We start from the raw sequence: 60948 nt of genomic DNA, 5'->3' as shown, positions 1-60948 counted from the left end.
CATTTTCCTCCTTTTGTTTGTGTAAAATAATTCTGAATTTGTTTCTCTGAAGGCTGCAGTAAAAAGACCGAACCACTGTGCCCGTCTAAGGCTTCTGAGCGTCCCGCGGGTGAAGGGCAGGCCGCAGCCAGATTGTCCACCTCTAAAAACACTCTTTGTTGACACTATGTGCGACTGAGTTGTGATCCGTGACAGTGAGTTTGTTGTCGTCACAATAGAAACTGATGACGTCTGCGTCGCCTCTGATTCATGTTGCAGTCCTCTGTTGGTCAAACAGATCCAGCGCGTGCTACATTTCATCATCGCTGTTGGAGTTTATAAAGTGGATAAAAACCACGTCCCGTTCTTGGGACTTGACTTTGACAGGATCACACTGCTATGGAAGGAAATCCTCGCAACCTGTTCTTCCCTGAGCTAAATAGCAGTGAGTCGGTAAAATGAGTAAACTGGTGCCAGAGTGATTTACAGCATAATCTTCCTTATCAAGCCGCCGGGCAGTCTGTTAATGGTTGTGTGTTTTATATGACTGCAGCTCGGAGCAGGGTGTGCTGTGTTAGTTCACCTTTCTCTTCAAGGGCATTATGGCTTCACTCGCTGCTTCCTTTGTCTCTCATGTTTGGCCGGATATTCTGTGCCTTTCAGCAGGTGTTAATCTGAGGCCGCAGCGCTCATAGGTGGAGCCTTTACCTGTGTGCGAGGAAACGAGCAATGAGCTTAGGACACGTGAGCGCGCTCAGCCCTCTCGCTTCTTTATGCGTCGGCCCACACGTGCAGCTCTCGGTCCTCAGTCACACATTACCATTTATAGGCTGTTTGTCAGTTAGTTATGGCGGTGTGGCCACAGGAAGAAAGTTAGCAGAGTGGAGAGTTTAATAAGCTCTCTGATTCTGAACTTTAACGGAGATCTGAAAAGTCTGCACATTTTTTACTCTAATGCACTTTAAGAAGTTCTGTTTAGTTGAGAACAACTTGTTTTTCAGCACGTCTCAGCCTGTCGAGGGAACAAACATTAGAAGGTGGAGATAAAACCTGACAAACACTATCAGGATGCTTCCTGCAGGAGCTCCTGTCTGTGCTAATCCACAGTTAGGGGACATTAGACCAGATCGCATGCATGCAGATTTTCCAAAATGCTGCAGCGTTCCTTGAAAACCAGCACTGAGCTGAGGTTAAGCATAACTTCTGTATGTGCCTGCTTAACGCTGAATTGTTCCCAGCTCAAAGAGCTACAGTCTAATTCTGGACATCAGGTTATCTATTCGGCTCAAATATTAACCAGCTCATGAATTATTGGAAGGAATGAGAGCTAAACTTTGTACTGGGGTAAGCAGCAACTAAATATTGTGAGACGTAGATTAATTTGTAACCAGTTCAAAGTTTCACAAGAGTGTATGTTTCACCACGGTGTCTAAAGAGTGGTTGGGAAGGGACAGAGGGGAACGCAATCAAAGTTTAATGGAGAGGGTGTTTGTTACACAGCAGCTCCTTTATGGGCAGCACTAACTGACTTCTTGATGGCAGTGTTTGCATACGCAGTCGTTGCTCCACATCTCATTTGTTTCCAAGTATCCTTAAAATAGTGAACCGAAGGAACCAGTGAAACGTAAGCAGCCATATCCAATTCCCACCTCCGCTATGTCGTGACATCATTTCCTGGTTTGAAGGGATTGGGTATCAAAGTCGCACAAAGTAAAACATTGACTCGACTCCACTCAGAGAGCACAGTGCTGTTACTGAGAGGCTCACACGTTTGGAGCAGTCCAGTACTGCTTCATCAGTCCAGTCAAAATACTTTTTTACGCTGTTTTGATGGATAAGGCACAAACAGACCTGTTTTAATCACAACATGTGAGATAAACAGAACAATATCTGATGCAGTGTCCTTAACAAAGAGCCCAGTGCCTAAATAAAACGTGTGTTTGTAGGGAGGCATCGTCTGTGCTACAGTGTACATTGATGACATATTTCAGCCAAGGCTGCTTACAGCCTAACTGAAAGTCACATAAGTGTGTTTCTGAACAAACTGAGCATGTCGAAGCTCCAAACATGATCGACTTGCAGGGGTGGGATGAAAGTGAAGGTTATTTTCTCAGCACTTGTGAAAAGCAGCCTCTTAAAAGTGACAGAGCAGCCTAAAACCCTGGTTTCCCCCGTGCTAACAGAGTCACAGGTGTCTCTATTCTAAGACCGCACAGCAGGTTGGCCCTGCTCCTGCTCCTGCTCCTGCTCCTGCTCCTGCCCCTGCCCCTGCCCCTGCCCCTGCTCCTGCCCCTGCTCCTGCCCCTGCCCCTGCTCCTGCTCCTGCCCCTGCTCCTGCCCCTGCTCCTGCCCCTGCTCCTGCTCCTGCTCCTGCTCCTGCCCCTGCTCCTGCCCCTGCTCCTGCTCCTGCCCCTGCCCCTGCCCCTGCCCCTGCTCCTGCCCCTGCTCCTGCCCCTGCCCCTGCTCCTGCTCCTGCCCCTGCTCCTGCCCCTGCTCCTGCTCCTGCCCCTGCTCCTGCCCCTGCCCCTGCTCCTGCCCCTGCCCCTGCTCCTGCTCCTGCCGGGCTCAGACTGGGTCCTATGACAAGCAGCAGCAGCTTCACCCCCAGCCTGAGGTGTCCTTCATGTGTCCTGTGAGCGTGTGCATGAATGTTAGACAAAGTCCTTAAGTAGAGAATCGTAGCAATCCAACATCGAGCCAAGAGAGATTTCTGATGTGCAGATTTCTGATGTGCGTTCCAAACCAGACCTTGCAGATGGTTTAACAGAGACAGGACACTTCCAAACACAAACAGGTGTAAAACACACGAGCGTGGGCATCTGGTTTCACCGTGGTTACTGATGTGTTTACCAACAGAAAAAATCAAATACTGCACACATTATGTTTTTATTTATTGTGTACTCTGTGTGCGACGAGCCAACGTGCAGTATGACCACACGGGTGCTTGTTAACCTGCCACCAGGGATCGTTTCACCAGCAGCATCTCAGCTTCAGCCTCTCTCAGTGAAAAGCATCAGAGTTGCAGGTTTTACTGAACCTCACACACAAACGTGCCACATCCACAGCAGTGCTTTGTAGTCCTACACTTTCATTATTCCCACCATCTCGTATCCCTTTCCTGTTATTCCAGTGTTATATAGCTTCGGCTAAACCAGCAGTTTCACATTCCCAGGAAGCAGCACTCGGTGCACTGACATTTGCATGGGAATGTTCTCAGAAGTGCAGAACTGGGTTTATGGATGGTGAGAGCATAGCTGCTGAGGATGAACAAGTGAGACCTAACTGCAGGTTCTTTTTACAACGCTCCACCACACATTAACCCAGAGGACGTTTAAACTTTCCACTATGATCCTCTGTCAATTATTGACCTCTGAACCATAACTGTGTGGCCTTGGGTGGTGACTAACAAAAGGACTTCAGACATGGCAAAGTTAAGGAGAAGCACAGCGAGGTTTACCATCACATCTCACCCCGCTGCACACGCAGCCAGTGACACTCACACATACACATCCAGATTACTTCCACTTCCTGTTACAGGGAAAAGCATCTAATGTGTAGATTTAGCATCAAATCACAGCAACAATCAGTGCTTTGTGTTGTAGGATACAGACCCTACAATGACACAGAGAAACCCATCAATCAGACGAGTCCCTCTGAGCATGCACTTGGCGACAGTGGAAAGGAAAAACCTCCAGCAGAGCCGGGCTGAGGGAGGGGCGGCCATCTGCGTAAAAGGATGCGAGAAACACCGTCCCTTTAAGTGGTTGGAAACTAAAAAGTAATCACACTGATATTGCAGCTGTAGGTCAGGAGGTAGAGCAGGTAGAACATCTGTTAATCAGAAGGTTGGTGGTTTGATCGCTCGCCGCTCCGATCTGTGTGCAAACGTGTCCGTAAGCAACAAACTAAACCCCAAGTTGTTCCACAAAAAGCACATAGGCACAGAGAAAGTGCTTGTGTGAAAGAGGCATGTTGCACCAACCCTCCGATGCAGCGTGGTCACTGGAGCGGACGGCTGCTACAACGTACATATCTCTTTAAGAACCGTGAGGGAACTGTTGTTGTGATTTGGTGCTATGCTAATAAAAGCGCACTGAATAAAATGCTCAGTAGGACAGTAAGAACTAGCTTCCATCATATTTCATCAAGAATCTTTGCTACTGTGCTACACTTGCCTTTAACGTGAAATGCATTCAGTGATCGTGCTGCAGTATCTACCATATAAACTGACCGTCTTACTCAACTAAGCCAAAGAAGTTTAAATAAGTCACTGTGAGCTTTATAAAAACAAATTCTACGTTTGTGTGACATTCTGTTCAAAGGAGGACAAAAGCTATGAAAAGGAGTTTATACTGTTAGACTGAGAATGAGTCAACTCCAGGATATTAGACAGCGAAGAGAAAAACACAGGAGGGCTATTATCTGACTCCCTGCAGTCCATCAAGTCCTGTACTTAAACCGTTGTCATTTCAAACCCACATCAGCTTCATATGAAAATGCAAAACAATGATGTCCTTTTTCAGATATAATTTAGCCAAACCAGAACAGCTGCTCATCGACAGAACAATAGCCTTTGTTCTGTTCTGCTGTCTGAACACAATACCCTTTCAGCGGCAGGCTCTGGTGTAGTTATCGAAGGTGTGTGAGGTTGTGACACGACTTCTTTAAGCAAGTATAGATATTAGATTAAATCAGATTAACTGAGATACAAGGATTCTCAGATGAGTGTTGTACTGCAACTTACAAGGTAGAACACAATAGTGCAGCACTGTCAGGGACTTCCATGCTCCAGTTAACTGAAAACACTGTGAGTAAATCCAGTTCCATACGGTGAATGAAAGTAAAGAGAGAAAGGAACATTCCTGTCAGTGTTTGGCCTGTAAACAGCAGCATAGTGCGATCAAGGTCAGGAGCTCTGCCTATGGACAGTGATGGCCTGAAACACCGTTAGTGCGCTCGTTAGTATCTGCTCTGCATCAGCGTACGGCAGAAACGAAAGACCGAGGCGCCAGGAGACAGCTCAGCAGTTCAGTTTTACTTATACAGCGCCAAACAAGTCGCCTCAAGGCGAGGCGAGGCTGCCATATCGCGCCATCGGCCCCTCTGACCACCACCAGTAATGTGCTTGTATTTCCTGTCTTACTGATGAGGTGCATAGTAACTATACTTGCCTTATACACTCACAGATAATGTAGTCCTCCCACAAGCCCCCGAGGAGAGCCACACAAGAGAGGACAGAAAGGGCCCAGGCAAGGTTCAACTTTATATGTTGTTGCTGCGAGGCACCAGCGCTAACCCCTGCAGCACCACCCTGTCCTGAAACACGGTTACTTCCTGCCGTGTTCCTCAGAACAGGACACATTATGCCGATGAAGGTGCCACTGCAAACAGGGAACGCTGCCGCTGTGATTGACAGGGTCTGTGAGGAACATCGTCCTGAGCGCAGAGCGACGCTCTGTGTAGCAGCAAAGTGTTCACGTTGTGCTGCAGCTAATCTCCGTTGGCTGCAAGGAGGCCTTTGCTCCCTCGGGGAGCCTTGACCCTTGACCCTCACACCAGTTTGCCAGCTGTCCTGCATATTTTCAACCTCTGCTCTCATCCAAATATATTCATACCTTTAACAGGCGCCATGGTAACATGTGGTATTGATCTCATGTTGTGGGTATTTCTGTGTTGCCACAGCATAGATTTGGTTTTATTTTGGAGGTGGTTGGTGTGCTGTTGTCTGTGGTCTGGTCAGTCACACATCAGCACCCTTTGGTTCCGTGCTTGCAGTTTGGTTTGTTTGTGAAGTTACTGTGACCTCTGACCTTTTGGGACCAGAGCCTCACAGATGTTTTGTAAAATATTCTTTCTTATTTGGGGGTAAATAAAGCCCACACTGCCTGCAGCTCGGCCCCTCACAGAGACTAGAACAAACATATTCCCACTGCTTCTGAAGCTGACTAATTATTATTTTGTATCCTGGTGGTAAGATCCACTTTCAGACACAAATGAAGCTAAAACAAGAAGCTGTTGCTTTTAGAAGTATCTGTCTGCCCAGGACGTCTGCAGCTCCGGCAGCATTTAACTGCTAATTATTGAGAAGGAGACCGACTTCTGCCTCGTCACACTCTACCTCAGTCAGTCCCACTCCTTTCATTTGCTTATGAAACACGAAGAAGGCAGGAGTAGAAAACACAGACAGCAGTAATCCACAGCGCTGACTCAACGAGTCAGTAATGAACCTCTCTGAGCATGTCAGGCAAAGCAACAGGTCATATTTGGCCTCATATCCGACATTCACTGCCTTAATCTTCTCGTGTATGTAGGAAGCCTTCATGCGTCATTACTGTTTGGATGTGCTGAGCAGTCGCAGGTAACTACAACTACGTTATAAGCATGACAGACAGCAGACAGGATCATGTGTGAGGCTTTCAGGTGAATCCTACAAAATCACGCCTGACAACGACGGTGTCTGTTTGTCCTCCGTTAGGCTTCACGATGAACAACAATCACCAACACATTTTCTTGGTTTTTACTTTGTCATTTAAAACTTTAGCCTCAGCAAATAAGCTGAGGACATGCTCATAATTTGCTCGACAGTGATGCTCATTTCCTGTGTTTATGCGGTGGAGCTGGTGTGTGAGTGAGGCTGAAATCAGAGAAGCCGGGCTTGGCGGTTTTCTAATGATGGAGCCTGCTGTCTGACAGCGACCACGCCTAGATTTCTGTCAGCTTGTGTACACAGTAAACATGTGGTGTAGTAGTCGGAAGGGTGGAATCAAGGTGAAGCGAGTCTTTCTGACTCGAGCCCACACTGGTCCCGTTTCTGTGATATGCATGAAAGCACCATAAGACGTGAGGCACCTGCTACATGTCAAACCTACACATGTGAACTCGTTTCCATGATCAGACTAAGAGGTTCGGGTCAGGGTTCAGATGAAGCACGTAAAGCAGGATTCAGGAGGACCTGATGTCATGATAGCACGCTGCACAAATACCAGCTTCAAGCCCAACGACATTTCCACCTCCTCCTTTGTTTGGACTCTTGTGTTCGTTGCTGCTTTCTGTTAATCTGAGGGGATGTGGACGTGTCGGCTTTCTTTTAGATTGTTCTGACTTCTTCCTGCTTAGCTCTCAGCTGTCATAAAGACGTTCGCTGTGCTCACTCTTAAACAGCCAGCAACACGTCGCACCAAAGTCTCGACCGCAGTCATACTGAGACGAACCAGGTAACGTTTGTTTGGCTTCCGCCACCACTCAAGTCCACACATGAATGAATAGGCCTGCACGGGACGTGACTGGGTGTGTCTCTCGTGCACCTTGTGGTGCCCGGCTTACTGTGCCCAGTGTGAACATCACATGTGCCTTCAGCTCATGGTCACCCAAAATCACCAAAGGCTTTTACAGTGGTGCAAAAAGGTGTAACCACAAAAAGCAGTTTAAATGATGATTTATTGATAAAGGGAGAAAAGCTCAGCAAATCATGAATGAACTGTTGGAAGGCTGATATCAGCAGATATTGACACTTGAGAGCCATAATTCACAAATGGGGAAAACTTGGAACAGTGGTGAACCTTCCCAGGATTGGCCGGCCTACCAAAATGACTCCAAGAGCACATCAATCACTCACCCAGGAGGTCAAGAAAAAGCCCAGAACAGCATCTAAAGAAGTGCAGGTTCACATGTAAAGGTCAGAGGTCATGATTGAACAATAAGAAAGAGACTGGGCAAAAATAACCTCAAGGAGAAACCACTGCTGACCAAAAGGCTTTTCTCACATTCTAGATGATCCCCAAAACAAGAATATTCTGTGAGGTGACGACACAGAGGCTCATCAGCCTGACTCAGCCCCCACCTCCCTCCCCCACTGGCACCAGAGCCCCACAGGCTGCGTTCTCAGCCCCTACTTTACACCCTGAACACACATGACTGTACACCAACCCATGCAACCAACATCATCGCCAAGCCCATAGCTCCACCGTGGTCGGGCTCATCTGTGATGGAGATGAAACAGAGCAGAGGTGGAGAACTTGTCCCACTGGACCTGAAGTTGAACGTTCTTAAAACAAGAGACCTCATGACGGACTTCAGGAGGCACAGACAGCTCCACTCCCCTCTTTTTATAAGTGGAAAAGGCTGGAATCTGTCTCCACCTTCAGGTTTCTGGGCACCCAGATCTCCATCAATCTCACCTGGACCCACAACACCGTCCTGGGAAAGAGGGCACAGCAGTTACTGCACTTCCTCTGTGTCCTGAGGAAGAACAACCTTTACCGGCAGCAGCTGCTGGCTTTCTACCGCTCCTCAGTGGAGAGCGGCTCTCCTTCTGCCCGGGTGTTTGGTATGCAGGCGCCACTGCTGAGAACAGGAAGGCTGCACAGAGGGTAATTTGCCATCCCTGGAGGCCATCGCCAGATCCTCCATTCTCAGAAAAACCAGGACCATCCGAGCTGACCCCTTGATCCGCTGCCCTCTCAGATCAGTTAGGTCCCACACCTCCAGACTCACTGACAGCTTCTTCCCCTGGACCATTCGGACTGCCAACAAACACTCCACAACCCCACCCACCTCACCAGTGTGAGCCACGGTCTGAGTAACCCTCATCACACAGACTCTGTACCCAGGCCAAGTCCTTTTGCACATGCAAGCTTTTAGTAGCTTTTCCCTTACAAATAGAACCTGGCTGGTGCAGCACATTGGTAACATCTCCTCCTGATGGCTCCCTGCACATCTGCTAAATGTTTCATACAATTATGACATACAAATCTGGGACCGAGATGTCCTCATAGCAGCATCAAAGATCTGTTGTTCTATAACGTTACAGTGTCCGTGCAGTCTGTGACTCCACATCAATCTGATAATCACTGCACAGAAAAAACGTCGAGCTTTAGACACACGAGACTGATTAAAAGCAAATATTTTTCTTCTTGTCTTGTGACAGGATGCACTGAAGCAACTCTTTCACTAGCTAGCATCATGCACTGTCACCAAGTGCACACTAATTGTTGGTGTTTCTCTGTATTATTGTAGAGTCTTTTATAAATACACAAGGTAATGACTGATAATTAAAATTGAAGTCCTACTTTTTAGGACTGGCTCATATTGTTTATACATATTTGTCAGCGAGCATCACCAGTTCCTGCCAGGTTACAGCTGATTGAGCAGATTTTAAAAACAAATCTAATATAAGGAGGAGTCCAGCAAGACTGTGGCTTTATCATCTCTTAAGGAAAATAGGCTAAATGATGAAAGAGTTAGATAGCAACGACTTCTTTCTCCACTCCTCTTAAGATAAATATCACGCTCAGCATTGGCAGGCATTCAGATTTCTTTGCTCCAGTGGACTCAGACCAAAGCTCTCCTCTTCCCATATTTCCTTGATCCATTGATCGTGGCTTTTTATTAGTTTGTATTATTGTTTCAGAGGTGGTTGAACTCTGAACTCTGATTACTTTGGGTTTTCTACATCAAAGTTTAGGCTTAAAGCCAGAGTTTGTTAAAGCCCTGATCATCTCTGTACGCGGTGGTTAGCATTGATTAACCATGAGGAGGTTTTGTTGTCCAAAGCAGGCTTACCTCCCCATCAGCCCTCCATAAACATCAGTGTGTGGGCAGGGTGATAGTGTCGGGACAAGGAGAAAGAGTAAGGGACCTGACTTTGAGCAAGAGGTCAGGCAGGTCTTTCCATCATGATAGTGTCACAGAGCCGGACAGTGTTGGTGGCTCAGTATGACTCATCTTGTCCTTGAGGTGATATTTAAAGGTCAAAACCAGCATGTGCACAATCCTGACCAATCATACCTACACACAAATGTTTATATTCAAACAAATGCACATAGCTGAAGAAAGCCAGAGGGCAGCACACTGCTGAGTGATTTCACACACACACAACATAAATGTGCAGAAGGCTGGTGAGCTGATGGTTTCAGGTTCCAACGGACTCGTGTTTTTATTGTTTCCTAACTGAATTCACATCCATGCTGTATTATTCTAAAAGGTCTGAAATGAATGCTTCATACTTTGATCTTAGGTAGAACATCAGCTTACTATGACCCTGGCTCTGAAACGCCCTTGAAGGCAGCCTCAGAGGAGGGACACGGGCTCTAGAAGGCAGGATATGGTATGTACTAAGTTACTAGAGCCTATTATCCCCGAGGTGTGTGTGAGAAGGGGTTCACTGCACACAGCAGCACAGGACACCCACCAAGTTAAAGTGGGAACAGGTCTGAGAGCGAGGCCCACAAGCTTCCCCTGAATGCGCTCTGTTTCACTGGTGAAGGGGATGAAATGACTGTATTGTTTGCACCATAATGACTGTTTAGAGGAGCCGGCGTGTTTGAGAATTGCAGGTTGCTGCACTGTAATCTCGCATTAAGGATGTGACTTGTTCCCATGCAGTGACTTCATGTGAACACGGTGAAATCCTCAGAACATCGCTGAAGTGTTGAGTGTGTGTGTGTGTGTGTGTGTGTGTGTGTGTGTGTGTGTGTGTGTGTGTGTGTGTGTGTGAGGGAGGGGCTAAGCAGGCTATGGTTTTTGTAGAGTATGTACAGAACTATATGTCCACTTTTTTTAACTTTGAGCCCACTTGCGCCGCTTTCTGTCGGTCCGTCTCACGTCAGAGTTACGCACGCTCGGTGTGCGGCCTTTAATTGGTCAGCGCTGCTCCTCCCTCCTCCTAGGTGAACTGCTGGAGTTTCGGGCGGAGTCAGGGGCCAACGCTTATATTGGGGAGCCTGAGGGAGGACTGCGCTGGGTGCCTCTCGGACAGGCTGGGAATTGGTTACAGCACGCGGAGTGTTCTTCCCCGGGACGACTAAAGGAACTATAGCAACATGCCCTCCGATAAGAAGGACGATGGCGGATGGAAGAAGTTCCTGTGGAATTCGGAGACAGGGGAGCTGCTCGGCCGTACCGGGGGCAGCTGGTGTGAGTATTGGGCAGACTGGGCAAACGCGCGTTCACGGCCGTCTGTGTTTCCAAGCACCTGTTTGAGCCGACTTTCTCTGGGTGTCTGTAACTAACACACGACACACAACTCCCGAGCTGCCGCTGAGCTCGTTCAGTGAAGCAGGCTCGTGATGTTTGTGCTCGTGCTGTCCGTGCAGGGAGCGCGTGCGCGCTGCAGTGCGAAGAGCCGGTGCTGCGCGCGCTGATTGGAGCTTAGAGTCGTCCGCGCTGGCTGATTGTTGTCGGGTAAAACGGTCAAGGTGTCTTTCGGCAGGTGCGAAGCGGGCAGGCAAAGGGTTAAAACTGCATCAGAGTCCAAGGTGAGCCAAGGTGAAGGAGCCAGGCTCAGGTGTCGCTGTAGTCCGAGGAACAATGCGGTCATTAAGTTGCTCGACCTTTCTTCTCCCGTTTCTCGGCAGTGCGCATGTCCTTGCCCCTCGTGTGAATGTCACCGCTTCATCTCTGTGGACTCCCGGTTCAGTCCGGCGTGTGCTCGGTTTGGACCCGAGCTGAGCGGGGACTACGGTTCGCCCTTCTCAGGTCATCGCAAAGTGCAGATGCGTTTCAGTGTGTCATGCGCAGTGCTGCGATAGCGGTACACGTGAGCGTGCACGTGAGCGTGCACGCTTTAATTAAGGAGTTTAAATCGCTAGAATCAGAGTTTTCCTGTGTGTGTGTGTGTGTGTGTGTGTGTGTGTGTGTGTGTGTGTGTGTGTGTGGTAACTGAAGTGTGTGTCCTACAGATGTCCTGGCACTGTGAGGGCCGTAGTGCCCGGGGGATGCTGGAGTTTAAGATGCCCTTGCCGGTAACGACTTCCGGTAAAATGTTACATAACTGGTTCAGGTGACCTTGTGACACCGTGAGGACAGGCGCGTGCACCTACACCCTGCAAGCAGCGAGGTGAATCGTGGCTGTGGGGTTTGGATGACTTTGAGCTGCTGGGAATAAACTTCACAGTAGCATAACCGGATTCATTCGGGGTTTGAGTTGCAGTGTGCTGATGAGAAGGCTGAAGTCCTGTGAGGACCGACTTTACAGGATCGTGTTTCTGTGTTACTGATACAGGGATGTAGTTGGGAGTCTTTTGTGAGCCTCATTCCGAGTTCACTCAAACTCCTTAAAAGTGTGTTTTCCACTGTTTCTATAGAAGTGTTGGCATGTCAGGTTTAAAGCACTCATGGCTGGGAAGTGTTTCCCCCTCAGAGTGACGCATGGCTCTGCAGTCATTTTGTCTGCTCTGTGCACACACAGCAGCTCCAGCCACTCATTAATCTAAATGAATCTGGAGACTCTATTATCAGCCGGCTTACTGCAGCTCTGTCAGGTCAAAGGTGCGCTTGAAGCTGAGGTTCTGCTGTCACTCGGCTTAACTGAGTTTTTTATAACGGCTAATTTTCGTGAAGTCTTGTGAAAGTCTCCTTAGGAGACGGAGACAAAGTGTCTAACGCAGTAGCTCTGCTGTTACCACGTGACAGTGAGGCGTTCGCACGCTGTCTTACTGTGACCTTCCTCACAGCACTCGTCTGTCCTGCAGGTTTGAGGCTGTTCTTGTTGTGTTGCTTATTCATTATGTGCAGCGTCTCATTCGTTCTACCAACCGTGGAAACCAGTCGCCTGTGCTGACTCAGCTTCTGACCTTTTCCTTTTTGGCGACCTTGTTTCTGTTTCCTCATTAGCGCTGTAGTTTCATTCTGAGTCACAGCTGTACGGTCCATATGATTAGTCTGAAGATCATGTAACATATCATCTGCACCACCTCTAAAATATTGATTCCAGTCAGCAGTAACTAACACCATTTCCTCCATGTTCTCAGCAGTTTTAAATTTCTCTGTGCTGACACACTCTTTCCTTTTCCCCCCACAGTCAAAATTACGCTGTTCTATGTTATATTCTACGGCTGCCTGGCTGGGATCTTCATTGGCACCATCCAAGCAATGCTGCTCACTCTGAGTGAATACAAGCCCACCTGGCAGGACAGAGTTGCACCCCCTGGTAAGAGATGGAAGTCTGCTGATCTTCTTCACAGGATGGCCAGTTAATCTTTATTAGGGGTCACATGATAAACTGGGACTGTTGTGGAGGCAGCAGCAATGAGCTGAACTCGCTGTCTTTATAAAGTGCTGCTGGTAAGAGGAGATGTTACAGTTTGCACAGTAAGAACGCCAACATTTTATCACGATTTAGTCAACATTCCCAAAAACCCTTTGACAAAATTCCCACTTATTATTCCAACATTTCAGGGTTTAACTTTGAATAGAGAGATTGTTATGTTGCTTGTAGTTTAATGACGTCATCTGAAGTTTTTCAGTTGTTTTCTTGATCAGCGAGCGATATCTAGGGCGTCTGAGGTGCAGACGTGAAGCACATTCACATACAGTAACCACAAAGCTGGGCATCACACATAAAAAGACTTTTCCAAACCTGAAAGTAGCCTTTAAAGCACTTGTGCTCAGTCTGGCCTGCCTGACGTTGTTGTGGAGAAGAACTCGCCGTATAATGGCCCCGCTGCCTCTGCTGTGTACACACCACAGCTCTGTTTCCATGACACAGGGCCGGCTGTGTGTGTGAGACTGACAGACTGAAGGCTGGGGGCAGTTGGCGTCTTTGCATCCTCATCTGTCTTCAGCTAAAGTCGTGTAGCGATCGTTAATGTTACACACGAAGCACACACTGCAGTGCGGCCCTGTTTATCTTTAAAGTCACTTATCAGCTTTCATATCCAGTCATCATCGCTTTCATCCGAGTCCCAGTTCAGACTGTATTCGGCCCATCTTAGCACAATGACTGAAAGCCGAGGGAAAAGTGTATCTGTCCCTCGGATGCTGCCGTGAGATCGATGTTGCACTGATTCTGCACGTTGGCAGCAGTGTGTGTTTTCACTGTAACTCTGAATGTCTGGTAGCTTTAAAGGTGGTGCTACTGCCAGGATGCCTGTGAGCTTCTGTGACAGGACTGTCTGTATAACAAGAGTTTATTGTGTTGGTAGATCTGGTGTTGATGATGAGCAGCACTGAAAGTGCCAAACTGCAGTTCCTTCAATGGCCACCTGAGGCTGTAAAAGCAAGTCAGTGCTATAAACATGTACAGTCTGTGCACACAGTCTCATACAGCAGTGGAGGCACCAGGCAGGGCAGCTTTGGCTTCAGTGCCATTAGTCCGGTTAGACAGCTCCACCTGTTGAGCCACTCGTCTCCGCACTCACCTGATCTATCTAAGTATTATGCAAATATGGCGTCTGCCTCCAAAATGATTGGATTTGAAAACCGTACTGGGTGACATCACAATAGTTGTTAATGTTGGCGATAACAAAGGGCTGTGATTGTGCACCTGCAGGCCTCACACACACCCCACGGTCAGATAAAGCTGAGATGGCCTTCAACCCCCGAGCCGTGGAGACCTTCCTGCCTCACACGAAGGCTCTGAGGGAGTTCCTGGACAAGTACGATGAGAGTAAACAGAAAGACCAGATGAAGTTTGAAGACTGTGGAGGTAAGCATCACTTGAACTAGTTTCTACTGGAAAATAACAGAAATGTGATTGCAAACAGGAAGTGCTGTTGTCCGACACATCTGTGCATTACCGCTCCGCTCGGCTGAGCTTGTACGTGATGGTTTGGGATAGAGCTGGGCGATATATCGAGTTTTTAAAAAATATCGATATATTTTTATACGAGATATAAGATGTGACAATATCCTTTATATCGATATAGTCTATGTTACGTTATAATTATACTTGTGGAGCCGCAAGTTTGCCTCTCTTTCGTCCACTTTCGTCTTTACGTTACTCGGCCTCGCCTCTCCTTCACTGAACACAACTCCCCCTCCTCCCCCATCGCTTCACCTGCAGGAAGCGACAAGATGGACACGGCAAATCTCCGTTAACGAGTTACTGCGCATCGCCCCGTGCGTGGGGCTGGACGGCGTCAACGTGCTAACGAGCTAACCACGCTAACGCCATGCAGCCCGGAGGTGCTGCACGGACTAAAATCCTTTCATTCTCTCAAAAGTTGACAGCGCGCCTTATGTATGAATTCTGGTTGTGCTTGATGGCCGCGAACCGATTTTATGTGGTACACGGCGCTCAGCAATCTGTCACAAATGTTTTAGTACGACTTTAGTAAGCTACGGAGCTGCACCGCTTGATGGATTGTCGGAGCATTACGGCTGAGCCTCGCGGAGTGATACGTACTGTGCTTCAACGTAATATTACCTTACTGTGTATAAGGACCATAAATGGCACCAAGAGACGTGGTTGCGAAGCGGATTACAAACTCCAGGCTGTCAGTCACAGAGTAGAAGTTGGGAACAGAGCAGCTGTGAAATCTGTCTTTGTTATTGTGCTCAGCGTCTTTTAGTTTACATTTTGACTGCACAATTGTGAGCTTTTTGTTATGCACAAAAACAACATTGTTTTCTTTTATTTATGGAGCATGATTATTTAATGAATGCTCATAATTTATTTTTGAGTAAATTTTATGTACATCTGCTCTATGTTAATAAAAGTGCCTGTGTGACATCTGGGACACAGCTTTGACTAAGAACTCTCTTTTTGTTCTTACTTTATGGCTTTTAAAAAAAAAAATATCGAGATATATATCTTATATCGCCGTCCAGCTAAAAAATATCGAGATATGAATTTTGGGTCATATCGCCCAGCCCTAGTTTGGGATCCTTTCCATCACTATGATAGATGCCATGTTGGACCTGGAAGAACCCAACTTTAGGAAACGTAACCCTTTACTTGTTCCTCTAGATCAACCTGCAGACTACAAGAACAGGGGTGACTTGGACAGTGATGTGGGTGTCCGAAAGGCCTGTCGCTTCTCCAGGGCCTTGCTGGGACCCTGCTCTGGCTTGGAGGACACTGAGTTTGGTTTCAAGGAGGGCAAACCCTGTCTGATTGTGAAGCTGAACAGAATTGTCAACTACCGCCCGCGGGTAACTTTAGCCTTCTTTTGTTTACTTGGAGACCAAAGCAGTGCAATGCTTGGTAGAAAATGAAAATGTCACCTTAGTTGTTAAAGCCCAGCAGCGGTCGGCGCTCATACGGTTTGGCTAACTCGTCTTCTTTCTTTAGCCTCCTACCTCTAATGAGAGTATTCCTGAGGAGGCTCAACCCAAGGTGCAGCCCAACGTGATCCCCATTTACTGCACCAGCAAGGTACGCACAGCCCGCACGCAGCATGTAGCATGGCCTCGCTCCCGCTGTCCTCTGACAACGAATTCATGTATGCACGTTCTCTCTTCCAGAAAGAGGAGGACGCTGATAAGATCGGAGAGATTAAGTACTACGGCATCGGTGAAGGGTTCCCCCTGCAGTATTACCCCTATTACGGCAAGAAGCTGCACCCGCAGTACCTGCAGCCGCTGGTGGCGCTGCAGTTCACCAACCTGACCCGGAACACTGACCTCCGCATCGAGTGCAAAGTGTTCGGAGATAACATCGACTACAGCGAGAAGGACCGCTACCAGGGACGCTTTGAGATCAAGATCCAGGTTGAAGAATCATGACCGCCATCAGGCCCATAGCACTCCCCCGCCCCACCCCCCTGTAGTATCAGTCAGTTGTATGAGATGAGAGGGGCAAGGCTGTAGCTATTAGCTCGTGTTGGCTGAGTGAAGGGGAAACGCTGTTAGGGACTGTTGTGTAATCTGCTTTCATCACTTGCTTCTGTATTTCTGTCTTAGCCTTAGAATCAAATTTAGGGGAACGTAGCAATAGGGCCAATGATAATATTTAGTGTGCTGTAAATGATACCTCTAAACAAGCCATGGGACACTTCCACGGAGTCTGTGTGCGCGGCATAGCGAGCTGTCTGTCCCCTCTGTATCGCTGCCTGTGTGGTTTTAGCAGCTAGTTCTTTGGAGTGTACAGATCGGGTCCTTCAACCTCATCTTACTGTATGAGCAAGCTTCAGCAGTGCCAGCCACGAGCCTCAGACATGTCCTTAATAATAACATTAATAATAAAATGGTTCCTCGCTGTGATCTATGTAAGGAAAACGCTGCACTCCAGGAAACCTCTCCTCTTTATTTCTTTTACAGCTGATCGTGGGAGACCTCCTTAAATCGTTCAATTGTGTGATTGGGTTTTATTTGTTTCATGCCTTTAACTTTTGATTCTGCCTTGAATGTAGACTCGTGTCCAGTGTGTTAGACCCTGGCCTGTTATAAGGGCGACGGTGCTAACTAAAGGGTTTGTTTTTGTTTTGTTGGCAACTCTCTGAATGTTTGCAACCATGAAACATGTTGGAAGACTTTTATATTTATGCAGTTGTACATTTTATTTCTTTGCAAAATATTGTAATGTATAATGCAATACCAAAGTGATGAGTGTAAGAGAGTCTTTATCAGAAGCAATGCAGTACGCCTTTGTAGGCTGTCAGCGTCTTGCCTTGCGACCTTTAACGGTTAACTCTGAGTTTATGTTCTGGCCGTGAATGTAGGCGAGTGTGTAACGAAGAGCTGACAGGCGGCTAACTTCCACAGGCCTGATGTCCATGCATTTGTCCAAAAACACGGAGTTCACGCAGAGCTCTGTGGCTTAGATGAATGACGATGTTGGCTTTAATATTCTGTAGGATCTCATGTTGATGTAAAACATTCGACCATAAATTTACCTCCAGTCAACTTTTCATCTGTTCATTTAATCAGATAGAAACCAATAAAGTCCGACTGGACCTTCCTCTGGTGTCATGCTCTTTTTGTCTGTTCTCGTGTCGGCGTCACATTTGCATCATGTGTTTGCCCGCCATCCCCAACGAGGGGCTCCGTCCTTCCTGCCTGGAGTCCACATCCTGCAGCTCAGTATAAAACCCTTTATACTTCGTGTCATGCTCGTAATGCAGTAGAGCGTTTACATACTACAGGGGACAGACTGATAGTTAATGATTAAACAGAGTGAAGGAGAAACACCCAGTGCATCATGGGATGCAGAGCTATTGCAGCTAGCTAAGAGAGGATCCAGGGTCGCCTGGTCCAGCTCGAGCTATAGGCTCTATAAAACAGGAAACTCTGTTATTCACTTCAACTCTGCGTCTAAGTAGACATTCGGCACTGGTGAACTGGGAGCCATCCTGTTTTCAGAGTGCATGTGTGCAGGACCTTTCATGTGCAGTCACATGACAAAAAGACTACAAAGGAAGCTTTAAGCGTGCTTGTGTACATCCAGGCTGAACTTCATGTTTAACTCCTTTTCTCACACAGCTTCATCTCACGCTTCATGGAAACAGGTCTGAAGCTGCTTTCAGTGGAACAAAGTCTTTCTCAACACTGAAAGTAGAGTGTCTGCTAACTCTGTCGGCTCTCCTGTCTGTGTGACAGAGGACAGGGCCCTCCCCCTCTTCCTGTTTGGCCTCAGTGATGAATGAACTGTTGTTGGCTGAGGGCAGGGCACCGTGACTGGACGATTTCTGTTCCTGTTCAGTTATTGAGTGTCCAGTGTTGAGTTTCTGTAATTACAGGAGGAAGCTGCTGTGTGCAGCTAACACAGGGATGTTGTTTCAGGCGCCGGGGGGCAAAGCGCCCTTTACTTGAGGCTTTTTTTGTTTTAATGTGTGTGTGTAAAATTATTCATCACCACTTCTCCTTAATGAAACGATCTGGCTTTCATGCGTCACATGATGACCGTTAACCAGCGATCGCCCGTGACGCCACAGCGCGCTGGCTATGAGCAGGAACGAGCTCGCCAGGGGGACAAGCAGCTTTTGCACTAAAAGCATCACTAAAAGTGATCTGTTATGCATATCTGCATGAATATGGATTATTACAATATTAAAAAACCTCACTAAGAAACAGACTCTATTAGAGATTATTCCAAATATGATGAGATGATGTATATAAGAAAGGCTGATTATACAGCAGCAAAATGATTGTATCTACAGTGTGTGACTGGGTGTGTAAAGCGCTGTGGACTGGCCCAAAGAAAATAAAGAAATGATTTTCTCTTTATGTAGAGGATGAGATGATTTTTAACAGGACATGTTTATAACAGCTGCTTCAAACTGAGGTCCTCTTGGCCCCTGGACACGTGTGTCCTGGTTTCACTGTTCATCTTTACATGTTCTCTGCCGCTTGGTTTTCCTTGTTAATCAGCTCACTTTCCTTCTGCATAAATCAACCTGCTCGCCTGTCACCGCATGCAGGTAGATACGATCTGTTTGCATCAGCACACCTGTGTGCCAAACAAAAAGAATCAATCCACAGCAACAAGCAAGGCCCACCAGCCAACACCAGTGAGCAGGTGTCTTACTACAGGAGGGGCATTGATGCATGTGTGGAAAACACCGAAGCACGTTTGGTAAATGCACCGTGCTTTTCTTCTCTATCCGAGCAGCCAAGGGTTCATACACGAGTCACACTCCAATAAAGACATCAGGAGAAACCCAGGGGTTCGTATCGTGCTCACAGTCTAAATAATAAGTAATAATGGTGGGCCTAATGCAGACCTTCCCAAAGTGTGGGGCCCGCCCCTACGGGGCCGCAGAGCCATGGCAGGGGGGGCACGGTATGAAAAGGAAAAAAACAAAGCTTGGACACGGCTAGCAGGGCGCCCACACAAACGCACAGCAGGAGATGAAGCATCGCTGAATATGTTTCCAAACCAACTTCATTCTAAGCCAAAGACTAGAAAGTATTGTGAAGCAAATCTGCCCTTTGGCTTCACCTGCACAGGTGCCGAGGTAGGTCTCCCTGCAGGGTTGGTTTTCCTTCGTCAGGAGCAGCGCTGGGCTCTTCAAATCACGGACTAACAGGATCCCACAGCTGTTTATGTTTTTGAACCCATTTTGCACAGAGAGGCATTTTTGAAAAATGTATTGACAGCATGCTTAGGCTGCTGCCCCCGCGACCGGGCCTCGGATAAAGCGGATGAAGATGGATGGATGGTATTGACAGCAATGTTGAATATTATTACACAGGAAAAAACAACTACATGTAAAATGACGCCTCTGCCTTTGTAAATGGAGGGACAGTAACTGCGTGTAAAGCTGCAGACAGTCATTTTTCTTGTAAAACAAGGGGGGGGGGGGGGCAGCAAACAGTTTGGGAACCACTGATGTATTGCTGATTATTTCTGAACACAAGAGGGCAGCAGCGCTCCGTGAGTCCGTGCCTGTGACGCGCTGGTACATAATCAGGAAGATTCACACATAAAAGCATCAACACAGATTCAGTCTGCGCCGACAAATAACTGATGTGTGCAAAGACTTCAGCAGCTACAGGAAACAGAAGACTCAGGACTCGATCAGTGGGATTTTTGTCTGTTAACGCTACAGGAGAACTTGGCTGATTATTTAAAGGAGTGCTCTGGGAACCAGGTTGAACCTGTGTTCTTGGCAGCACAGACTGTGTGTGTTCAGCTGTGCTGATTATTTAGACTATGTTTTCTTGTTTCTGTAAAGCTGGAAGGTCTCGTATGAAGGCACATGATGATGCTGCAGGATGCTCCTCTGGGGACGCAGGTAGAGCTGCCACTGAGGCTGTAATGAATTTAATTGGTGAGTGAGATGAGTGGCTGTCAGCAGCTTGTTAACACATCAGCAGGTCTGGGAATTAGCAGAGAGATGACAGTGAGCCCTGTCTGCTTGTACAAACCAGCTGTTGATAGTTGCACCAGGCCTCACACTTAGTTTCATTTGAGCTGCAGCGCTTTGTTTATTGGTACCCAGCACATCAGTGTGCATATGGCACAGACACGGCCTCTATAGCAGTGTGTCGTGGTGAGCTGTTGGTCGGCCATGAAGCGTTTTCTGCCTGAGCTTTTACAGATTTTGTTCCGCACTAGACACATGAACTCTGATCATCACTTCTTCTTCTTCGTCTGCCAGAAGGCATCAACAGCTTAACTTAATCTCATTTACAGCTCCTAATCTGAGTGGCTGCAGCTAAGCACACACACACACACACGAGCACGTCTTTCAGTGACAGCTGCATCTCCTCATGTGAAGCCACAGACACAGCCACTACCTCACTGATGGAGACCTCAGTCAGATGATGACTGACTGTCCTGTGCAGCCGTCACATCCACTCTGCAGCTGCTCTCACTCGAGCAGCACAGACGGTGAGCGAGCTCGCGGTCCAGCTCAGATTAGAGCAGGCTGCAGGAGGTCCTGCTCCTCCGTCGGCTGCAGGTGGAGTCTGATGTTTTACTTTAGCCGTCCACGCAGTAAGAGGATTTACTCAGACTGGAAGGGATAAAAATAAAGAGTAAGTCTTTATTTTGATATGCCTCTACTCTCTACCTGCAGGAAATGCTGTCAAAACATTTGAATGTATGAAGATTACACCAGCACAAGCTACAGTCACAGTGGGATTGGCTTCATAAGCAAACTGTAAGTACACACTGAAGCCTCCGCTGCACTAACACACACTGTTCATGTCACACTGCTGGAGTGACGCCTGTTCAAGGTTTTCAGTAAAACGATCAGTGCGAGTTCTGTGAAGTCAGGACTCACAAAGTCCACAAAAACGATGGTTTGTCACAGACGGTGTCGCCAGCTCTTTGTCTGGTGATTCTTGTATGCAGGGAAAACGACTCCTTCATGTCTCCCCTCCCTCCGCCTCCTCCCCCTCCCTCCGTCTTCTGCAGGGAGGTGGTGCGGAGTGCACAAGAAGCAGAAAGTCTCCCACACCACAGCTCATCCACCATAAAGCATGACTCTGGTTTTCTGCAGTGACTTGCATTAGAAGTATGTGAGCAGGTGTCCTCGGCTCGGTTCTTGAAGGAGAAAACAAACCTGAGCGACGTGGGATTTATTCCACGCTCATCTTCAATTCCCTTCACAGGTGGAAGCTGCTCAGCATCATCATCTCTCACATTCAGGTAAGTTTACACAATAAGAAGTGGCTGTGATCGCACAAAGACAACTGCAGAACTGCCCAGAGTTAGAGCTTAAATGTCAGGTTGAAACTCTAATTTTAGCTGCTGTGATCTGGGAGTGAAGGGATTTGAGTCAACGGTGCTAAAGAAGAACCATGCAGAGCCAACGAGGCTAAATAAAGAGAGGAGCTCTTTATCTGCTGCTCCGTAAACTAAACGCAGACTCTGGTCACAACATTGTTGCTGAATCCTCTTCTGATTTCATGTGAATGCAACAGATTTTCTACAGAAAAAAGGATGAAATGAAATATGTAGAAGCCCAGGCTGCAAATGTTTCTGTTTATCAGACCTTTTTGTGTGTCATCAGCCACAGACTTCATCACCATGCTCTCTAATAACTGCAGGCACAGAGTAGCTTCTAGAGCTGAGGTCAGATGTGTTCGGACGTTTCTGCTTCTTAGGTTTGAAATGAAACAATGAAACTACGCCACAGTTTATAATTTCACATTTCAACATTTGGTTCAGTTTTATTTATATACCACTACTTACATAATCGTTATTATTAGTCTGTGAGTCTTTTCCACAGGCTGTCTTTATCTGTCCTGTAAATCACAGCACAGAGAAAACCCCAACAATCGGACAGCTTCCTTTTGAGCAAGCACTTGGTTACAGTGAGAAGAAAAAACATTTTTAACAGGAAATAACATCCAACCATTTGCTTTGACACGTTTGGGGCGGTGGATACAGAATAGATAGAAAACATTATTTATAGTTTCCAGACAGAAACATGTCACATAAAACAGAATATGCTGCTGAACATCCTTGGCAACAGGTACTGGCTATGGATGATTTGTATCACAGCATGCCTCATTTACCCATTCACACACATATCTTCCACTTATTCATCCTCAAACCTCTGTGGTGACTTTGGTGGTGTGATTGGGATCACTGCCCTGCTGTGGGAGTTGTGGTGCATTTATCTCTTTATGCAGTTTGTACTCATTTCTCCCAGAAGTTGATTCTGTTCATCTGGATGTTTTCAGTGGGAGAAACGTTTCGTCATCATCAGGTGACGTCTTCAGTCTCAGCTGACTGCTGAGACTTATAAACAGGACATTTGCATAATGACTGAAACCAGCCCACTGAAGCAACAATGGGCTGGGAGGTCAGCTCCTTCATCATAATTGCGCAAATTCTCATGACCATTGAGCAACAATCACTGATCAATAACCATGAGTCCCATTCACAGAGAGGTGGGGAATGGCTGCAATCACAGCATTGTAAGATGGTGACAGATGTACCCTTAGGCCCCTCCTCCATTCAGAGATGGTCTTTTCCTTTTCACGTAAATGGCCTCCTTGACTCCGCCCTCAAACCAGCGTTCCTCCCTGTCCAGGATGTTACATCCTCATCATTGAAAGAGTCCACTGGCCTGTAGGTGTAGACAGACTGCAGAGTCCTGGCCTGACGAGGTGGCTCTGCTGTGTTGGTCCATCCTCTCAGCCAGAGCTTGTTTGGTTTCCTCGATGTATAAATCCTGGCACTCCTCCTGCACTTAACAGCGTACACTATGTTACTCTGTTTGTGTCGGGGACCCGATCCTTGGGCTGGACCAGTTTTTGCCGCAGCGTGTTTTGGGGTTTAAAAGCCACAGAGACCTGGTGTTTAGAGAAAATGTGTCTCAGCTGCTCCGATATAATTTCTGTCTGTTTGACATGTTTAGTACACAAGTCCACATTTGTTTTTACAACGCATGATTTAATGTTGAAAGAAGCACATTCAACTGAAGAGTATGAAATACACTTACTGCTAACTGTAACCGCTAACTACTAACTATGTGACTCTTAGAAAGACCCCAAAACCAAGCAATCTCTATGCAATCACCACCACGTCTGTGCTGCAGTCATATCAAACTGCATTTGAAAATCACATAAAATCACATCACACACCTAACTAAGGCCCCATCTTATCTTAATGACCTTGTAGTACCATATCACCCTATTAGAGCACTTCGCTCTCGCTCTGCAGGCCTACTTGTTGTTCCTAGAGTATTTAAAAGTAGAATGGGAGGCAGAGCCTTCAGTTTTCAGGCCCCTCTTCTGTGGAACCAGCTTCCAGTTTGGATTCAGGAGACAGACACTATCTCTACTTTCAAGATTAGGCTTCAAACTTTCCTTTTTGCTGAAGCATATAGTTAGGGCTGGACCAGGTGACCCTGAATCCTCCCTTAGTTATGCTGCAATAGGTGTAGGCTGCTGGGGATTCCCATGATGCACTGGGAGTTTCTTCTTCAGTCACTATGTGTTAATAGACCTCTCTGCACTGAATCATTAGTTTTTATTGGTTCTGCCGGAGGTTTCTTCCTGTTAAAAGAGAGTTTTTCCTTCCCACTGCTGCCAAAGTGCTGCTCATAGGGGGTCACATGATTGTTGGGGTTTTCTGTGTGTGTGTTATTGTAGGGTCTACCTTACAATATAAAGCGCCTTGAGGTGACTGTTGTTGGGATTTGGCGCTGTGTGAATAAAATGAACTGAATTGAATTCAATCACACTACCAAGCCCAACGAGTGCTGTGAATGTGGGACTTTGGCTTCAAAAAGTACAAAGTTATTTACTTCTATTTAAAGTGCTCATTGTGCTCACACTTTAATTACGACAGCACATGAGCAAAGTGTCCTTTGACCTCAGAGCCTGTATGCAGCTTTGGACCCGGTGAAACAGGCTCAGTGCAGGTCGTGTTTTCCTGTAATCCAGTATGTCACTTGGATTTTTCATTCGAGGTAGTCTTCAAGGATGCACTTTGGAAGAAGCAGCGTCGGCCCTGCGGAGCCCGTCCTCAGCAGACGAGACGGCGCCGTGGGGAACAGGTGAGCTTTCAACCCGAAGCTGCAACAGAACATTATTATACTGAATGGACTCAACATCAATATGCTGTTTTCAAAAGTGATAAAAACACAACTAGCTTCAGTTGTTTGACAATTAGATTTCCACGTACTCAGTCAGACACAGCCAACACAGCAGAGGACGAAGGAATCTGATTCCAGGCTCTGACACAACAAAGCTGAATAAAACGAAGCAGCGTGGAGCAGAGTGTGAAGGAATTAGTGGAGCTGTCCCAGTGAAGAGCACATGCAATACAAAAGAGAAGAGAGCAGGGTGGCACTGCTACCGTCTTTATGTCAGGAAACACAAGTGAAGTGGTTTCCTGTGTTGTGCCACTCATGTACCCACTGTGGACACGCTGACACGTGTTGCATGTATTTACAGATGATCTTGTATTATTCACATGTGTTCAAACCCCAGTTACAGTCTCATAATTAACCTGTGTGTGTGTGCCTTTGTGTGTGATGTGTTTATCTTCTCATGGTTGGTTTCCTGCTGCCCGTTATGACCGCGCTTATTCTTAAATTGTTCCTTGGTCGCAAATCCATGCAATGATTTATCGATCTTGCAGCGATGTTCAACGGGTCCTCGCCGCAAAGAACACAAACAACTGCAACAACAATGACGGGTAAGATGACGTCCTCTCACACGTCTTTATTCTCATCTCACTGATGAGTCAGACATTCTCCACGTCCGTGTACAGATTCTACAGCTGTCCACAAACCTTTCAGTTCAGGCAGCTGAATCAGTGCTGTGTCAAACCTGTGGTTCAGATGAGGGTCTGATTTGGGGCTGAGCAATCAGTGAGCAGAGGTCTCATCGCTAAACGTATCGTCGCCATCGAAGGCAGCGTAGGATGTTTGTGACAGAGATGTGTGTTATTCTTGAGTTAGACTAGAGGCCGCCCTCAGGTGGAGTGTAAGGGCTGAGTTTAGGACTTTATTTAGAGAGATCAAACAAACTAAATGTGGGACAAAAACTAGAAGTGTGTCAAGAAGCATTTAGCATGTCAATGTGACCTTCTCAGCTCCCTCGTTAATGACATTTACTCTCAATATACTGAGACTGTATTAAAGGAGCTCAGTTGAATTTAATGCTCTTTTATTCTCATGCATTGACTTTTTATACTAGTAGACTTTCAAACCGTTAACTGTCATTCAGGCGTCATTTTGTCTGGTGATCACTGGGGTTAAAGACAGGACGCATCCCTCGACAAGCACATCATTTCTGAGCTTCCGCCAGTTATTAGAAGCTTTTTGGGCTACTGTGTCAACAGTCACCCAAGTGCCACAATTGTTGTTGTGATTTGATGCTATATAAATAAGGTTGAAGAGGATGATTCTGACACAGGAGGAGATAGAAGATGATGAAAATGTCAGGAATACAGAGGATATTAAGAGTACATCCCCTACCTGTTTATGAACATTACAGAAAGAAGGATGACAAAAAGGATGAAAAGAAAGACGACAAAAAGGATGAAAAGAAAGACGACAAAAAGGACGAAAAGAAGGACGAAAAGAAGGACGACAAAAAGGACGACAAAAAGGACGAAAAGAAGGATGAAAAGAAGGATGATAAAAAGGACGCCAAAAAGGATGATAAAAAGGAAGAACTGTAAGTACACCATACTTTTTGGGGATGTAACAAACAGGAATATTGTGAATTTCATAATATTACGCCTGAAATAATTAAATCTCTATTAGAGAAAAGGTTGCGTGGATATGAGCAAAGGTTATCCACGTAAGAGTTTGCAGAGTCCACCAATGGTTCAATATACAGTTTACAAAAAAAGAGACTACCGCTCATGATACCATTTTAATCATACTGCTCAAAACTTAATGTTATGTTAAAGGAACATCCAGACAATTTTATCTTTGCTTTTGGGTGTAATTTCAAATCTAGCATTCAAAAAGTTTATCTATTTATTTTATTTTATGTACAGATTTTGAAGAATGGTGCACAAAATGGAAACAGAGGCTGTTTGCCTTCAAAGTAAAGTTTTGTCTTTTAGACCCCATTCCTACAAAACTGCTCAAAGAAGTCCTGCCATTAATTAATGCTTCGATCTTAAATATGATCAACCTATCTCTAATGATCGGCTATGTACCACAGGCCTTCAAGCTGGCTGTAGTTAAACCTTTACTCAAAAAGCATCTCTAGACCCAGCAGTCTTAGCTAATTATAGGCCAATCTCCAACCTTCCTTTCATATCAAACATCCTTGAAAGAGTAGTTGTCAAACAGCTAACAGATCATCTGCAGAGGTTTATTTGAAGAGTTTCAGTCAGGTTTCAGAGCTCATCACAGCACAGAAACAGCTTTAGTGAAGGTTACAAATGATCTTCTTATGGCCTCTGACAGTGGACTCATCTCTGTGCTTGTCCTGCTAGACCTCAGTGCAGCGTTCGATACTGTCGACCATAATATCCTATTAGAGCGATTAGAACATGCTGTAGGTATTACAGGTACTGCACTGCAGTGGTTTGTATCATATCTATCTAATAGACTCCAGTTTGTGCATGTAAATGGAGAGTCCTCTTCACACACTGAGGTTAATTATGGAGTTCCACAGGGTTCAGTGCTAGGACCAATTCTGTTTACATTATACATGCTTCTGTTAGGCAGCATCATTAGAAGACATAGCATACATTTACACTGCTATGCAGATGACACCCAGCTCTATCTGTCCATGAAGCCAGATAACACACACCAATGAGTTAAACTGCAGGAATGTCTTAAAGACATAAAGACCTGGATGGCCGCTAACTTTCTGCTTCTTAATTCAGATCAAACTGAGGTTATTGTACTCGGCCCTGAAAAGCTTAGAAATATGGTATCTAAGCAGATTCTTACTCTGGATGGCATTACCTTGGCCTCCAGTAACGCTGTGAGGAACCTTGGAGTCATTTTTGACCAGGACATGTCCTTCAACGCACATATTAAACAAATATGTAGGACTGCTTTTTTTGCATGTGCACATTACCTCCTTGAAACCTCCAGAAACTACTCTGCAATCAGTTAGGTAATATACACTTTATCCATGACCAGGCTGCAGATCGGCTGTGACTACTGCCAAAATTAAGCTCACATTGCATTTCTAACTTTTTTTAATTAAAAAAAAAATACATACTTTTATTAAAAGGGAACTTCTTCTCATTTAGGAAGGAGGTGTGGATCATGGACCCAGCCACGGATATGTATTACTACTGGTTGCTCACAATAGCTGTCCCAGTGTTCTACAATCTGATGTTCCTGGTGGCAAGGTTTGAATTCATGTATTTAGTATTTTCTCTTATCGTTGTTAGTGTTCATGGGTCTCAGTCATGGTTTGTTTCCATACAGAACTTGTTTTAATGAGCTACAGTATCAAAATTCAACACTCTGGCTGGTTTTGGACTATGTGTCAGATGCCCTCTACTGCATGGACATCTTTGTGAGAGCCAGGACAGGTACTGATGGAAACCTAAGATTTTCAGTTTGTCATTATATAAAATCTTCAATACAGTATATGATAATGATTATCGTTTTCTTCTTTGTCAATAGGTTTTCTGGAGCAAGGACTTGTTGTAAAGGATGAAAAGATCCTGAAGGAAAAGTACATGAAGACACCCCAGTTCAAGTTAGACATGTTATCAGTGATTCCTACTGACATTGTTTTCTTCTATATTGGAATCAACAACCCAGAGTGGAGGTTCAACCGGCTGTTTAGGTTAGGCCGTCTCTTTGAGTTCTTCGACCGGACTGAAACGCGAACCAATTTTCCAAACATCATCCGAATCGCTAATCTTGTACTTTACATCATCATCATCATCCACTGGAATGGGTGCCTGTACTTTGCCATCTCAAAAATACTTGGTTTTGGGTCAGACACATGGGTCTACCCCGGGCCGAAAAAACCAGAGTTTTCTCAGCTGTCCAGACAGTACATTTATTCCTTTTACTGGTCCACTCTTACCTTGACCACTATTGGTGAGACACCACCGCCGGTCCGAGACGTTGAATACTTTTTTGTCGTGGTTGACTTTCTTACTGGGGTTTTGATCTTTGCAACAATTGTTGGAAATGTTGGAGCCATGATAACCAACATGAATGCTGCACGTGCAGAGTTCCAGGCGAAGATTGACTCTATCAAGCAGTACATGCAATTTCGAAAGGTCACTAAAGACTTGGAGGTGAGGGTGGTGAAGTGGTTTGACTACCTGTGGACTGAGGGGAAAACCTGCGATGAAAAGCAAGTGTTAAAAAATCTGCCAGACAAGCTGAAGGCAGAGATAGCCATTAACGTACATCTGGAAACCCTAAGAAAAGTGCGCATCTTTCAAGACTGTGAAGCTGGTTTGCTTATTGAGTTGGTCCTGAAGCTTCAGCCTCAAGTTTTCAGTCCTGGGGATTACATCTGTAAGAAAGGGGATATTGGTAGGGAAATGTATATCATCAAAGAAGGAAAGCTCGCTGTAGTAGCAGATGATGGTGTTACCCAGTTTGTGGTCCTTAGTGACGGAGCTTATTTTGGAGAAATCAGCATCCTTGGGATCAAAGGTAGTAAGGCAGGTAACCGAAGAACAGCTAACATTCGAAGCGTGGGCTATTCTGATCTCTTTGCCCTGTCCAAAGATGATCTCATGGAGGCACTAACAGAGTATCCTGATGCTAAGAATGCTCTGGAGGAGAAAGGAAGGGCCATTCTGATGAAAGACAATCTCATAGATGAGTCGCTTGTCGCTGCTACCGATGCTAAAGACTTGGAGAACAAAGTCGATCAGATTGAAGCCCGTTTCGAAATCATGTCAGCAAAATTTCGAAAGCTGACAAATCAATACGATTCCTCTCAGCGTAAACTCAAGCAGCGCCTCAGTAATTTATCAAACCAGTTCAGAAGCCTCAGAGTAGATGAGTAGAGGTTGGCCATCAGTACTACATAGGGAGTGTCTTCTTTACAGGGACTAGTACACTGCATCCGCTCAGTACTTCCAAAGATGCAAAAATAATAAGACTGCCCTCAAACAATGTTTCCACACATAGACAACAACAACGGGTCGTACCACCATGTGGATCATTATGTCTTTTCTTGTGTTAGTGATAACAATAACAGGCTGCACGCGATGATCAGAAACATGTGGAGGGACAAACCTGGAATAAAAGCAAAGACAAAGCTGCCACCAATCAACAGCAGCAGTCAAGCAGGTTCTAAAGGAGCACTACTTTAGCATCGGTGTGAGCATCCAACCAATACTGGTGGGAAACGTTTTCTTTACTACTCTGCCCAGAATCCCAGAGCGGCTCGTTCAGCAACGACACCATGACCTGGGCTTTGCACATACAGGACCTTCTCCTTTTATTGTGATCAGAATAACTCTTCTGAAGGACGCAATTAGTCAAAAGAATTCTAAAAAGGACCTTTTATGAATATTTTCTACATTCATTTAGAAGAACAGGACCACACCGACAAGTTTCAGTTCTGGTCATTAAAGTGAGAGAGAGAGATTTGAAACTGCAACCAGATCTGGAGATTTAACAGCTGCTCTTTGTTGCTGCTTCGCCTCTGCGTGTTCTGAGATGACTGACAGTTTTATGCCAGACGCAACCTTGAACGGATTCGTGTCTGCAGCTGGAATCAAACTAGTAACGGTTTTCTTGCTCTTAACTGACCGCCTCATCCTTCAGCACAGCTGCAAACTGCTGTTCTGATATTTTTGACAACAGTTTTTTTCTAAAGCTCAGGCAGTCTTTACCATGATGAACATAGATCAGGAGGTTCCACTGGAACATATCTGCTGAATAGGCCTCTGTACACCTACACAAATATTATAAAAGCATTTCAAAATATGTATCATCAAATTTTTATTTTAAATATAAAGAAATGTGCTTTCTGTAAATAAATTTAAAAATAATAAAGTGACAATAAACTCTTGAAAAGTGGTGTATCCTTTCCCCTGAAACATGCTCTAAAGCCTCAATCCGAGCAGAGACTTCAATTTCACCATGTTAGCAGAAGTAGGGCCATGCAGACTGCAGATGTTGGTACATCTGCCCTAACTTTAAGCCTCAACAACAAACAATAGACACCAAAACTGTTTTTTACAAGTCATTTTCACATCTGAAATTTGAGTCTGTGGGGAATGACTACAGGAACTGCAGTTGTTGGCACTTTCACGCAGGCTTCGGTTTGAAGTCCAGGGTTTATGATTTCCATTTCTGCTTTTACATTCAACATTTGATCAGTTAGGCTCCTGTGAACGATCTTAGTCAGCATGAAGGAACACGAATGTGCACGAGGCAGTGAAAGCTTAGATTCTAGAGCTCTGCAGGTGTCACTGAGGAAGCATCTACTGCAAGCATGAGCAATTTTAGTTTAGTAAGCAAAAAGAGTTTGCACGCTTTATTTCAAAGAAAATAAGTTGTGTTGTTCCAAAATATTAAAGTGCAAAACAAAGAATTATTTCTTTTAATGTCGTATGTATGATTAACAGTGTTGACATTAGTTGACATGGATGCCTCCTGGGTGAGGTGTTCGGGGCAGGAGGCGGCCCCGGGGCAGACCCAGGACACGCTGGAGAGATTATATCTCAGCTGGCCTGGGAACGCCTCGGTGTTCCCCCGGATAAGCTGGAGGAGGTGGCTGTGGAGAGGGAGGCCTGGGCTTCTCTGCTTAGGCTGCTGCCCCCACGACCCGGCCCCGGATAAGCAGAAGAAGATGGATGGATGGACATTAGTCATGTGAGATCTTTAGCTGTCTGCTGATGGATTTCCTCATTCTCTTGAGAATTGTATTCTTTTGTTTTTCCTACTATAAAAAAAATTAACTCATAATAAAGGAACTGAATATGATGAGCTTGCCACAGTTCTTCTGCTGGCTGTGTCATCATCTTCTGGCTCTTCATGTCATCCTGATTCTTCTCTGAACTTTTTGGAGTGAGGAATAAAGTCATACTTACACATGCAGTCTTTTAAATCGATGCCAGTCTATACAAACAACTACAGCTGGCATTTATTTGTAATAATTACAAGAATGTTACTGCTGTCTGCCTGCTTCTTGTTTCCAAACACAGTCCAGCACACAGCGCGAATAAGCTTTCAAAAGAATGCAACAAGCACATTTCTGTGTATAACCCATCATTAGAACCAACCAAAATGACCATTTCATTGACCCACCCAAATTTAAGAATGTCCACCCTTCAACGTCACCCAGAGAGCAGCTCAGGAGGTACAAATATCCTTGGACAAGATCCTTACCCCGAGTCTCCGATCCACGTGAGCAGGCGAACGAGGCATGTCGCATCGAGTGCCACAGGAAACATTACCTAACAAGATCCACGTCCTGCTCATCGAAAGTAAAAAAGATTTTATCCCACACACTTTGCCTTATTGCATCTCTGTGGCGTGATGTTTGGGCCTGCTCTGAAATCGGGACACCAAGAAACCTGTGGAGTCAAATCAGGCTTGTTGGAAAAAAGCAGTCATCTTTATTTAGCATGTTTCACAACAATGAATACTTTGAGCCTTTCACCTGTTTCTATGTGGGAGAATTTAACTGTTGATTGAACCAATTGAGGAAATCTGCCTCCCATTCCCAGACAGGTCCACCCCTTAACCTTGAGTCGGCTCACGTGTGCAGCAAGCAGCATCTTCAGCATTCAAACATGGAGGTACGGGTAAGGTTACACAGCTGAAACTACACCTGGCTGTACTGCTTAGCCTTCCACATGAGTGAGCACTACTGCAGTACGTAGAACAATGCACGCACACTGTGCACTGTAGTGACTTCCCAGCACAGTCCAGTGCTGTCCACATTTTTAGGCACTACTAGTACTGTGACTCAGACGAAGGCTAAACTAGTGTTAGGAGTAGCTGATGAGGGAGGAGAAAAAGAAGAGGAGATAAAGACTGGCTCAGGTTGGTGGATGGCAGTGCTGAGCACTGTGCTCTCAGTGGTATGTTGTGGGCATCGTGGCGCTCCACGCGCTCCTCTATAAGGTACGTCAGCCATGCAGCAACGACTTCAGCGTCTCAGGGACAAACCACTGACCCCCCACCTCCAGCCAACCGCCACAAACGTACACGTTTGCTCTGAACGGCTTTACCAGACTGCAGGTACAGTCACATGACACAAGGCAGGGTTATATGACGTTAAGAGCTCTCTGTTCAAAGATGGTTTCTGGCAATAGCCGTGATGCAGTCCACACACTCGGGTCCATGTTCTGTGACCTCTTCCATGCCATCATCTGTTCTCAGACCTTTAACCACAGCGACTGGAGGAGTGAGGTCACGTTACACGCCACAAACGGTCTCTGTACACAGAACGATACCACCCAGTACCTCATAAGGAAGTACGCACGTGGACACCTGAGCCTGCTGCGTGTAGGAGCTGTGAGGTCACACAAAGGAAAGCTTTCAATGACAGCAAGCTTCACATGCATGTTTATGTCCAGTTTGTCCAAATGATCACAACCACTCATTTGTAAGTAAGACATCCAGGTAGTTTGCAGGTTTAGCAACTCCTTCGCCCTCTCTCCATGTTCCTACAGACATGGATATAGATGCGGGGGAGCGTATCTCAGTGTCTTCCAACAGCCACAGGCTCGTGTTCCATTTTACAAATGCAACTCGATGACCATCAAGCATTTAAAACAACTGTCTGCTGATGGAGCAGCTATTTTACATGGTACCCTTATTACCATGGTTACATGAGCTGTTGCCAAAGTGGCGTTTTCACTTCCAAGTGAGTGATGTCAGCGATTTGGGCAAAGCGTTGCTGTAAGCCTGCCTCTGTGTGACGGCCGTGCTGCCTGACCCGAGGACGTCTGCCGACTGTGTCAGAGGATGGATATTGCAGACTACACAACAGCAGCGGGATGTTTAAAAAGACAACCGAACTTTGAAGCAGCGAGACGATTCTGTGTCCGAGAACATTACGCAGCCTATTGACCGATGAGGAGGAAAAGCATTCAAAACAGGACGCGTTGCCTGTTGTGAGGGGAAATGATTTCACAGTCCTTATTAGAGACAAAGCACTTTTTCAACAGTGGTTACACCTGTTTCACTGATCAGGTCACAGCGACGTGTCCACACAGTCACAGCAGACACACCTGTGTTATCTGTGCTGTAAACAGAGAGGTATGAAGGTCCACAGCAAGTCAGGCCAAGCTTACAAAACAAAGCGGCAGCAGGCGCACGGCGAGCACGGCGAGCACGGCCTCTTTCACCCTCAGAGACACAAACTGAGGAGAGCTCGCCTCACGGCTCCTGGATGCAAACGAGAAGACATATTAGGGAGATGTTTCATCAGCGGGAGATGACCAGATCAAAGTCCAGCTTCACACTCCAACGGCAAAGGAAACTACTCACGTCACCATGAACTAGGATGGTCTCGTTAGGTTCCAGGTGTAACCACAGCAACAGACAAAGCTTTATCAGGTCTGCAGACGGGGGGGGGCTATGCAGCGTGAGCGGTTTCTACGAGACTGAACCCAAAGCAGACGACACAGAGTACGTGCTGGGCTTCTACCTGTCCGCTGTACAGGTTGGCACAAGGAGAGCATCTGAGACTCAGTCTACATGTGTACATCCTCCACAGCGTGGGTACGGTATGCACTGATATATAAACACTGATTTTATTTAGAATCCTCAACACAGGCAGACAAGGAAATAAAACGAACAATAATGGCAACCTGTGACCAAAGAACAAACATTCTGAAAATGTCTAAGTGCACTTACACATCTCTGCATGTCCCCCAAAGGAAGAAGGCCCGAAACTGAGAAGGAGAACAAGCTATGTGATGTGCCATCCTGGACCCAATCTCTTTCCACGCGCTCACCTCAAAACAGACTGGGTGGAAACAACAAGCAATGACTACGCTAGAGTGGAATGGTCAGTGGGGAATACGATGCAGTAGCGAACACTAAACTAAATCTCTGTGGGAGCTGTGGGCAAGAGTTCAGGGGTACTTTGTCGCCGAGTTTATCGAGTTGGAAACGCATCGTCCCGTATTTGCATTATTTCTTTTACATTTATCACAACAGGCAGGCATGAAAAACGTGAACCTTCAAATAAATAACGAGGAAAATGATCCTTTCTGTACACAGAAAGCACATTCACATGTGTGGATGTGGGAGCGGGTACTCGAGGAGGTCTCTACGTTTACACTGACTGATGTGTGATGATGCAGGCACAGCAGCGGATCTATTAGAGAGATTTATTAGAACCACGTATCCACTTTCATTATTCACTTGCTTTTCCTCGAACATACTCTGGCCTGTCTGGTCACCTTTGAGATTGTGTCTGATACAGGAAGGGCAGGGCAGGGTTTATGGGCTTTCTGAGAAGGAGTCTGTTGGGAGCAGGGGTTCAGAGCATGCCAAACCCTTTGGCATAGGTGATGGCTTTCAGCAGTCTCTCCCTCAGCTTCTCCTTGCTGTTGTACTCGGGCAGCAGCAGCACGTTAAAGCAAGTGTGAGAAGTCGGTAACCTGTCGAGAAACCACACATCACACAGACAACACGTCAGGAACAAAGCAAATCGTCACACAGCAACACCGAGTGTATGCAGAGACAAAATACATGAAGTATACAGGCCGACAGCTCCACAAAGGGCTGTGATGCCTGCTGCTGTCACAATCTGTCTCCTTTATGTCCAACAAAAACAGACTGGCTTTAACTGGTTCATCCTTCCAGTGTTCACACTTCATAACAGTCATGCCAGTTTCTCGAGATACCTGCACTGGTGTGATGACTGATCAGTTTCCTCATCGTTTTTACAACATGTGATGAAGAAAAAGGATATTGTTGGATAAATAAGCTGAATTTAAAGACAACGCTACCACTCGTAATAAGCCACGTTCTCTCATGTCTACTTACTGATAAGCACGTACATTTTAAACACTGTGTACTGGACTCCTTAATGTTTGCTAAGAGCGTGCTGCTGAAACAAGGACACAGTCAGCTGTGCATAAAGACTTTCGAGCTTCAGTCACTAGCAGGAAGCAGAGCGCACGCAGCCCGTGCACCACAACAGAAGAGGGACAGGAAACGGAACGGCTGTGGCTCACCTGTCTGTGTCGGGGCCGTTCTTGGCGATAATCATCTTCAGCTTGCCCAGCCCACCCACAGGCGCTCTGTCGGTGCCGGTGGTGAACTGTAGGAAGAGGCATTTCTGCTCCTCGCCAAATGAGTGCAACGTCTCCCAAAACTCCCTACGACACAAACACGAGGAAACGCCTTCATCAAATATATATGAATTCAGTTTCAAAACATAGCCAGTGGATGCACAGACGTATGTGCTCCGTTTAAACATACAAGTTAACGGTGAGCGAGGTTTCAGTCTTTGCATATTTTTGGTCTTCCAAAGTAAACTCTCATGGTTTCTCAGGTGGAGTCTGTGCCTGGTGACGAGGCTGCAGCTGCACAGTGAGGAGGAGGCAGTGCTGATGTCAGGCGCTGAGGCCCAGTGAGTGTCAGGAACGTCACACACGGACCGCGCTCGCACCGCGCCCGCTGCACTCCTCCTCGTTTGGATATATTTCTCATGTTTGTCATTTCTTCCTGCATCTACTATTCATACTTTTTATAACTGCACAGTTGGTGTGGAGCACTCACATCATCGTTGCACATGTACAGTGACAATAAAGGCCTATTCTGGTCTGTTCGCAGTCTCGGGTGCAGGAGTGCATGCAGAGGAAATGCACCTGCAGACTGGGCCGAGCTGTGTAGCACTGACTGGAGCTGATAATGGGCCAACATGGCATACTGTTTCCTCCTCCTCCATCAACTTCACAATAATAACTGTCAATTAACACGTTCCCACTTGCCCAGTTGCATGCTGGGAATTGCTAGTTATGGTCTGTTAAAAGCTGAGAGGCTGTGTAGCTGCACTCTGTGCAGGAACAGAGACGAGCAGCGTGATGGAGACGAACTTTGAGCAAAGCAGGAAACATGTTGTGATCACATCAGCTCACGCTTCTGCCGTCTCACCTGCTCCAGGTGTTTGTTGGGGCTCTCCTGGGAGCGCCTCCACAGTCAGCCACAGATACACAGCCTCAGTGAACCCAGCTAACACTTTACTGAAGCTAACGTGTTACTGAAATATTGATTCTTATGTTCTACAATTGGTTCTCAGATTAAAGTATCGACATCTGTAGTCCATCATTAACAGGAACACAGTGGACTTTATCGTTAGGATCATATAAATGACTGGTAGGAACTACTTCTTCTTCCGCCTGTCACAGTGACATGCAAATTATGGCTGTAAAAATGCATCACGCCTCACGTGTGCTCGCTCGCTCAGTGGATGTTCGTAAGCAGAGTCATGTGTGGCGAGGCCACAAACCTTGTCAAACACAAAAGTCAATTATAACACAGAATAAGATGATGAGTTTATGATGAGGCGAACTGAAGGAGCAGCGGGACGGGTGTTGCTAGGGCGAGACAAACGCTGCCCCGGCGTCCTTCGGTGCTGCAGGTGTGGCGCTGGTGGCAACCTGCAGCACTGCTGCTGAATTTAGGACAGTGACTTACATTTAGGCTCAGCTGTTTGTGTTGATGTTTGAGAGGAATTCACAGCAGCCTTAAAACTACACAATCCCATTTATCGGATCGGCGAGGAAACAAGCGGCCTCACACGTCACTACTGGAAGAACCATTCCAAGCAGAGCTGGTTTTGAAGGTTTAAATCCACACACGCAGTGTGGGGAGCTTTTCCCCACACTGCAGTCCTGTGAAGTGGGGCTGGGTTTTGATTATCGATGAAAATAGATTCTGGCTTGGATAACGTGATATCGATTCATCAAAATCCTGAATCGATATTTAAATATAAATTTATTTTGGCCGAAACGCCAGAATCTCAAGTTAAACCTCACAAAATTTCTACAACCACCAAACAGCTGAAACAGTGAATGAGAGCAGGAACACGGACTCTGCACGGAGACGTAAACACAAAGCGCTGTTACGCACCAGTCTACCGTTGTTTGCAGCCTGTCGGACGCTGTTTTTCCTTTTACTTACTTCTGAAAAGAAAGCCTCATTTCTGCTGTTCAATACTGAACAAATTAAAACTTTTTAAAATTATGCAAAATTGAAAAACTCTCAGCCGTGTTTCTAATCAAACCTCTGCAACTTTGCTCTGCTTCACTTCAGCAGCATCAGGTCATGTTCATATGTTGATTAATGGTTTTCTTTCGTTTTTGATGTACTGCAGAATATTTGTATAAAATCCAGACCAGGAAAATCACCTTCATGTTTTTCTGTGTTTTATCTTCAGCTACTTTGACACAAAGGCCTCTGCTGTGATGTCACACCTGTGATAAAGTCTCACAAGTGTCAGTTTTCTTTTTATAGATATAAAAATATGGATACATACTGATAAATGATAAGAATTATAATATTTCTGACTGCGGCAAAAGTTCCCCGATTCAAATGGAATCAGTGAGGATACCCAGCCCTACTGTGAAGCACTGAGTAACCGTCTGCTGGGGGGCCACATGGTGAGAACTGGTCTCCACTGCTTTTGATTGTGGGCCGTGACGTTATGATGATATAAAAATGCCTTTGATTAGTGTGGACTTTGAGCTGGGTTATAAAAATTAGACACAGCGCGCTGAGCTTGGTTTTCAGGTCAGATTCTTACTTGATTATCCGAGAATCTCTGTTATAACCTCCGTCGTATTCTGTTGTTTCTTCAAGTGCTAGGAAGTCCAGGTTCTACAGTGGGAGACAAAACATGAATGAATGACTGAATGACATCACTAGCATATACAAACATCCATTAAAAAAAACTCTCACCCTGCTTCCACAAATCAGGAGCTCGATCTCCTCTGGTCTGAACAGGTACTTGAGCGGAGACTCGTTGGTGACCATGTGGAAGCCTCTCCTGAACGCCTTGAACTGCTTCTCCACGCTTTTGTTCAGAATGTACTCTGAATACTGTGCAACAAACTCCTATATGAACACACATCAATGAGAACATTTAACAAGCGCGAGCCCTGAGGGGCGGCCGGCCTTGAACACCATGTCATCCCTTATATTTGTGTTACTTTTAACATTTCCATTTTTATCAATAACAAACCACCAGCAGCTGGAAACAACAAGAAGTACAGTGTTGTAATCAATGAGAGCTGGATAGTGCACAGTCAATATTTTATAAGGACATGGCAACACCGTGCACCCCGAGTCCCCATCGCCTCGGCAACCTCCATTGTTGTGTTGCGTTTGTGCCGCATACAATGGGACTTTTAGCCGTGTTGCTGTAACTAGCCCATGCACGCTGAGGAGCTACTCAATTTGAATGGAAGACATCCAGATGGAGTCTAGCTGAGTGGGAACCAGTGAAAAGAGGCATCAAGCTTTACCAGAAAGCACCGATGACAGCTGTAAATAGTAAACATTAAACAGCATCAGTGCCATCAAATCTCTTCCAATCAGATTTTGAGAAGCTATGACGGTTTGTGACAGTGAGCTGAAAGTCAGCTTACCTTCGAGTGGTGGCAGCGAAGCAGCTTTCCTCAGGTTCTCTTCTAATATTGAAAATGTGGCCAAACTTCAGGTTTAGAAGGCTGAAAAAATGTCACTGCCATCTTTTTACAGGCTGACATAGACAGAAACTTCATTGATCCCAGGAGGAGTCCAGACGTAAACATGGTGCAGCCATGTCTGGGAGACTGCTCCTAACTGGGACTGTGCACTAACCAGCTCAATAACTTCCCATGGTAACAGTTTCAGGACCTGCACACAATGACCTGCCCAGGTGCTACCACAGGATCATGCAACCCTAAAGCTCCGCCCTCTTAATAAATCACAATCAGCAGAAAGGTTTGGGTCAGATAAGCTGAATGAAGTGGAAAAGCACACTTTGCCTGTGTGTATCGTAGGAGGACAAACGGCTCCACGGTTCTCTTCAGCTCACCTTTCTGTTTTCATTGGTGACGGGAATCTTGTCCCCATTTTCCCTTAAATCGTACATAAGTGCATTCCCAAACAGGTCCGTATGAGAAATCTGGAACGTGATCATCATGTCCTCCTCCACGCTGCCCTCATACTCCAGGAGCTCCTTCAGACTCTGGTATAAAACCTGTCCAGCGGTTCAGGACAATCAACACGTTATAATTAGCATAACATCAGCATTAGCATACATCATATGACAGACATGGCTGCTTTTCCTCCCAAACTAAATCAATTAGACAGAAAAAACAACAAAAACACAGCACAAACAGCTGCTTAGGTGATGCTTACCGGGTTGGCATCAGCCAAGTCCCTGAAAGTTCCTTTCTTGCCCATTAACTTCCTGTAGACCACCATGGGAAAGTGGACATCCAGGATACAGTTGTTATAGATGGCCAAACCGAGAACGATGCCAATCAGTGTGTACTGGCCCTCATTTTCAAACGACGACGGGTTGAACCAGAACAGTTTGGTGTGCTCATCATACGTGAACATGCCTGCAGCAAGAAAAACAGAGCACACGCCCGTGAATCCTGGGATACGAAGCAGCCACGCGAGAGACGCTCCATGTGCACACGGAAAAAGCAACACATCGGTTTTCCCTGCTCTCTATCACTGTGTTTGTCTGTTGTCAAGTTAGCTAAAAACTACTCAGCTCGTTTCCATTAGACCTCACTGGGAACATGAGAACCCTCTCAGGTCTGGAAGGACGTCTTTCAGACAACTTTGACCAGAGACAGTTCGATAACATGACAGCTGACACACTTTAGGTGGAAGAAAGCAGGACGCAAAACCCCCACAAACTTTACTTTCCAGTTTCCTAAAACTAGGCTTTGAAAAGCCAGTCAGAGATCCGGATTCAGTTAGCAGTGCAGCAGCGATATCTATGAAATCCTGAAAGGGGGGCTGACCGGAAACAATTCTAAGAAAGACCAGATCACTCCGACCAAGGATCTGAATGGATTCTGATGGGCCGACAGTGAACGCTCTCAAATCCAGCCCTGCATGCTGTGTTAGTGCCACGCTGCTGTGTATCGCCCACAGAGCTGGACCGTGACAGCAGCTGGACTGAACTGTGGTAAAGTCCAAACAGCAGACACGTACTGCCGCAGCTTCACACTCAGGTCCAAGTTCAAGGTGAATTATTAAGCCAGCATCAGCAGTTCAACGTGTATGTGCGACGCTTGTTTAAAGCCATCTGAAACTAAACTGCTCGCGATGCTTTCTTACCAATATCTGGGTTGAAGATCTCCTCCACCACCAGCTGAAAGAATTCTTTGGAAACACCTCCTTCATCGACACCTTGCTCTCCTTCAAACTCCACATACAGCTGCTTCTTCAAGTCTGCAGGATTTTCCATTGCTATCATTTCCAGCTGCAGACACACACAGAAGAAACGTTCACAAACATTAGCGCCTTGAGGCGACTGTAGTTGTGATTTGGTGCTATATAAATAAAATTGAATTGAACCCATCCAAAACCCAACTAATCAAAGGGACACTGAAGTCGGTTTGAATGCACATACCCTGACCAGAGCATCGTCAATGATGTGGTCTCTGCGCACTTTGAGCCTCAGGTAAGGGTTGAGCTGCTGACCCTGCACCAAGCTGTAGAGCACCGTGATCCGCCGCTCGCTGTACATGCGGATGCGGTTGTCGTAGTACAGACCCAGGTTCTTGGTGACGGCGTTCAGGATGAACGGACAGGTCATGAAGGAGAATTTGTTTTCAGTTTCAACTTTAAAGAAAGTATAGTCCTTGTCCATCTCTAACACCTCGTTCAGAGGCTCGTTGACAAACTCCTCAAAGGGAATGAGCGGCCGCCGGCAATCGCTTGTACGGATTCCCAACTCTGTCTCCAGCGGGTCTACTCGAGGGCCCTTTTTGTTCCTGCGCTCTTCACCCAGGAGCTCCTGCAGGGTGAGGTCACTGGACTCTGGAATGGGCTCCTCGTCTTCTTCCTCGTTGTGCTCCATGTCAAGGTCGCCACCCAGCACATTTGCATAATAGACGATCTTCAAGCACTTAGTGGCCGCCACCACAGCGTCGTCGTCGTTGACCAGGTTGCGGCTGTTGAACTCGTTACTGATCACCTTGTAGGTAATGAGCTGCTGGAAGGTCTCCACCATGCGCCGGATCTGCTCAGCGCTGTAATGCGACCACAAACGCGCCAGCTTGGCCTGAGCTGCCAGCGGGAGTTTGCTCATGGCCTTACAGAACTGTGGGAGAGCGATCTCAAGGTACTCGGGGCTGTGGAGGTTGCTGTTTTCCATCACTATTACAAAAAGGTTCAGGTAGTTTGGGTCTCGTGAATACACGTTATGGTACGTCAGGTCACACTCCACATTAGGCGAGAGGTAGACCAGCGCATTCAAGAAGGCGGCTTCGATTTTATCATTGGACAGGAGGCGCTCGTAGACCCTTCGCACAGCTTCGATATCGACCGAAACCTCATCGGGAGCCAGCTTTTGGACGTCGTTTTCTCCCGACGAGCACTCGCCGAGCCTCGATGATGAGGAGGTGGGGGAATCCTCCTCCATAGCTGTAGTTGAACTCGCAGCTGCCTCCTTTTCATCTTCATCCTTGTCCTCGTCCTTACCTTGGAGAGACTTGAGCTCCTCCTTGGTGTGCGGTTTGGACCTCCGAAAGCTCTGCACCAGTCCCTCAGCACTGGAGAAAACTCGGCCTATCACTCGGATGAGAGGGGAGTAATCCTCCTTTTCACCACAGGTGTCCAGGATCTCATACACCTTCTCCTCTGTCAGGTAATTTACATCTACACACAGACACAAATGTTGTTACCAGAGAAAAACAAAAACACAAACTGCACGAGTGAAACAGCGCAATCTGCTCACCTTTAAAATTGTCTCGCACAGAGTGGATGTCCTTATGGTTCATCTTCTTGTTGCTGCACGCAGAGTTGCTGTGAGCGCTGCTCTCCTGGTAGGTGGAAGCGGTGCCTTTCTTTGAAGGGTGTGGGTCGCATAGCTTGGCATTGACTTTGTAGAGCTCCAGGGCTTTGACCGCTGCCTCGTTGTTATCCATGCGGCTGAAGCCAACTGATGAGGCACACCACGAGTTGGAGCAAGACTCATTCCCACAGCCCTCCGTTAACTGGTGGTAATAGCGCTCTATTAGATGCTTGGCAGCTGCTCGCTTCCTGTGATCAGAGGTAAAACACAAGGCGGTAAAAGCACTGCGCGAATCCACTGTGATCCTCATAAAGCACTGAGTGCAATGTGAAATAATGGGAGACGCGAGATTGACTGCAATGCTTTTCCCACTTGAGAATCACTAAGAGTTTCTGTCAACAGACAACACAAGAGCTGAGCTTGGTCTCAGGCTGGATGCTGAGCTCGGGCTTATGGCGCTTTGGACGTGTTGCATTTCCAGCCACTTTCAGGTCAAGTGTCACAACAGATTTATTATCAGTGTTTAGAATAAATTCAAACTTGACAAAAACCTTCTGATTCTGCTAATTACACCACTGTCCAGAAGACAGCAGCATTCCAGCTGCAGTCGTATTGGTAAACACTGAAGCAATACTAATAGAACAGCAGTATTATTCATTCACAGGTACAGATACAACTGATAATGTAAACTCAAAGCTCCATAAATTCCATGCATAATTAAAGCACTTTAACCTGAAGTACTTTAATTATGTTTTATTTAAGCCAACGGTCCTTCAAATGTTCACATCATGAGCAAACAGTGTGACAGCTGCTGAGATGAACTGGGTGTGTATCACACTAACAATACAGCTGACAACATTTAGTCAAGGCACAAGATGAAGACAAGAAAGAAAGAAGCGAGGACAGACCCTAACACCAAGCTCCTGAACTGCACACATGGAAGGTAATGAGTTTGACTTACATTCGGCTTGCTTCTGGGTTTTCTATTTCAGGCTCCTCGTGTTCTCTAAATGAACAACAAACAAGGATAAGAACCACGGCACAGGTCATGATGACTACACTGACATTTCAGAGTACTGCTGGCTCTGCTGTGGGGTAACAAAGTCAGAGTCCTGCTCAGGAAATTGGTCGAGCTGTGTAGAAGAGGACAACAGTCTAACCAGCAAACCCACATTCGCTCTTTTTAAAGCTAAGCACTGGCTTCCACTTAGTGACCGAGGTCGCAGCAAATGTAATCATCTATGTAGATAATTCATTTTATCTCTTTTGTAAAATGTAGCATTAACCTAAACCCTGTAGTCCAGTCTGGACGGGCTGGTAAAGCCCAAAAATGTTGCCACTGGGACAATCTGTCGCTCACTTTAGCAAGCTAACACAGCAAATGCTAATTAGCCTACTTTGTTACTCATACAAAAGTAATGTCTTCAAAGTGACCCGCGGGCAGATTTCTTTCGTTTTCATTTAACCAGTGCTTGCTATAAACTTTGCCCCAATATGTTGCCTGAAACAAAGGAGCACTGACGTCCACACAGCCTCCAACAACAGCTAACTAGCCCCCGCTCTGATTGATCGTCCTAGCATCCCGAGCCTTTCCTCTGAGCATCCCCACCTATCGGCTCCTCCGGCGGAGCTCGTCTCGGCCTGTGGTGGCGCACACTCACAGTCCTCCTTCTCGTCGGAATTCATACGAGACTTTATGCCAGCAGTTTGTTATCCTGTTGCTGTTTGTGGGTGTTGTAGGTCCTGCGCGGCTTCTCTCCAACGTAAACAGCACACTGCTTTAAGTCCGATCGGACACCGACGAAGGATTTTCTATAGAAAACTTCATTCACGGCCTTCCTACTAGTGGCTCTCTCCTCTGCCTGAGCTTCGCAGCCATCTTGACTTCACCATCATACTACGTCCCACAATGCACTGCGTTCTAGCTCCAAGAGCTACTGGAATGGATCACAAGGAACTGGACTGCATCATTATTATATTATATACAAGTGTTGTTGTTTTTTATAAAGTAATAATAAGTAAAAAGAGTAAACACCTAGAAGCACTTGTAGAAAGGTAAAGGGAGGGCAGAGAGGAAAAACAGGAGTTCCCTCATCAACTCTCAGCCTCCATCCACAGTTACAGCTTCAGCTTTCATGAAAATGGACAGTTTGAAGCTTCATTTTAAAAGGTCAAGGCAGTACGCCTAAAACAAAACCCACCGGAGAGCTGATTTTCCAGGAGAGCACTCTGACAGCTAAAGGCTTTACCGCCCATTCTACTTTTGAAAAACCGCCTGCAGCCTGACAGCAAAGCCCTCTATTTAATTCATTTTGTAATTAAGGTATTTATGAAGGTTGGTTTTGAGGTTTCTGCATGTAAGGCAAAGCTTTTGAAATCTTGGTTTGGCTTTAACAAGAAACCAGAGAAGAAATGCTAATAAGAGAAACATGACTCTTCCCAGTCCCCATCAGTGTACTCTCTGCAGTATTTTGAATCAGCTGGAGGCTTTTCAGACACCTATGGGGACATTCTAATAAGTAATTACAGTTGTCTGTGCTGGAAGTGAGGCCACCTATGGCCACGAGCTGTGGGTAGTGACCGAAAGAACGAGATCGCGGATACAAGCGGCAGAAATGAGCTTCCTCCGAAGGGTGGCTGGCCTCTCCCTTAGAGATAGGGTGAGAAGTTCGGCCATCCGGGAGGGGCTCAGAGTAGAGCAGCTGCTGCTCCACATCGAAAGGAGCCAGCTGAGGTGGTTCGGGCATCTGACAAGGATGCCACCTGGGCGCCTCCTGGGTGAGGTGTTCCAGGCATGTCCCACCGGGAGGAGGCCCCGGGGCAGACCCAGGACACGCTGGAGAGATTATATCTCTCGGCTGGCCTGGGAACGCCTTGGTATTCCCCCGGATAAGCTGGAGGAGGTGGCTGGGGAGAGGGAGGTCTGGGCCTCTTTGCTTAGGCTGCTGCCTCCGCGACCCGGCCCCGGACAAAGCGGATGAAGATGGATGGATGGATGTGCTGGAAGTAACAAAGACAAGGATTTTCAGGTCAACCTGACTTCAAAGTACAGGGTGGGCCATTTATATGGATACACCGTAACAACATGGGAATGGTTGGTGATATTAAAGTCCTGTTTGTGGCACATTAGTATATGTGAGGGGGCAAACTCCTCAAGATGGGTGGTGACCATGGTGGCCATTTAGGAGTCGGCCATCTTGGATACCGCTTTTGTTTTTCCAACAGGAAGAGGGTCATGTGACACATCAAACTTATTGGTAATGTCACAAGAAAAACAATGGTGTGCTTGGTTTCAACGTAACTTTATTCTTTCATGAGTTATTTACAAGTTTCTGACCACTTATAAAATGTGTTCAATGTGCTGCCCATTGTGTTGGATTGTCAATGCAACCCTCTTCTCCCACTCTTCACACACTGATAGCAACACCGCAGGAGAAATGCCAGCACAGGCATCCAGTATCCGTAGTTTCAGGTGCTGCACATCTCGTATCTTCACACCAGAGACAATTGCCTTCAGATGACCCCAAAGATAAAAGTCTAAGGGGGTCAGATCGGGAGACCTTGGGGGGCCATTCAACTGGCCCACGACGACCAATCTACTTTCCAGGAAACTGTTCATCTAGGAATGCTTGGACCTGCACCCATAATGTGGTGGTGCACCATCTTGCAGGAAACACTCAGGGAACGTGCCAGCTTCAGTGCATAAAGAGGAAACACATCATCATGTAGCAATTTCAAATATCCAGAGGCCTTGAGGTTTCCATTGATGAAGAATGGACCCACTATCGTTGTTCCCCATATACCACACCAAACCATCACTGTTTCATCTGGGTTGGATAATAAAGAGCGTCAGCTGCAGTGGATAGGGGCAGGGATAGCTCAGTAGGTAAAGTGGTCGCCCCATGATCGGAAGGTCGGCAGTTCGAATCCACTTAACGGCTACCCTGAGGTACCCCTGAGCAAGGTACCGTCCCTACACACTGCTCCCCGGGCGCCTGCTTAGTGGGCTGCCCACTGCTTCACTGAGTGAATGGGTCAAATGCAGAGAAAAACAAGTAATTTCCCCATGGGGATCAATAAAGTATCCATTATTATTATTATTATTAATTTACGCTTCTAACAGTTCTGGATACGATCACTGGTCATTTTCTAAATCTTGACCAAAAACACAAACATTCAAAATATAGTCGTGCACATACAGTCACATAAAGGTTTCACAAGAGTCTTGATGCTCTGGTCATTCAAAATTTGGAGTCTGTTTAGTGTTTATTAACTGAACGTCAGCCACTTGGTATATTGTCTAGATTCTTTCTGTATTTAGTTATTGTGATTGCAATTTTTACCTTTTATTGTATTTGATTTAGATTGAGCTTTTATTTTATTATTGTATGTTTTTTCTGTTTAATGGTCCTCCTTTCCTTTCTTATTTATAGAACAATGCATTTATTTGGCTTTATTGAACATAACCCTAACCCTCGTTCCTGGTAGGTGTTGGACTCCATCAGGGCTGCCCTTTATCACCGATTGTGTTCATAATTTGTATGCATAAGGGCTTCTACTTGGGTGGTCCAGAATCTCATCTTTGCTTTTCACAGATCATCATCATCATCATCATCGTTTATTTGTATAGCACTTTAAGAACACACCAGGCAGACCAAAGTGCTGAACAACACAGATCAAAACAACAACCAAATTAAAAATACCATAAAATCATTACACACAATAAAATAAATAAGAAGGTGTCAGTTTCCTACAGAGTTAAAAGCCAGGGAATAAAAATAAGTTTTCAATCTGGACTTAAAGACCTGCACTGATGACGCTTGTCTAATTTGGAGGGGAAGGTTATTCCAGAGCATCGGAGCCGCAATTGAAAAGGCACGGTCTCCTCTGCATTTCAGCCGCGACTTAGGGACCGACAGCAGCAGCTGCTCAGCTGAACGGAGCGAGCGAGGAGGAACATGTGGCTTCAGCAAGTCAGATAAGATGATGTGGATTTGTTGGCTTCATCCTATGGTGGACTCCAGCTCATACTGGAGTGGTTTGCAGCCGAGTGTGAAGTGGTGGGAATGACAGTCAGCACCTCCAAGTCTGAGGCCATGGTCCTCAGCTGGAAAAGGGGTGGAGTGCCCACTCTGGGTTTAAGTATGTCAGGGTCTTTTTCATGAGTGATGGGAGAGGCGAGCAGAAGATTGACAGATGGTACTGTGGCTGCAGTGATGAGGATGCTGTACCAGTCTAAAAGCGAAGCTCTCCATTTACTGGTCAGGACATCCCCGCCATCACTTATGTTTACAAGCTCAAGGTGTCCAAAAGAATGACATCATAGCAGTGGACAGAAGCTCTCTTGGAAGGGTGGCTGGCCTCTTTCAGGAAGCCCTCCTGGGCATTTCCTGGGAGAGGCATCCTTGTCAGATACCCAAACCACCCCAGCTGGCTCCTTTCAATGTGGTGGAGTAGCTGCTCTACTCTGAGCCCCTCATCCTATCTCTAAGGGCATGTCCCACTGGGACGAGGCGCTGGGGGAGACCCGCGACACACTGGAGAGATTATATCTCTCGGCTGGCCTGGGAACAAGCTAGACGTGATGCCTATGGAGAGGGAAGTCTGGGCTTAGGCTGTTGCTCCTGCAACTCGGCCCTGGATGAGCGGACAAAATGGATTAATGGATGGATAACCCATTTTGTTATTGCTTGTGTCAAACAATTTGGAAAAAAGATATATTATATTATAAATATAGATTATATCATTTTATCTTATTGCTTAAGTACATGGATCAAGGAGTTTAAGTTGAAAGATCTTAGCATATATAAAGAATATATAAGTGTTAAGGACAAGGCATAGCATATAAAAGATGGCTTACATAAACTGCTTCAGCTAGCTCACACAGATGACAAGTATAAGTGTACATTAGTCTATAGATCTGTTTATAGTCACGCAGTTCTGATGTATTTGATGTGACATCTGGAGCTAACTAATTGAGTCTCCCTCCTCAGTGAAGCATTTTCCTTTTTGCCAGTCTTTGTACTCCCATCTCTCCTTGACTGTTTCAACCTCTTCCTTTAAATACTTTCCTTTACGCTGTCATTTCACCAACAAGTGTCCTTGTCCTCTTTCCTTAGTCCAGAGGATACACCAAACACCTTCCTGACAGGTTCCTCACTAATTCAGCTGTAGTTTCCCAGCTGGTAACTCTTCCCTAGCATCTCAACTCCCTCTTGAACTCTGTGCGACGTTCCTCCTTCTTCAGCTCCCATCATTTAATCCTTGGCTCTGCCTTCACTTGATTACTCTTCTTGATGTCCAAAGCCATCCTACAGACTACCATCTGATGCTCCCTACCTACATCCTCCCCTGCCACCGCCTTACAGTCTCCTACCACTTTCATGTTGCATTTTCAGCACGAGTCCACCTGTGTTCGCTTTCTTCAATTCTGACGTCCTCCTATCTGCCTCCCCCTTCTTAAAGTTCATGTTCACCACAGCCATTTCCATTCATTTCAGAAAATCTACACCATCTGACGCTCTGCATTTCTCTCCTTAACACCATGCCTCCTAAACACCTCCCCATCGCCTCTGCAGCCTTCACCTACATCCCCCTCACAATGCTCTCCACCCTGGGGAGACCCTCCTCCACTTCATCTAGCTCTCTTCTAGCTAACATCCGCCCATTGGACATACACGCTGACAACATTGCACATCACTCCTTTGATTTGCAGCTTCAAACTCAACCCTGTCTGACCCTCTCTTCACCTGCACAACACTATTCCCATACTCTTCCTGTCCACTACTCTATTTTTCCTTCTCCATGGTAGAATAGTTTGAATCCACCTCCAGTGCTCCTGGCTTTGCTTCCCTTCCACCTGGTCTCCTGTACACACACAAACACACTATATCTGCCTTCCTTCTCTACATACCATCTGCCATCTCCCTTTATCAGTCATAGTCCCACCTCTCACCTCCACACTCCTGCTTTTTTGTCACCCTCACTGCCTCCTAACACACCTTCCCCCCTTCCCCTTGTCTTGTCAGCAGGCTGTAGCTCAGGTAGACCAGCTCATCTGCTAGTTGGAGGGTTGGCAGTTCAGCCGCTGGCTGCTTCAGAATAGTGAACAATGAGCTGCTCTCCAATACAATCATCAGAGAGTCAGTGTTTGATAAGTGTTGTTAACTTGGGTCCCAACTGATATGGAAATCTCATTCCTAATAATCTGCATTTTTGATCTGGCACTGATTTTACACTGTTCTGTCCTCAGCATTTGTCTTGGGGAGCTTGGGAACAATAATAGGAATACACAGCAATTATTATTTGCTCTATTTTTTTATTTTTGCCTCGTCAAAGTTATATCAATACAAGTATGAGCGTGTGCAATGTTACAATCACATTTAGCAGTGAACGTGCAATTGTATAGTTTTCCAGCAGATGGCAGTGCAGACTCTATGCGCAACGAGATTGAGCAGGTGAATGGTTTCTAATTTATTGTGAATGGTATTATTTGGAGATAGAAAATCGGTAAACACTATCAGATTTATTTTATTGCACTGAAAATAATAGCCAATAGGTTGAATTTAGAGTAAAGGATTTAGTGGTAGTTTAATAAAGCTTTTATATATCACATCCACAGTAAAGGGTTACTTTTTACACAGCTTTTTAAACTTTTCGAACCAACAACTTTTTAAAAAGTTTTTAATATTCTTTTATTATTATAAAAGAATATTAAAAACTGAAAGAAAGCAGAATGACATTTTCCAGTAGTTGTGCGACAGCCTTCAAGTTCTACAATTTTGCCAACAGAACTATATTTAAAAATGTTCTATTAGAAGCTATTTACAGGGGGAAAGTTTATAATTCTTCGTATTTATTTCTTGTATTTTCAAAAATCCAGTTGGGCGGGAAAATGGCGGAAGTTGCAAGTTTGCGGGTTGTGCGCTGTGCATGCGCGCGCCCCATTCTGTGAGCGCACGAGCAGGCTGCACCTCGAGGAAGAATCTCATCTGTGAAGACACTCAAAGTACGGTTATTCTACCTGGGCTAGTTTTACTACATTACTGTCACTTGTGAAACCAATTTTCGAAGAACAAGATGTAGTTATTATCAGTTTTATTAATCCCGTCGTGCTGTTTTTAGTTAGCGCTTCCAATGCTAACAGGTATCGCCTTTGACGTCCACTTGTAGTTTTTTTTGGTTTTGAGTGTATTCTCGAAACAGCGCTTTAAAAATGACTAATTTTAACTGTGCAAACACATGACTTAAAGCGTTATTTCGTGTTTGCGTCTAAATTGAGGGCGGAAGTTAGCCGCCGCCCTGCTCCCGCGTGCTCGATGTGTCTTGATTAGCTAGAAGAAGCGCGAAGTCATTTTCTGTACTTCAGAGTGAGCATTTAGAGCCACATTTGCTTTGCAACAGTCGACGTTTTGATTAAAGACACTTGCGCATTGTAAGTGTTTGTTAAAACAATTGTATTGTTTTAAGTGCATTTCACTTCTCGCGTGGTAGTCGTCACGTGCCAGATTCTCAGGAAAAGTTTAGCTTTTAATGTCGGAATGAAAGCGACAAAAAAAAAAGGGGGGGTGTCTTTGTTATCGTACGTGATTTACAAAATTTCTTGTGGTACTTTTTTCCTCAGGTGAGCAAGAATGGACGAGTGGGAAGAACAGGTAAGCTAGTGTAATATCCGAAGGCCACGCGTACGCACTTCGCTGAGCCAGTCAGGCAGCGTCCGACTGAAATTGCCCATGTTTACAGGAAACCGCTACCTCTGGTACTTGTGCACTCACCAGCCACACCTCAAATGCAGGTATGTTCCACTTCAGATTGTCTGCTTTAATTCTTTCTTCCAAGGGTTAAAATAAAGATTGGAGGCAGGTTAAGATTTATTTTGGTTTTATTCTGTATTTTAAAACATGTTTTTAGGTACACAAGGAGATTTCTGGAGCTCTGATCGTGGTGAATTTCAAAGAGGTGAGTGTAGAAAGACGATGGAGCCCTTACAGGAAGCGTCTTGCGTGACACTGAGGAGTGATTTAAATGTGTTCTTCCAGGTCGTGGTGGACGGGGCAGAGGAAGAGGAGGATTTAAAAACTCATCCTTCTCAGGTGCGCATTTAACACTCTGTTTAAGAAGTAGTATAATTGTCCTTTGAGCAAGTAAACGTATGAAAATTAGCATTATGTATGAGCTGTGAGGTGAAAAGCCAGTAGGCGTGTGTGTGTGTGTATGCCCGTCATTTGGCAAGCAATCATAGCTTTAAATAAAAAATATCCACCAACCTCTGGAGTTTCACCTGCAGCAATTAAGTTTCTTTTTTTGGTGACTGGTGAAGACCCATGTGAGCAAGGGAAACTGGATATGACATGCAAGGGCTGCATCTAAACACTGAAACTGACACTGTTTGGCATTTTAGTGGTGAAATTGTCCTGGATAATCCTCATTTCTGGATGACAAATTAGAGTAGATTTGATGTGGAAGAATGCTTTTTGGGATTGCATACAGCAGGGGTGTCCAATTTCAGGCCTCTAGTGCCTGTGCCCTGCAGGTTTTAGATCTCACCTTGGGTCAACACACCTGAATCAAATGATTAGTTCCTTAGCAGGCTTCTGGAGGACATGTTCAGGATGTAATTTATCCATTCAAATCAGCTGTGCTGGATCATGGACACATCTAAGACCTGCAGGACACCGGCCCATACAGTGTAAAAGATGAAAAGTGGAGGCAGTGTAATAGTGCATTAAACCTGTTTATCAGCCTCCATGGGGTTAAAGCTGTTGTTGCACAGACAGTCCTGAGCTCAGAAAATACTTTTCCTGATGAACTTTTGGAGGTTTTCCTGATGACTTCATGGCCCTAATGTCTCAATTTGGCTCACTACTGAATAAAACGTGTCCGTTCTTGTTCATTTTGATCATTCTGTGTCAGATTTATGCACTGTGCTCAAGACATTACTCCATCAGTGTGTGCTTTCAGTCAGACCCAGCTCTTATTTCAAAATGACAATGTTTGCAGCTAGAACAGTTGCCCCCCGCTGCTCGTTTAAAGAATGTTGCGTTATGGCACTTGGCTCTAGTTTTCACACCACAAGGTTTGCTTGATACTGTCACACACAGTACTTATCACGGAGGTGCCAATGGAGGAGCATGCAGGTGGTGGGAGAAATGGTTATCACGTTGTAGTAGGTGCATTTAGACGATTGTCGAAGGTATCTAATTTTAGTTATCTGATTTTTTTTTTTGATTTTTTTTAAGGTGCTGAGGACAGTGCAAACGGTAAGCATGAAGAGTATTACATGAGCTGTTGTAGTTTTCCTCATTGTGTTTCCTGAGCGTTGCGTTTCTTCCTTTCAGATGGTGACAGCCAGAATAATACAGCAGAAAGGAGTAGCTTCAGCCGAAGAGGAGGCCGTGGTGGGTGTGTGTGTGTGTGGGGGGGATATATACTGTTGGTCATCTCAGTGGAATGTTAGGCATTTGTAATACAGTTTCACAGATTATGAAAACTCTTCAAATTACAAATGCTGAAAGAAAAACCCTCAACTAGCAGTGTGAAAGAGGATTAACAAGCTCGTTCAGTCAGTAAAGCAGTGGTAATGCTGTACCAGTATGCATATTTATGCTGTAGTGAATAGAGCTGTTGATGGATGTAATATAAGTTGTGTTATCAGGGCGTGGCAGAGGATTCGGCAGAACGGATCACGGTGATTTTGACGGTAATAACTGGAATATTGACGTGTACGTCTGTTTGGCTTTGAGCTGGAACGCGTCTGACTTGATGTTCTTATTTTTACAGCCAATGAAGAGAATGGTGACCATACAAATGGTAGTGTTAATATTCCCATTAAGACACAAAAGTAGACTGAAAGAAATGCTTGTTTACAGTGTGAGCATTTTCTGCTTTTCAGTGTCGAGAGGAAGAAGAGGGGGCAGAGGAGGAAGCTATAGGCAAGGTACGAGTCTGATTCCACTCGTGGTGGGTTTTTTCCACTGCATGCAAATGCCACATTGACTCGTACTTGTTAGTGCTTTTTTACTACAAGCCTTAATCACACATTCACATGCATTCATACATGTATTGTTTTTCCTATGGCCTAAGCACTGTGTAAACTAAATGTTCACACACTCGCACTCCAGTGGGTGCACGTCGGGCTTCACCTGGGTTGGAAAAGCTGAGGGTCGATTAATAGACTGCTGTGGCTCTGCAGACCTCCTGATAAATTTGATTGCAGTCAGTGTGGATTTTGAGTAAGAATAGCAGTTAATTGACTTGTGTTTTAAAGGTGGTGAGCAGGGTGGCAGAGGCGGCTTTGGAGGAGGTGAGTGAACGAGCAGTTCTGATCATGTGCAAATCTGTCAGAGGTGTCAGAAGTGTAATTTGTGTTGTGCTGCAGGCTACCGTGGGAAAGATGAAGAGGTCTTTGCTCAAGGTTGTTTTTCATTATTGACCTCAATGATTCAGTGCACATAGGTTTGAAAGATTTACTGATGTGGCTGGAATCTGTGTGTAACACAGGGAACCAGGATACACCTGCAGAGAAGACAGATGAGAGTGATAGTAAGTTAAACTTCCTGTTCACAGATCTGCAGCATGCCAGCTTTATCTTCCATTATGTGCAGCATTTCTGTTTCTCACTGCAGGACCCAGGGTTACCTACGTTCCCCCACCACCCTCTGAAGATGAGGAGTCCATTTTTTCCCATTATGAGTCCGGTGTCAACTTTGACAAGTACGATGAGATCTTGGTGGATGTCAGTGGAACCAACCCACCACCAGCTATAATGGTAAGAAATGTTAGGGGGCAATCCAGTAGGTACACAAATCTGTTATCAGCAGTTCTTTGCTGGCTTGGTACAAAACTGGTTACATCAGTGTCACACACTGATGTATGCATGCAGTACAGGTGCATGCATACATCAGTGTGTGACACTGATGTATGCAAAGTGAACATTTTCATGCCTGTCTGAGGAAAGTGTGTAGTGAGGGGTTTTACAGCATTAAAACATCTATAATAATTGTAAAAGAAATAAAGTTGGGTACTTCGGATTTCACCTATCGCAGGTTATTTTTAGAACGTAACTACCGCGATAAACGAGGGATCGCTGTATACCATAAGGAAATGGAGCTGGCGTGTAATTTCTTTTCAAGTGGTCAGATCAGCTGTTCATGAAAGATTTTGTGTAACTAGTTCAGTCTACTGGAAAAAACCTGTTAAGATCTTATTTTTAAAGCCAAAGGAGCACACGTTGTGATTGCGATTCCATCACTTATTTCTCCTTGGCTCCGCTTTGAAAGTAAGCAGCTTATCAAAGACGTTATGTTTGTGTGAATGTAATTGCCTGCTGTGGCATGTTAGAGCCTGCATTTACTCAAGAAAAATAACGTATTATTTTTCATGTTAAACCAAGATGGCTGCCAAGTGGTGAGACTGTCTTGTAGAATTGAGTTTTATTATTTGAAGTTGATGTTTGTATGCATTTCAGGGACAGCTGTGAGCCATTTAACGATGCAAACGTTGAGTTGACAGAAAGGCGAGACTTTCTGCAGCCTGTAAGATGGCTGTTAACTTGTAGGACGGCACACAGGAGCAAGTTAATACACAAGACTTGCAACACTTGCGTTAGTTTCTAGTAGGGCTGTGCGATATGACAAAAATCTCATATCAGATAGAAGACATTTATCGTCCTGACAACGATATAAATCACAAAAATGTAACATTTTCTGTAAATTCTGTGAATCTCGGGCAGCTCGACTTGCGTTTAGTGTTTCCAGCTGCGCGTCCTTTACCTGAATTCAAGTATTTTAACCGATGCATGAAACGATACATTTTTAGACATAAGCTGTAACGGCCGCCGTTTTCTCTCAAACTTTGAGTCTAAGCTTTATTTTTTAGCACCTGACGGCTCTTTTTTTGCTTCTCATCCGTAAACTCTGCATACTCTTTGATGTGATTCAGTTTATTTTGAAAAGTCTCAACAGGATCTTGAGCTTTATTGTGAAAGGTTTACGTGGAAAACAAACAAGCGGACAGCAGAGCCACGCGATGATTTTACCGTTGCTAACAAAAACATATAAAAACAGGCGCTATTCGTCTGTAGTGTGGTTACATTAAATATAAGAGAAAGAGAGAACTGTAAGAAATTAATACAACCACTACAGTGACCATCAAAACCATGAAAAAATATTGCTGTAAACAGTTTATTTTACGACACCACGAAACAAACGACAGCATAATAGGAAACGACAGACGGTTTTATATCGTCATCTGATATATGTGGTTATAGTGAACAGCCCTAGTTTCTAGTATAACCGTGCAGATGGACACCATTCTGGTCAGATTTCTGGTGACTTCCCGCACTGGTTGAAGGAGCCGGCTCTGTTATAGTTGGAGCTGTTTGGAAGCAGCTCTAAGGCTGAGTTCAAACAGCTGCGTGAAACCTGAAGTAATTTAAAGCATGGTGTCACAGCAATATTGACTTGCCCTCCATGCTGGTGTACATTTCTTCTGCTTTCTCTCAGACATTTGATGAAGCAGCGCTGTGTGAGTCCCTAAAGAGAAACGTCAGCAAGTCTGGTTATGTGAAGCCCACCCCTGTGCAGAAGCACGGCATCCCCATCGTTTCTGCTGGCAGGGATCTCATGGCCTGCGCCCAGACTGGCTCTGGTAAAACGGTACGGTTTGGGAGAGTTGAACCTGGGTGTAGACCTGCTTGTGGACAGAGGTTAAATGTGGTCTCCCTCCACCAGGCTGCCTTCCTGCTACCAATCCTTCAACAGCTGATGGCAGATGGCGCGGCGGCCAGTTGCTTCAGTGAGACGCAGGAGCCTGAAGCCATCATTGTGGCGCCAACTAGGGAGCTCATCAACCAGATTTACCTGGAGGCCAGGAAGTTTGCCTATGGGTGTGTTTCTTTGTCAAAGCCAAAGAATAAGTGAACTCCACCAACATGTAGATAGAAGGTAAATTCAAGATGTTTGTCTCCACTCTGCAGCACATGTGTGCGACCTGTTGTAGTGTATGGTGGGGTCAGCACTGGACACCAAATAAGAGACCTCTCCAGGGGCTGCAATGTGTTGTGTGGAACACCAGGACGACTGCTGGACATGATTGGAAGAGGAAAGGTAAGGCCGTTTAAAGGTACCATCGATTGGATGACAAAATTGTGCAGCGCTTTCAGATGCTAATAAATGTGTGTTCCAGGTTGGCTTGACCAAAGTGCGTTACTTGGTGCTGGATGAGGCTGACCGCATGTTGGATATGGGCTTTGAGCCTGACATGCGCCGCCTGGTGGGCTCTCCTGGGATGCCATCGAAAGAGAACCGTCAGACTCTGATGTTCAGTGCTACTTTCCCCGAGGACATCCAGAGGTCTGCTGCCAGTTTGTACTCCTGACATACAACCAGGTCTGAATGCCTGCCAGCTCATCTCAGTGTGTGTGTGTGTGTGTGTGTGTGTGATATAGGCTGGCAGCTGACTTTCTAAAGACTGACTATTTGTTCTTGGCCGTGGGAATTGTGGGTGGAGCCTGCAGTGATGTGGAGCAGACATTTGTGCAGGTCACCAAGTTCGCTAAGAGGGATCAGCTTTTAGACCTCCTGAAATCAACAGGTATTTCAAGCTTCTGGGTTTCCAGTGTTGAGAAGAACTAAAGGTCAAAACAAACGATAGCTCAGTGTAACCGAACTGTGTGTTGTGGGTTTGTGCTGCAGGATCGGCGCGCACCATGGTGTTTGTAGAGACCAAGAGACAGGCTGATTTTATTGCCGTAATCTTGTGTCAGGAGAAGTTTCCAACTACCAGCATTCACGGGTAAGTGGTGTTTGTGTGTTTACTGTGGCTTTCATGGAGATGGTTGTCCTTTGTGTGACGTACTCACACATGCACTGATAACACAGTTCCACCCCCACACTTGCCTCTGTAAACTACCACTGTGCTATACTTAATTTTGTGCAATAACCCAAACTGTAAATAAATTGTGTGTATATATGTATATACATAGTTTTCTTTGTTCTAAATACTGTTCATATGTATATAGTGCTGCAGAAACTGTGCACCTCACCTTTCTTCCCCCACATGTCTGGAGATGCTCTAGATCTCACTGTACATCTATTCTATTCTATGTGCTGTGCTGGCTGCCAGTGACCGTGAGCAGTGGCAGCGAGAGCAGGCCCTTGGAGACTTCCGCTCTGGCAAATGTCCTGTCCTGGTGGCAACCTCTGTAGGTGCCCGTGGACTCGATATTCCAGATGTGCAGCTCGTGGTGAACTTTGACCTACCAAACAATATCGACGAGTATGTCCATCGTATCGGTAGAACCGGCCGCTGTGGCAACACCGGGAGGGCAGTGTCCTTCTATGATCCAGAAGCTAACAGTGAGTTGGCTCAATCACTGGTCACAATCCTGTCCAAGGTGAGAACGCTGCACTACAACTACACAATGTGCATCACCACAAGTGCGTAAGGTGAGACCTGAGTGCTTTAAGCGAGATGTTTGGGATTGGCAGGCCCAGCAGGAGGTTCCCTCGTGGTTAGAGGCGGCTGCGTTCAGCGGCCATGGCCCCTCTGGCTTTAACCCACCCAGGAAACATTTTGCCTCCACAGACTTGAGGAAGGTAACTGGTTCAAGTTGTTTTGCACTGAATTCTCTGAGATGTTGTAGTGTTTCACATTGTGGTCCTTCTTCAGGGTCCACAGGGAGGCCTTTTCCAGGACAGCAGTGTAACGAGCCAGCTGGCAGCACAGACGGCTGCTGACGATGAAGAATGGGAGTGAGAGCGGCGCAGTCGCAAAGCAATGATCCCAATTTTCTAAATTGTTGAGCTTGTTGGTGTTTTTAGTTTTGTTGGAAGAATAGTTTGTCACAGGCCAGAGAGTTAAAATGTTAGTACAGATAAAGTACTGTCATCAATATGTTGTAAAGTCTGTTTGTTTTGGGGTTTTCTTAGGTTTTTTTTTTTTTAGTTTTTTTTTTTAGTATTATTACTTTTTTGGAGTTAAACAGTTTTTGTGTAAACAGCGTGTCTTACTCAAAGCCAATCTCATTGTAGTTCTGTTTCTTATCTGAATAAATGTTTAAAGCAACACTTTCATTTATTACAGCCAGCTCAGTAGGTCCTTCAGGAATGATTCAAACACACCTGGAAAACCCAGCTGCTGCCTGGAAATCGATTAAATTCATTCATTCACATTCAATCCATTTCCAGACAGGTGCCGAGTCCCAGTGCGCAGTGGTCTGCTTCCAGTCCCAGAGATGGTTGATGTGGATCAGGAGGACCCAGCACCTCTCACGATGTATTCAATCACTGAGCACTGGGACCCAGAAGGGGCGTTTCCATGGAGGTTGCTGGGCTGAAGGCCTTTAATATCCACAGTATTCCTGAGTTCGTGCAATTACACCTGATTGAAAGCGGAAGATTAATTTTTTTTTTTTCCTGCTTGCACTGTTGATGCTTGCAGGGTTACACCTTCAGTGTTCATAAGTTTCTCTCACTGCAGTTTCTTTCACTTGGCTGAAATAGCAACACGTTGTGGATACACTAGGTATGTTTTAATAAGTGGCGAGGACAATACATTAGCAGTGCCTCACCCATCACCTCCCACGGACTGATGATGTAAAACTATGGCCCAGTGTTCTCTAGGTCAACATCAAGAGCACCAAGGTGTACAACTACCTGCAACAAAATTGATCAAGTACTGCTCTTTATTTTTCTTAACGCAGCCATAGAGGGCGCTGTTTGTAAACTGAAACATGCTGAAATTAATGGCAACATTTTTCTACATTTAGTTCCAAACCTGATAGAAGTAACTTTTAAGTTTAAACTGCAGATGTCTATTATTAAAAGATACCTCCGTTATAAAGCTTTCAAATGTATTAAAATGTTCATATATTTTTGTATCACATGCCATTACATCCTGTCACACACACACACACACATGCTAATAAGTAAGCTTGAAAAACAGGAAATGCTATGCAACTGTCTCTTGGTATAAATAAATCTGACTGCAATGCCTCGGGTGTGAGTATCACTCGATCACTCACCCGTGCACGTAGCTCTATGAAACTCCTTATGACTGTCTTGTATTCCTTCATCGTATTTAAAAATGTCACACACCACTGACATTTAATTGGTCCTCCGAGCCGGATAGTTGACTGATATTATTATATCATCTAACTGTCCACAGACGGAGTCATCGGATCCTGACGTCGTGATCGCCTGCACTGCAAACGCTCGCTTCCAGGAAGACGAGGAAAGCCCAGAGTCGTAAATTTGTCTACTGGCCAGTGTTTTACACAGGCTTCACGGCGGCAGGACTCGATTACACCGGGAAAGAACACAGCGCTACTTTGAAGGTGAATATAACACAGTCATGAACATCATGCGTATAGAATAAATCGACTTTAGAACGACACTCATGACCGTAGAATCCTGTGTGGATAATGTAGAATCCTGTGTGGATAATAAGAGAATCCTGTGTGGATACTAAGAGAGGTCCTGTGTGGACCGAAGGTTAGAAAGTAACCTATAAGACGGGATTGCATGTCCTGTGTGGACCCGCCCCCGCTAAAAACTTGACTACAAAAAAGAGTGTCGATTAAAAGCAGGTTTTCGTTTAAACGCGCAATGTATGTGTGTGTAAAGAGTAAGTACATATTTGAATAGAGACTCCAGGTCTCTGTACTACTCTTCTGTTTTCCTGTGAGGTATTGAGTGGTGGGAAAGAGGAAAGGTTGCACTTCATCGCATAAAATTGAGGCCGCCCTGAGTTTAGCTCAGGGTAGAAGGCTGCCTCAATAACCTCCTCCAACCCTAGTACCACCAAGCCCCACAGTGTGTGTGGCAGTATTAATAAAATAAAATAAAATATAGAAATAAAAAAAAAAAGAAAAGAAAAGCAGAACAAACAGGCTAAGAAGCCACCCGCTGAAACCAAATGGTTTGCAGTCCCTCTGCAGTAACTGTTTTAAGAGGAACCTTACAAACAGAACTAAACAATGAAATATAGTTGGCATGACGATCATGCCCAGATTGTATAAAATAAATAAAAGGAAATCATTCACATGAAAACCTTTTCTATAAAAAGAGAGATGCATAAGGTAGATTAAGGCTGTCTCATTGTTCAGCCAAGGAAAGTGTGTGAAAAGGTAAATGTCTCCAGCCTGGATGACGGGTGGGACTGCAGCCCACCCAGAGCCCTTGATGGATACAAAATAAAATATAGAAATAAAAATAATAATAAATTACTTGGTTCGACAGGCAACAGAGAGAATGAATGTGACTGAAGGTTGGATCTGAGATGAGGCAAACAGAAGACCAGTCTAAAAAGTAGGCACAAACCTGTTCAGAGAAAAAGCAAATTTGTACAGATTGGATGAATTCTAAATTATCTGTTTGCTGAGTAAGATGATCCTAAACTATTAAATTGGCTCAGTAGTAGTATAGTGATTTACACTGATAAAATGTTGTAATATACTGTTGTCATTATATAGAAAGAAAAAGATGATAATATTAA

General features: G+C 45.5%; 4 protein-coding genes across 11 annotated transcripts; 3 read left to right on the top strand and 1 right to left on the bottom strand.

Moving 5' to 3' along the window:
* Positions 1–10704: 10704 nt before the first annotated feature.
* Positions 10705–17625, top strand: atp1b1b (ATPase Na+/K+ transporting subunit beta 1b). Its single transcript, XM_085347260.1, has 6 exons — positions 10705–10893; positions 12779–12907; positions 14249–14404; positions 15668–15852; positions 15992–16075; positions 16165–17625. Exons 1-6 carry the CDS (start codon positions 10800–10802, stop codon positions 16423–16425), a joined length of 909 nt encoding a protein of 302 aa, XP_085203386.1. The 5' UTR covers positions 10705–10799; the 3' UTR covers positions 16426–17625.
* Positions 17626–20339: 2714 nt separating this feature from the next.
* LOC146608990 (cyclic nucleotide-gated channel alpha-3-like) lies at positions 20340–29512 on the top strand. The gene is made up of 7 exons (XM_085347447.1): positions 20340–20350; positions 24525–24599; positions 25187–25243; positions 26047–26229; positions 27776–27877; positions 27957–28063; positions 28158–29512. The coding sequence occupies exons 1-7, from the start codon at positions 20340–20342 to the stop codon at positions 29510–29512; spliced, it is 1890 nt and encodes a 629-aa protein (XP_085203573.1).
* Positions 29513–31533: 2021 nt separating this feature from the next.
* Positions 31534–44336, bottom strand: LOC146608989 (ubiquitin-protein ligase E3A). 2 transcript variants are annotated; one of them, XM_085347602.1, is made up of 11 exons: positions 44115–44217; positions 43415–43459; positions 42397–42701; positions 41068–42317; positions 40773–40917; positions 39834–40039; positions 39508–39672; positions 38388–38543; positions 38233–38306; positions 35660–35803; positions 31534–35080 (listed from the first exon to the last, which is right to left on the bottom strand). In XM_085347602.1, coding segments are annotated over exons 2-11 (2568 nt in total). In that variant the 5' UTR covers positions 43417–43459; positions 44115–44217; the 3' UTR covers positions 31534–34959. The 2 variants fall into 2 exon arrangements, with proteins under 2 accessions (XP_085203728.1, XP_085203727.1); XM_085347601.1 differs by having other exon boundaries at positions 31535–35080; positions 44063–44336.
* A 6750-nt stretch (positions 44337–51086) lies between these two features.
* On the top strand, positions 51087–58209 carry ddx4 (DEAD (Asp-Glu-Ala-Asp) box polypeptide 4). 7 transcript variants are annotated; one of them, XM_085347119.1, is made up of 22 exons: positions 51087–51107; positions 51196–51247; positions 51364–51411; positions 51492–51545; positions 52692–52712; positions 52791–52850; positions 53108–53152; positions 53233–53262; positions 53354–53389; positions 53720–53755; positions 53831–53866; positions 53953–53994; positions 54078–54220; positions 55956–56108; positions 56184–56338; positions 56429–56558; positions 56638–56804; positions 56900–57045; positions 57147–57246; positions 57577–57847; positions 57942–58049; positions 58123–58209. In XM_085347119.1, exons 1-22 carry the CDS (start codon positions 51087–51089, stop codon positions 58207–58209), a joined length of 1941 nt encoding a protein of 646 aa, XP_085203245.1. The 7 variants fall into 7 exon arrangements, with proteins under 7 accessions (XP_085203245.1, XP_085203244.1, XP_085203243.1 ...); XM_085347118.1 differs by having other exon boundaries at positions 53345–53389; XM_085347117.1 differs by having other exon boundaries at positions 52791–52856; positions 53345–53389.
* Positions 58210–60948: the final 2739 nt, after the last annotated feature.

The sequence above is a fragment of the Diplotaxodon limnothrissa genome, linkage group LG23 (genome assembly GCF_057381915.1).
Source record: "Diplotaxodon limnothrissa isolate DT_005_m linkage group LG23, D_limnothrissa_male_GT1.1, whole genome shotgun sequence".
Lineage (NCBI taxonomy): Eukaryota > Metazoa > Chordata > Actinopteri > Cichliformes > Cichlidae > Diplotaxodon > Diplotaxodon limnothrissa.
This window is presented reverse-complemented; position numbering and strand designations above follow the sequence as displayed.

Excerpts from the sequence above, each read along its gene's own strand:
- LOC146608990 (XM_085347447.1), top strand. Across the intron at positions 24,600-25,186 it reads GACGGCGCCGTGGGGAACAG|CGATGTTCAACGGGTCCTCG; the intron begins GTGAGCTTTCAA and ends TCGATCTTGCAG. Across the intron at positions 27,878-27,956 it reads CTGATGTTCCTGGTGGCAAG|AACTTGTTTTAATGAGCTAC; the intron begins GTTTGAATTCAT and ends GTTTCCATACAG.
- LOC146608989 (XM_085347601.1), bottom strand. The coding sequence starts at position 44,139 with ATGAATTCCGACGAGAAGGAGGACTGTGAGTGTGCGCCACCACAGGCC. Across the intron at positions 38,307-38,387 it reads TCCTGATTTGTGGAAGCAGG|AACCTGGACTTCCTAGCACT; the intron begins GTGAGAGTTTTT and ends CTCCCACTGTAG. Across the intron at positions 35,081-35,659 it reads AACGGCCCCGACACAGACAG|GTTACCGACTTCTCACACTT; the intron begins GTGAGCCACAGC and ends GTTTCTCGACAG.
- ddx4 (XM_085347117.1), top strand. The coding sequence starts at position 51,087 with ATGGACGAGTGGGAAGAACAG. Across the intron at positions 51,412-51,491 it reads TCGTGGTGAATTTCAAAGAG|GTCGTGGTGGACGGGGCAGA; the intron begins GTGAGTGTAGAA and ends GTGTTCTTCCAG. Across the intron at positions 53,867-53,952 it reads TGAAGAGGTCTTTGCTCAAG|GGAACCAGGATACACCTGCA; the intron begins GTTGTTTTTCAT and ends TGTGTAACACAG.
- atp1b1b (XM_085347260.1), top strand. The coding sequence starts at position 10,800 with ATGCCCTCCGATAAGAAGGACGATGGCGGATGGAAGAAGTTCCTGTGG. Across the intron at positions 10,894-12,778 it reads CCGTACCGGGGGCAGCTGGT|TCAAAATTACGCTGTTCTAT; the intron begins GTGAGTATTGGG and ends TTCCCCCCACAG. Across the intron at positions 14,405-15,667 it reads GAAGTTTGAAGACTGTGGAG|ATCAACCTGCAGACTACAAG; the intron begins GTAAGCATCACT and ends TTGTTCCTCTAG.